The sequence below is a fragment of the Neomonachus schauinslandi genome, chromosome 2 (genome assembly GCF_002201575.2).
Source record: "Neomonachus schauinslandi chromosome 2, ASM220157v2, whole genome shotgun sequence".
NCBI classification, from domain to species: domain Eukaryota; kingdom Metazoa; phylum Chordata; class Mammalia; order Carnivora; family Phocidae; genus Neomonachus; species Neomonachus schauinslandi.
This window is the reverse complement of record NC_058404.1, coordinates 166,903,421-166,975,509: the sequence shown is the minus strand read 5'-3', so window position 1 is coordinate 166,975,509 and position 72,089 is coordinate 166,903,421.

Genomic DNA, 72,089 nt, shown 5'->3' with positions numbered 1-72,089 from the left:
GTTTATCTTTTAACATCGCGGTGGCTGATATGTTTGATTTTGCCAATAAGTGTTTTATGATGTTTACATTTCACAAAATTATAAGTTATCTATTTTCTATTTGATAATAGGATTCAGCAATACACTGAGCTGGGACTCCTGCATGGCATCAGTTGCTTTAAACTATTGAGTTTATTGGAGCCCGAGGCTTCATGCTTTTCCTCACTATCTTCTGCCTGGCCCTCTCCACTCCTATATGCTTCCTTGCAGGTTCTGGGGGCATTTGAGTTTGCCCTATGATTACTTTGTCTGGTGTTTACTTTGGAGTTTAATTGTTTAAAGCCATTTTTGTAATTTAAGCCAGTCAAATAAATGTCATATCCGTCATATTGTGCAAGGAAAGAAGTACCCAGTCAAGGTAAATCCTTTACAGACCTCTCAAAAACTTGTAAAGACTATTCCCACCCTACTCCTTACCCAGTGCTTAGCTTGAACCTTCTTCTCAGATTTCCCACACAGTGGTAAAGAAATGTAAGAGGCAAGGTCTCGGAGGGTGTATGTTTATTTGCTAATATGTTATTGTGTGAAAAGAGAGAACACATATTTCACTCAATTTCATACCACCACAGGGAAAGAGAAAAACATCCAATGAAAACCAATAGTTCGTTGCTTTAAATTAAAAAGATAAAGAGAAAAGGAAAAAAAAGCACAAACAAAAACTCCAATCTTTCCATTCTTCCTTTTTTAAAAAAATTTATTCCGTTATTATAAAGACATGACTCTTTGGTGGGAATTGAGTAGACCTTAATAGTAGATCTTAATTTGCCTCTTGGCATTATAATATAATTAAGATTTATTGAACCCTATTTATATTATTTTCATCAGTAAAGCGAGGATGTTAGTACCTAAGTCATAGCATTGATATGAAGCTCCAGGAAATGTATGCAAAAGCTGAGCACAGTGGAAGTGAATAATCAGCACCATGCTATTATAATTTGAGCTAAATAGCTGCACCTAACCTCTAACTTCTGGAGACAGAAACAGTTGCTAAGAACTTGATTTAGACACATTGCAGTGTTAAAGGAAGACTTCTGATTATTAACCCAAACCTTTCATGAACCCAGCCATCTGCTTTCTCTAAAATGGTGCTCACAAAGTGAGCACAGCTAGGAAAAAAAAAAAGGAATCATGTAACTGGGCAGATTTTACTATATATTTTGACAGCTGAATTTAAATAGGTATCGAACACTATCTGGTTACCACTATCCGGTAATCCTACCATTGTTTTCCCTTCAGTCTGTTTTGCAAAGATTAGTTCATTACCTTCTCACTTTTCAAATCCCAACCCCTTGCTTCCCCCTTGTTTACAGCTGATGGTCATGCCCTATGCTTCCCTGATAAAAGCCAATTAGTGTGCCAGAAGCTGCTCACATTGCCATCACTAAATCTACAGGGCACACGTCCTTTCCACCCTCCCTCTTGCTCCGGAGTAGGAAGTGTCATATCTCCCATCACAGGCTGATTTTGCCACGCTGCCTCCTTGTCCTGCATTTTCAAGGACCTTGATCCTTAGATATTCTCTCTACACTCTCATCATCGCTCTCCCTCTCATCGAGGTGTAACCTTTACAGACACAAACACACCTTTCATCTTAAACAACTTCCTCTTGACCCTGTATTTCTTTTTAGCTATCGCTTCTATCCTCTGTTCTCATCCCATTCCAAACCACACTCATGCTGTGTTCACTCCTTACCGTCTCAGCCATTCTTCAACCCATTCCAATCTGGATTCTACCCCTCGTCACTGAAATAGCCTTTATTAACCTGCCAAAGATCTCTATTTGGCCTAATTCAAAAGTTAATTTTATGTCTGTTTCTCAAATTTAATATGCATATGAATCACCTGGGGATCTTTTAAAAATGCAGATTCAGATTCAGGAGATCTGAAGTCATACCCAAGATTCTGCCCTGCATACGAGGTCCCAGGGGATGTTAATGCTTCTCATCTGTGGACCAATCTTTGAGCAACAAGTGCTTTCAGATCTTGTGATTTTGTTTTTTCTTTTTGTATTTTTTTTCTTCCTCCTCAAAAATTCTTCTGTCTTATGCTTTGCATGTGGGGTCCTTCTTATTTTTCAGATCTCAGTTCAAAATTGGCCTCCTCAAAAAGCCCTTACTGGACCACCCATCTAGTGTGGATGCTTGATATATTTCTCTAAATATATCAAGAAACAGACAGTTAAATGACTGATAGATTTAAAAACAAAAGCATTTTATTCTTTTACTGTACAGTTTCCGTTTGTTTTCTTCTTTTTTGTTGACTTCTGCACTATACTACAAATTACAGAGAATGGGAACCATGTTGTCATTATTCACCACTCTACTCCAGTGTAAACTTAGGCATATAGCAAGAGTTTAGTAAACACTGAATTAATGAATACTGGTATTTCTACTAGATCATGTTCTTTGAGTTCAAACTGGAGTTTGAAACTCCTTAAAGTTTTGCTAATCTTGGTGTGTTTTTCCATGCAAACCCCCTGTTACATTACTTGTAATGTAACATGTAATACCATGTTTCTGGCTCCTACCTTCAAATATTTACCTCCCATAACTCTTTCTCCAGTCTCACTTTACACTTGGTGATGCTCTAAAGCCAAACCATAGCTAAGCCCCTACTCTTCTTTGGAGATTTCCCAACTAATATAGCCCACTGTCTTCTTCCTGCCTGAGACTCATGGAAATTTATTATATAATACCTTGAACAGGTCACCTTTTTTCTGGTATTTATCATCACTCTCCTTAAATGTGTAGTAATTTCCTAGAGTTCAAGGACCAAATCATAATGGTGACAATTTACTAAATACCAACCATACATCAGTGCCTTACATAAAAAATGTGTAACCTTCAGAAAAATTATGGTAACTCTTACTGTGTCAATTTTAAAAATAAGGGAATTATGGCCTAAGATGTTACTTGCCCAAGGTCACCTGGCAAAAAGTGGATGAGTGTGAACACAAAACCAATGTTCTTTCCGCCATGATGCCTTTTCCTATCACCCCATGTCTCCTACATTGCAATCTCTAGCACCTAGCAAAACTCACTCACATTATAAGGATGCAAGAACCATAAGCAAAAATCCTGGCCCATATCCTCTCTGGAGCATGAATCAGAAGGAGCCTAAAATAACTAGAGATTCCCATAACCCACTTTATTTCCCAGAGATATCTATACTAAACAGTGCATGGCCTCAAGAACCCACTGATGTTATGTTTTCTAATCCTCCTATAATCTTTAGAGAGGGAAAGGAAACTCGTAATAGCTCTCTTTTGGAAAAACATATAGTGAAAGTACTCATAAGTTTTCTCATTTTGATGGCAGTTTTTGGAGAATATTTATTTTGATAAGATAGTAAAACCTTAGAGGAATTTAGGAATAAATATACAATAATCACTTTCCTCTCTTAGAATTTCATAACTTTTGCCTTTGGGAATAAAAAACACTCTAAAATCAGGGACATAATGAGAAAAAAATTATTCCTCCTCAGATGAGCAGGGAATCAGTTTAGTCCCCAAAGTGGGGGTATGGAGATGGAAACAGGGCTCATTGTGCTTTTTAATCCCTTCTGAGTGTTATAAGGCTTTATTCAGTGGGACAGCTAAACCCTCACACTTCTCAGCAAACTCTGATATTAAGCACACAGTTGGGAAGTGTATTCTATCCAGCCATAAAAAGGAGAACAGGCCTGTCTTAAAAGTCTACTATTAAGCATACCCTAGAAGAGACATGGGAGTTACCTGCTAAAATCATACTGGATTGAGAGACCCAAAAATGAAAAAAATAAACTTGTGAAAACTTCAGAGTGATAAATCAGTACCCAGGCAGGTCCCCAAGCTGGAGGCTGTCTTAACAACTAGAAATAAGGAGACATCAATTCCTGGTAAATGGGCCTTCCTTCCCAGGGCAGCTACAGGAAAAACAGGGAGGGCCCTCAGACGGGACCACTCAGAGGACTCCATGTTTCTCTCAGATGTCATATTTGCTTCACAGGAGCAATTTACCCTGACATAAATAACTCCACAGTTAATACTCAAGGGACTTCAGTGTGTATCTCTGTTTTGTTTTTGGCGTTGTGTTTATTTTTCTCTCTTCCTGAAATCGCCCTGTCAATTTCCTTTGCTTAAATGACTCATAAAATGAAGCTGGGTTACTTAGTAGTGATGACCACCAATATCTCGGCCCATGTGGTGAAGAGTGACTTCTCCCATAGCAGACACTTTTATGTGGTAAGGAGACAGGATAATTGTCTTGAGATTCTTTCATTAAATAGTAGCAGAATACACACAAATAGATAACAAGTAAAACTGAATGTGCTCTGTGATGCCCCATGTGACAGTTTTATGTAAATGATGTAAAGGTCTCAATGCTTGTTTCTCATTCTAGTTTTTCCTCCAAAACTCTGGCCAGATTTTTTTTAAATCTCCTTTCCTTTCTTCTGTTCAGTCTCCTAACAGAATCAATGTTTGGGTGGGCGGTGGGGGGGTGGTGGTGGGGTGGAGTTTTTCAAAAAGCAGTAGTAGCACCTAGAAACATAACAAACAATAATCCAGAAATGGAACCGTTTGTCCTTTACCAAATTTCCACTTACAATACCAAAAGGAGCAATATTAGGAACCAATTCTGAACAACTGGGTGTTTGTTTTAATGGGAGATTCTCGCAATTTCTTCATGCCATTAAGGGTATGAAAGTTCTATCACTGAGGTTTTATTGAAAATTATTGAAAAGACTCTGGGTTGGAGAGGAGGAGATAAGGGGAGAGGGAGTAGGAAAGAAATGTGTTTAGCTGAGGAGGTAAATTTGTTGATCTTGCTACATCTAATGTCAGAGTGGTATAATGGGAAGCTTGAATCTCCACACCGTTTTTCTCACCCTGATGCCATGACCCAGGTATCCTCAGGGCCTCTTCTCACTTCTTCCTGTTATACCATCTAGGATGCCTCAGGGCCCACTTTTCTTGTCCACTCAAGCATGCTGTTTCTGATGAGGATGTGACTAACCCTAAACTTTGCTTAGAGAAACAAAGCACTAATCTGTAACTTGCCAAGATGTTTGCCAGGCACTTGAAGAATAAATCAGGAAATAATGTTTTTTATATGAAAAGTGTTCACTGGAATGACTGCATTTTTGGTAAAGACAACACTGGTTAGCTTAGTCATGAAAATGGCCAACAAGAACATTCCATTTCCAATTGTATCTCCATGTATTAAACTTACACAGAAGTTTTATATCCTTTTGGACTCAAATGATTCATGAAGCACTTACCTCTAAATAAGAATCTGGTTCTGTGGAAGCAGAAATAATTACTCACTTTAGCTGACTCTAAATTCCAAACTGAAAAAAGGGTTCCATGGACATCTATGGTTTGAATTGCAAATGGTTGATGTTGATTTAATATCAGCTTTGGAGACTGACTCACTTTTGCTTTGATAAATATTGAGATTCTAGGTTTTAAAGAATCCGTGTCTTCCATTTTTGCTCAAAGTATTATTGAGTAAAGGCTTATAATAAGTCTCCTTTTGAATACATCAGTAGATTTATAACCCTGGACTCTACCTTTTTTTGATAGATGCTGTTTCCTATGATAGCTCAAATTACAACTTTTTACCACTTATTAAATTTTCAACCATTTAGGGGCACCTGGGTGACTCAGTCAGTTGAGCACCCGACTCGATTTCGGATGAGGTCAGGATCTCAGTGTTGGGCTCTGTGCTGGGCATGGGGCCTGCTTAAGAATCTGTCTCTCTCCCTCTTCCTCTGCCCCTTCCCCCCCTCACACTCTCTCCCTTTCTTTCAAAAAAAAAATTTCCAACCATTTAGCATAACTCCATGGATTCGTAAGTTGTTCAATTTATAACTTTCAATTGTTTATCACAGTTCTTTGAATATCATGACTAAAGAGTTTTAGCATTGATGGGGATTGAGAGAGAAGTGTAACATTTCATAGCTCATCTTAATCATCATTTTGAGAACTTATTTTCATTAACGTGCAAAGTATCTAAGAGACTAGAACACTTAGAAAATATTGTAAAAATAATTCTTTGTTCCAGAGAGAAACACATGAAGCCCAAGCAGTTTGATTTTATAATGCCTCAGCTGACTAGGTAATTGCTTACAAATGTTCACCAGACATTTAAAATAAAGCTTTTGCAGGTAAGCTTAAGTTCTTTTTACTGAGTGGCTTGATAATGAGATTTCATCCCTGAAGAGCTTGGGTTGTGAATATTACATGTGTCAGCGAAGCAAGAGAAAGTACACTCATGCGCGGCTAGCGGGCTCAGCCCTTTGCAGTGTTCTGCATCTGTAAGAAGGTCACATCACAGCTGGAGAGGCCGAATCGGCAGTTTTTCACAGGAATGACTAATGTCTTTTAAGAAGGAGTACTGTGTCCCTGAAATTAGCAGGCAGTGGTCTTAGATATTTGATACTTTCTTGTGTTTTTTTTTTTAAATATAATAAAAAAACAACTGCACAAACCCAGCAAGCAGAATGAATCATAGTGGAACTTCCTATTTCCTGATTGATTTTCCCTTCCCCTCCTCCCCCTCCACCTGGTCCAAACCACAGAACATAAAACAAATAGTACGTAGCAGCCATCATCATCAATTATAACGCAGATGTCAACTGGTCATCTTATCATTTAGAATTTAAATATAATTATATTCAGTTTCTTACTCTGTATTCTGTCCTTTCAAAGATTTCTGTGAGTTTGGTGGGGAACTTACATATTTACAGACATTTCTAGTTAAGAATTCCAAGATCAGTGGAAACTTGAACCAGTTTATGTCTCATCCCCTCGGAGTCATTCACTTCTCTGTGCTCTGTGCCAGTCTAAAGGGGGAAATCACATCTTTTCCTTGATTTGTCCTCTAAAACACACTTAAACATATTTGCATGGTTAGCAGGTTTCAGAGGAAGTTTGGAACAAAGTAGAATGCATTATACAGTAAGGCAACAAATTTAAAATTTATCCATTCAACAAATATGTAATGGGTACGTACTCTGTACTAGCCACTGCTCTGTGGTCTGGGACTGTAGGATTAAATGAAACCAACATCTCTCCTCTTGTGGAACTTAAAGCCTTATGGGGAGAGAGACTATAAAAAAATACATACATATGTAATAAAACCAAACTGTATATACAGAAATAAAAATAAGGAGTGATGAGGAGGATGAGAGTGAGACGGGGTATAAGATTTTTTAATCAGGAGCAGAGTAGACCTTTTATCATATTTGAGCTGGGCCTGGAAGGAAGGAAGAGCAGAAGCACCAGTGCAAATCTCCTTAAGGCAAAAAATTGTTTGGTTTGTCCACGGAACCAGAAGGAGACCGGTGAGGCTGGAGGAGAGTGTCCAAGAGGGAGAAAGAAGTCAGATAGATAGATATCAACTCATGCTAGTTCAGAGTTTGGGGTTGGATATACAAGGAAATATTGTCTGTGGACAGAGACTTCTAACTTAATTTATTCTTTTCTTTTTTTTTTTTTTTTTTTTTTTTGAGACTACTTTAGAATATAGGTATAGTCTATATTCTATGCCTTAGAATATAGTCTCTGGCATTTTCTGATAGTCACATTGCTGATGAATAGAATGTTCATCCTGCCTGCCAGACTGTTTTCTCTCTTCAGCATTCTGCATGTCTCCCTTACCTCCCAGAGTTCTTCCGTGGTGGGGTCCACTCAGGCTTTGGAGCAGGCTCTTCCAGTGCAGAAGCTGGCCAGGCTTCATTTGGCTCAACACCTGATCACACTGGCATTGGTCTTAAGAAAATGGAGCATGCTTTGGAGCACTTGGCTCAAGGGCACAACAAAAGGGCATCTTTTATCATGGTTACAACTACCCGACTCTATGTCGGCATCTTCCGAAAGCGGTGTTTTGTGTTGCCAGAGATAATTGTTCATGTTTTCTCTAGAGACCATGGGTCTGTGCACCAATATCACAATGATCCTGGGATGAAGCAATCAGAAATGGGCGGCTTTTTCTGAACCAAGGTTTGATGTCAGCCTCTCCCTCTGAGACAGAATGGAAAATAGTAATCGTGCCACAAGGACTTTTTCAATAAGAAGGGCAACTGTAAATTATTTTCACTCTGTATTTTCAACTTTCTAAGCTGCTGTGAAAGGTTTTTTAAACTTGAAAAGGCATTTACTCAATGCATTTTTGGGGGCACATATGTGAAAGTACTGCTCTATATCCTAAAATTTAAAGTCACCTGAGTTTTGTTTTGTTTGTTTGTTTTCTGCCATAATGGACCATGTTATAATCTAGAGGGTCTCAAACAGCAGCTGGAAGAGAGGCAGAACGATCCTCATCAAACATGGCAGGGACCAAAAAAACCAGGTGAACTTGCAGAAGTGGGCAAACCATCAGGGAAGTTCCAAAGATTAGAAGTGGAAGGTATAGACTGGTGTTGATGGCTGAAACAATGGATGGGAAAAGGATAGAAGGTACGATGGAGAAGGTCATAGATAAATCCTACTGGAAAATCTGTACAAGAGAAGGAATGTGATCAGAAAGTCTATGGTTAGCATGTAAGACTCCTCTTAAAAAGACTTAAGGGAAGCCTGGGTGGCTCAGTCGGTTAGGTGTCTGACTCTTGGTTTCTGCTCAGGTTTTGATCTTGGCATCATCCCCACATGGGGCTCCACACTCGGTGCAGAGTCTGCTTGTCCCTCTCCCTTTGCTCCTCCTCCCGCTTGCTCTTTCTCTCTCAAATAAATCAATAAATAAAATCTTTTAAAAAAAGATGGAAAGACAAGTACAAACTTTAGTTCTAGAGGAATCTGAGCTAATGAACAGAGGATCAAGGTATAAGTTCTGGCAATATAAGAAGGTAAGTCTGGGGGCGCCCGAGTGGCTCAGTTGGTTAAGCAACTGCCTTCGGCTCAGGTCATGATCCTGGAGTCCCGGGATCCAGTCCCGCATCGGGCTCCCTGCTCAGCGGGGAGTCTGCTTCTCCCTCTCCCGCTCCCCCCTCTTGTGCTCTCTCACTCTCTCTCTCTCTCTCAAATAAATAAATAAATAAAATCTTTAAAAAAAAAAAAAAGAAGGTAAGTCTGTTACTTCAACCGAGGTATGGAAACATATGCCTGGCATTGTGCTGTGTTATAAAAAAAATGTATGTATATAAGAATATCTAGTTTCTTCTCTTTTTTTTAGTTCTAAGCTAGATTTGGAAGGTGGATTTTTTAAAATATTTATTATAGTAAGTGAAAATGTTATGGTCAAAATTCCAAGGTCATTATGGGAATTGATAAGGAAACAATTATTTTTGTTAGGGAAACTCAGAAAATATTCCTGGCAAATGTTGAAGTTTTGTTTCTAAGGTCACATGGAAATTATCAAGAAAACATGTATCATAGGACCAATTCCTCTGGTTCCTCTGGTTAAAATAAACAACTATGAGTGGAATTGATAAAGACTTTTAAGTGTGGCTTGGGGAAAAAAATAACTTCTTCATAGTGGAAAGAGGACAGACTATAGCATCAGATAAACGTTGAGCAAGCTACAACCTGAGACTCAGAGATTTCTGTAATTGTAAATCACATAGTATAGAGTTCTACTGCATTCAGTAAATGTCATTGCCCACCTTACAAATCTTTAGGAAATGGGAGGATTAGATTTTCATCCTGTTATGGTATGTTGAGAATCTATTTGTGTAGATGTAGATATAGGGAAAATACTGTTCTCAAACTCTAAACATAGTTTCTGGAAAGCTTGGTAATATAATTCCTATTTAATTATAATAGCTACCAGTCCATGAATGACAAAGAAGTTTCTCAATTTATTACTTTAAGAAAACACACAAAATATTTTAAGTAAAGACTTTGGACTTTGCAGAGGAAAGGCACTTTACAAATCAATATGTGTATTAGTTTTGTTACTGTAATAGCTAAAAATTAATGTCTAGTCAAAAGTTTTATAGGAAGACCAAATGCAGAAAAGCTAGTCAATTGGTTTCCATAAAATTATGCTGGTTCTGTTTTATGTAACATTTTTCAAAGATATGTGGTAATATCCTAATGAGGAATAACTAAAAAATATTGGGAATCTTCTCCTTATAATCATTTTACAGATTAAATGGCTCCAATGGAAGAAATAAAAGTTCTCTTCAGGTGAAACACTTCAAAGAATCAGTTACATGGGCCTACTCCCTATGAGTAGCATGCTGCTCAGAAGTAAAACAAAGCCAAAATACAAAGAACATACTAAGCTATCCATAATGAAGGGACGTTTCTTATGGTGGATGAGAAAGGAAGCCATTGAGAAAGACATTTTAATTACTCCAAAAATATTTATTGAGCCTCTAATATCGGCCAGACAATTTGCTGAGTGGCAAGACGAAGGATGGCAAATTGTGTATTCCAAAAATGCTGCAACAATAGCTCTTATTCTACAGTCTTCTTAAAATGTGACTGCCATTCTTCTCATAGAGCTTTGAGGGTCTGTGTTCCCTCCCTTTGAATCTGGACAAGCTATGACTCTGGTGAAAATGAGGCTCTATAACTTCTGAGGTTAAGTCATAAATGGTGATACAATTCCCGCCTGAATCTCTCGGAAACCTTGCCAGTTTCAGGCATGAGTCATCTTAAAGTAGATCCTTGAGTGTAGCTTGAGTTGGGCCACCCCCATTAATACCACAGAGAACAGAAACACACTTTCCCTCTCAGAGACTGCTGATATTGTATATTTGTGTGCAAAATAAGTTAAAGAAAGTTGAAATTTATTCTAAAATAAATGATAATCCAAAGTAATCTTTTAATTAGCTAAGGATGTGGTCAGCATTGCATTTTAGAAAGCTTAGGAACCAAAGGGGTGTGCAGACTCCTTAGGTAGTAACAATGAATGATTCAATCCTTCTCTATCTGCAGAGTTTCTCTGTCCTTTTATTTTTTTTTTTTAAGATTCATTTATTCATTTGGGAGAGAGAGAGAGACTACGAGCAGGGGTAGGACAGAGGAGATAGAGCGAATCTCAAGCAGACTCCTCACTGAGCACAGAGCCTGAAGCAGAGCACAGTCTCATGACCCTGAGATCATGACCTGAGCCAAAATCAAGAGATGGGCGCTCAATCAACTGAGCTACCCAGGCGCCCCAGTTCTGCCTTTTAAATGCTCATACTAAAAACCTCAGAGGCATTCTTACCTCCCTTTATATACTCCATCCTATCTATTTGCAAGTTCTGTCCTATATCTCTTTAAAATATATCTAGAATCTGACCATTTTTAACTTCTGCATTGCTACCATCCTGGTCAAAACCGCCATCTCTCACATAAATTACTCAAAAACTTTCTAAAACATACCTGTTATTACATTTGCCCCACATACCTAAAAGTCTAGTCCCAATGCTGCAGTCAGAGTAAACTTTCAAAGCCAAAATCAGATCATCTCACACCTTTGCTCAAAACTATGTAGGGGCTCTCCATTTCCCTCAGAGTAAAAGCCAGAGTCAGTACAAGACCTAAAAGGCTGCACCTAATCAGGCTCCCTGTTTTCAGCCCGACTTTCTCTTCAACTCTTCTCCCCGTCTGTTCATGCCACACCAGGACACAATAATACACCAGGGGCCTTCCAGCCTCAGACTTTTGTCTTAGCTGTTGTTTCAGCCTGGAAGGCCTTTCCACAGACATCTAATTTCCTCAGCTCCTTCAAACCTTTGATCAAATCTCACCTACTTAAAACTGCAGTTAGCAACCCCCTCACTTATCATCCCTTATAAACTTCTTTACATTGCTCTATCATTGTTCTTTTTCTCAAAGCCTATATCACCCTATAACATACCATTTAATTAATTTATTTGTTCATTCATTCATTCATTCATTCATTCATTCATTCATTATGTCTACTATAGTAGTCCCCTTTATCAGTGGGAGATATGTTTAAAAACCCCCAGTGGGGGGCGCCTGGGTAGCTCAGTTGGTTAAGCGACTGCCTTCGGCTCAGGTCATGATCCCGGAGTCCTGGGATCGAGTCCCACCCACATCGGGCTCCCGGCTCGGCAGGGAGCCTGCTTCTCCCTCTGACCCTCTCGGCTCTCATGCTGTTTCTCTCTCTCTCTCAAGTAAATAAAAAAAAAAAAAAAAACCCAGTGGATGCCTGAAACCATGGATAGTACTGAACCCTGTATATGCTATGCTTTTCTTTTTTATTTTTAAGATTTTATTTATTTGACAGAGAGAGACACAGCAAGAGAGGGAACACAAGCAGGGGGAGTGGGAGAGGGAGAAGCAGGCTTCCCGCCGAGCAGGGATCCCAATGCGGGGCTCGATCCCAGGACCCTGGGATCATGACCCGAGCCGAAGGCAGACGCTTAATGACTGAGCCACCCAGGTGCCCCTCAAGAGTTGGACTCTTAACCAACCGAGCCACCCAGGTGCCCGTATACTATGCTTTTCTTATATATTTACATATCTGTGATAAAGTTCAATTTATAAATAAGGCACAGTAAGAGATTTACAACAACAGCTAATAATAAAATAGAGCAATTATAACAATACACTGTAATAAAAGTTATGTGAATGTGGTCTCTCTCCCTCTCAAAATATATTATTGCGCTGTCCTCACCCTCTTCTTGTGTTGTGAGATGATAAAATGCCCATGTAATAAGATGAAGTGAAGTGACTGACACACGCATTGTGACCTAGCATTAGGCTACCACTGACCTTCTGACAATATGTTAGAGGAGAATCATCTGCTTCTGAGCAATGGTTGACCAGAGAGAACTGAAGCCACAGAATGTGAAACCATAGATAAGCGGGGACTACTGTGGTCTTTTCTATGTCTTCACTTCTACCTGCCCACATTCTTGATAGAATGTAAGGAGGGATGATGAGGGTGAAAATCATTTGTTCACTGATATAAAAAAATTACCTCAAGAGGTATCTAGTGCTTAGTAGGCATTAAATATTTGTTGACTGATGACTAGATGATAGGCGACAGAGGTGAAAGAGCTGTCCCTATTCTTTCACACATCTAATTCATCCTTTATAATTTAACAGAACTTTTGACATGCCCTTTTCTCTGCTGAAATTCTACCACTGGGTTGTTTGCATTCTCTTTTTTTTCTCTTCACTGTGACTGTCATTGGAATTTAATCAACTATCAAAGTCATCTTGGTTTCTTGGCCAGACCAAATACCAGTTAGAACATTACAAATATTAATACTCATGCCATCCTAGGGAGGAAAATAGGAGTGGCCTACATAATAATCAGACATTTAAGTGGCTTATTCAAGGTCACTTTTTCAATCAATATGGAAAATAACAAGTAGCTTAAAGGGCAGGATTTAAATTTAATATATTTGGAGGAATTGATAGGATGATAAAGAGCACACTGAATGAAATTAAGTAGAAACAAGTGTTGGGTAGGACAAATCTGTGTGTGTGTGTATATATATACATATATATATATATAGTCCTTCCCTTTGTTATACCACAGCTATGTTTGGATTCACCCATCCTATATCTGAATTCCACTCTTCTCTTCTGATACTGGGCTATAAGGAAAAACTCTCTCAGATTTCCTTCAGAATCACATGATGGTTCATAGTCATCTCATATCTTAAATAATAATTCTTCTTTCATTTTATTGAGAATCTATTATATATGCATCACAAATGTACCAAGGCCCTGAGAATGTAGGAAGAAACAAAACATACATGATGTGTTTATTCATGGAAGTTAGAGTCTGGATCTTCCAATAATGAATGGAAGCGGCAGTACTTGACTAGAGTTCAGGTACTACATCTGCCAGTTCTCCTGGTATGTTTTACAGATGCCAAGATATTGTTCTACCTCTTACCTAGTCTTGGCCTCTTAGGAAAGTAAAAGTAATTAGAGAAGATACAAGACGCTTTTGATTTCTTTCATCTGAGAAAATTGTATTGATATTATTTCTAGAATTTCTAGAATATTCAGCATATTTTTTCTTGAGCATTTGTTCTGGATACTGTTCTAAATATTAGAATCAGTGGTAAACAAGATATACATAGTTGCTGGCCCCGTGATATTCCAATAAAATGGAAGTAGATATCTGGTCCTAAACCAGAATCAATGAAAGAAACTTCCCCAAATTATAAATCATATAAATCATGATGATTGAATATTTTATCTACCTTTCTCCCATTTTTCATGGCCATGACAATCTACCAAAGATGGGGAGTCAGGAGCTGGAAAAATTAAGGGTGAGGTCTTTACTGGGGTTTCTCTGCTTTCCTGTTATCCATGGTTCGCTATACACCTAAGTTGTTATGGTCCTGTGTACTGTCAACTATCCCAAAATTTTCATTACCTGATATGTTAAATCTGGCATGTGCCTTTTCTAAAAAAGATTTGTTTATTTATTTAGAAAGAGTGTACAAGCAGGGGGAGGGGCAGAGGAGAGAGAGGAGAGAGAATCTTAAGCAGACTTTGCACTGAGCACGGAGCCAGAAATGTGTCTCGATCTCAGGACCTGGAGATCATGATCTGGGTGAAACCAAGTGTCAGATGTTTAACCAACTGAGCCACCTAGGCACCGCTGAATTTGGCATGTGCTTTTAATGTTCAGTCTCTATAAGTAAAATACTAGCATTTATAGATACTATACACCTCAGAGAAAAGTCTATGTCTGTATCCCACAAGGGACACTAAGTAAAATAGTATGGGAAGGAATTCTAAGGCAAATAGCAGGACAACAAATTAAAGAAAAGGAATCATTTAAAAAATATAAGGTCATTTAAGGCTAAAACACCCTGATACCATATTCTGCTTCAAATTAAAACAGTGTTGCACAATTCTTTCTCTCCCCCATTCTATTCCCATGGGTACCTTCAGTAATTATATTCTGTTCCTCAAAAATATTAAAGTTGTGATATAGTTCTATATTCATAGGTATTGTATAACTATAAAATGAAAATTAAAATTATAAGCTAAAGACAAACAAAGCCATAAAACCAATAAAATTAAAACATTAATGTTGGAGTTCTTTTGCTTCTAGTCAAAATAAAGTAAGAGGGAAAGGATTTAGCCTCCTGTTGGAAATATGACTCAAGTCATTGGAAATCAGACAATGAGGGAGAGTGATCTCTGAACAATGGGAACAAACACAATGAACTTTGAAACTGCCCAAGCTTGCCACCTAGAGAAAATTTCTAGGCTACAGTTTAGGGAAAGAGGAAGCCAGGCAGAGTCTGGACATCTTCCTAAGTTGAGGAGACAGAGCTGACAGTCTGGGTAGACCAAAGTGGACAGGAGTTTGCAAGAAAGCATACCAGACAGCAAAGAGCTCTTAGGGAAAGAACTCCTGAGAACCAGAGACAGTCTATTTCAAGTCTTAAGGTGAATTCTAATCAGCACAGGCATGTGAGGAAATTATCCAAGGCTGAGAAAAGAAATGCCCAAAGAATTAGAAGAAATAATCTCTGGAACACACACAGGAACTGAAATAGTGCCTGTTTCTATCAATTGTAATAAAAATTATAAAATTCACAGGGTATCAGATGGCATACTCAGAAGTCTTTTGCCAAGCTTGCTGTGGTCTGATACAAAAAGTTTTAAAATAAGATGTAAAAAATCATGGAACACTACCTCAAAAACTAATGATGTAATGTATGGTGATTAACATAACATAATTTTAAAAAAGAAAAAAAAAAGAATCAAACAATTCCCAAATAACTGTATCTCAGAGCAAACTCCAAAATTTCCCTAATAATATAAATGTATCCAGCACTCAACAGGTAAAATTTGCAGTGTCTGGCATCCAATCAAAATGTATCAGGCATGGGAAGAGGACAATGAGACTATAAAGGAGAAAATGTATAAAAACCCAGAAATTCTATGAAAGATGGAATTAGTAGATAAGAATATTAAAAGTTAACTGTATTTCATGTTTAAGAAGAAATATTGGACATGTTTAGAAGAGATATCAAAGATATACAAAAGACTCAAATTGAACTTCTAGAGATGAAAACTACAATATTTGAGGGGCATCTGGGGGGCTCAGCCAGTTAAGCATCTGCCTTCGGCTCAGGTCATGATCCTGGGGTCCTGGGATCAAGTCCCGCATCCCTCTCCCTCAGCTACCCCCCCACTTGTGCTCTCTCTCTCTCTCTAATAAATAAATAAAATCTTAAAAAAAAAGAAAACTACAATATTGAAATTAGAAATACACTTGCTGGGGTGAATGAAGATTAGAAACTTTAGTGAACTTGAAAATAACAGTAGAAACTACCCAAATGAAACAGAGAGTAAAACATGTTTTAAAAAGAAGAAAGAATCAGTGAGCTATGGGATAATATCAAGCAACCTAATATATGAACGAATGTAATTGCCAAAGAGAGGAGAAAAATTGAATGAATAAATGACTAAACATTTTCCAAATTTGATAAATATTATAAACTCACAGATCCAAGAAGCTCAATGAACCTCAAACAAAAGAAACATAATGAAAATTAGGCCAAGGCACATTATAATAAAACCACTTAACACCAACAATAAGGAGAAAAACCTTGAAAGCAGCCAGAGAAAATAGACACACAGAGGAAAATAAATTTCTTAAATTCTTTTGTTTTTATTTATTTTTATATTAAATTCCAGTTAGTTAACATATAGTTACATACACTCTGCCTTCTTGTTTCAGCTGTCCTGCTATAACCAAATGTCCTTTTTATAGTCTACTTAGTGTCACATTTTTTGCATTTTTGTGTTTTTGGTTGGTGATTTTGGCATTTAAAATGGCCCCCAAGCACAGTGCTCAAAAGCTGTGGAGTGTTCCTAAGAATAAGAACGTTGTGCCTTACCATGACAATGAGTGTGTTAGACAAACTTCACCTGGGCATGAGCTGGCTATGAGGTCATTGTTAATGAATCAGCAATATATATTCAATAAGGTATCTTTAAAAAGAAACACACATAAAACAAGTTTAAATATTGATTGGCTGGCAAATAAGTTATAGCCAGAGGCTCTGGGAGATAACTTTGTATTTCCCAAAGGAACAATAATTAGATATTCATCAATTCAGTGATCATGGTGACTTTATATAACAACTATTGCATATATCAAGAATCACTGAAAAGCTCTTAATAACCCAATTAAATGACAGAGATTGTCAGACTGGATTAAAAAAAGCAAGACCCAACTAATTTGCCTAAAAGAAACTTACTTTAAATATATGACACAGGTGGGTTTTAAAAAGAGATGGAAAAAGTTACACCATGATAATACTAATCAAAAGAAAGCTGATTTATATCAAATAAATTTCAGAGCAAGAATATTATGGGGGTAAAGAGATTAATTTCATGATGAAGATAAATAGATTAATTCTTTAAGAAGATGTAACAATTCTAAGCATTTCTGCACCTAACATCAGAACTTCTAAATATATGATGCAAAAACTAATATTACTGCAAAGAGAAATACACAAATCCACAATTAGAGTTGAAGATTTCAACACACATCTTTCTGTAATTGATAAACAGGTAGGCAGAACATCAGTAACAACAGAGAAGATTTGAGCAGCACTTTTAACCACCTTGATCTATTTGACACTATAGAACACTCTGCCCAATAATAACAAAACATATATTCTTTCTGAGAACATTTACTAAGATAGATCAGATACTAGAAAAAGGGAAATAGTGAAAATCAGTAAAACGGAGAACAAAGAAGAAATTGAGAAAAATCAATAAAACAAAAAAAAATGGGGGATGATAATAAACTTGGAAAAATCTAGCTAGATTGATCAGGAAAAAAACTGGAAAGATATCAATTACCAATATCAAAAATGAGAAATGACATCCCTACTCTACAAATACTAAAGGATAGTAAGATAATATTCTGAACATTATGCCAATAAATTTAACTTATATGAAATTGAAAAATTCCTTCAAAGACACAAACTGCCAAAGCTCACTCTAAAAAAAAAAAAAAGAGAGAGAGATAATTAGAATAGCTCTATATCTATTAAAGGATTTGACTTTGTAGCTAAAAACCTTTCTACAAAGGAAATTCCAGGTCCAGATTTCTTCACCAGTGAATTTTTCTTTAAGGAAGAAATATCAGTTCTTCAGAAAATCTAGGAATTATTTTAAAGGATTTTTTAAAATTTTAAATTTGTGTTCAACATTATATTAAATGATTAAACATGATGATCAGGTAGGACTTACCCCAGCATTACAAATTTGGTTCAATATTTGGAAAATCAATCAATGTAATTCACTGAGATGTCTTTGTCATATGTTAACTTGTCTAGGTTGAAATACAGTTGACCCTTGAACAACATGGGGATTGGGCACCAAGCACTCGGCAGTCAAAAATTCCCATATAATTTCTGACTCCCCCAAAACTTAAATACTAATAGTCTACTGTTGATCGAAAGCCTTGCCAATAACATAAGCAGTCAATTAACACATATTTCATATGTTATATGTTTTATATACTCTATTCTTACAATAAATAAGCCAGAGAAGAGAACATGTTATTCAGAAAAGCATAAGAAGAAAAAATACGTTTACAGTTCTATATAAATATTTATTGAAAAACATGTGAGAACCACCTACTCTGCACCACCACCACGACCACCACCAATTGCCAACACAGGAACAGTGGCAGCAGTAGTCCTGGTCACAGCATGGCAATGTTCTGCAGCCTAGTGACCTCAGCTCAGCAGTGGTAGCTCTGTCCTGAAGGCATACTATAGCTGCCCCATCTACCTAGAATTGTACCACCTGCCCATGGCCATCAGCAGCTACAGTTGCACATGAGTGAGCCAGCCTCCAGAGGCAGTGAGGCTAGGGCAACCTCTTGGGAAGGAGGAAAGGTAGGTGGAAGGGCTGCCAAGAGCACATGGCTCCCTGAAGCCCTGCCTTTTACTGGGCCGTTACAGGCTACTGATGACCTCAGTGGGCCTCCCCAGGACTCAGAGGGCAGCAGACCCTCTCTGCCATTTACCTCTGATTTGGTCCCTGGAGACTGGCGTGGTAGGTATAAATAAATGCTTTGTGGCTTTCACTGTCAACTCTTAAAAAAAAAAAATCACATATAAATTTATAAGTAGACCTGCACAGTTCAAACCTGTGTTGCTCACTGGTCACCTGTTTATTTCTGAGAATTCCTATCCTTGTACGTTTTTGGCTAGAGTGGACCACAATAAGGGTTCTTGTGTGAAGATTACAAGGTAAAAAATTGAAGCAGTAAGCATTTTGTAGCTCAAACACAATGTTGCTTATCTGCACGCTCATCTCCCTGCTCTGGAGCAGCAGCTGGGACTGCAACTACTGCACCTATATCCAACCCTCCTTCAGCTCTTCTTACTCATGGGTCAGGTATGACTTCAGCTCCTGATGAAGGAAAACAACTCTTCCATCAGAGAACCCATGAGATCAAGGTTATTACAAAAAAATGCCATGAGTTTCAATATGTCCTCATGGCTTCCAAGTCATGTTTGTGGGTTGCATTTTGTCTTTGCTCCCCCAAGCTTACTAGACATCTACCTTTCCTTCCTAACTGCCTACGCTGTAGACATCAAACTTCAACATTAGACATAAAGACTTACAAAGACTGCTTAACCGGATATCCAAATTAATAAGGTAAAATTCCTATAATAAATCCCTTATAAAACTACATACTGATTATGCTTCTGATTGAACTCTGATGGATACATTTACCATACCAGAAGATCTAAAAAGAAAAAGATATATGATCATCTCAATAGAGAGAGAAAAGGAGTTTGACAAAATTGAACATCTTTTTCCGTCCAAAACTCCTTGCAAACTAGGAATAGAAGGAAACATCTTCAACATGATAAAGAGCATCTACAAAAACTCTACAGCTACTATTGTACTTAATGGTGAAAACCTGAATATTTCCCCCTAAGATCAGGAACAAGGTAAAGACATCAACTCTTACCACTTCTATTCAACATTGTACTGAAGATTCCAACTAAGGAAGTAAAATTTAAAATAATAACGATAACGAAAATAATAATAATAAAAGGCAAATAGATTGAAAAGAATCAAAACTTTCTTTATGCACAGATGATGCCATCATCTGTATAGAAAATATGATGGAATCTAAACAACGCTCCTAGAACTAATAAGTGAATTTTGACAAGATGACAATATATAAGATCAATGTACAACAATGAATTGTGTTTCTATATTCCATCAGTGAACAACTGAAAGTTAACCTAAAAAATAGACTATATTAGCATGAAAAGTATGCAAATCTTAAGGATGAATCTGACAAAATATGTGAAAGACATATATTTAAACCTATAAAATATTACTGAGAAAAACAGAAAACTAGAATAAATTGAGAGGTATCATATCCATGGATTGAAAAACTCAGTACTGTTAATTCTTCCCACAGATCTATAGATTTAATGCAATCGCAATAAAATCCTAATAAGTTTGTTGTAGAAATTGATAAACTACTTCTAAAATTTATATAAAAAAAACAGAGGACCTAGAATAACCGAAACAATTTTGAAAAAGAAGAGCAAAGTTGGAGGACTTATGCTACCTAACTTCAAAACTTATTATAAAGCTACAGTAATCAAGAAAATGTAGTATTGGGTACAGAAATAAAGATAAATAGGTAAATGCAATACAATAGAACATTCAGAAATAGACCCACACATTTATTATCAAAATGGTATAAAAGCAATTAAGTGAGAAAAGAGAGTCTCATCAACAAATGGTACTGAAACAATTGGATAGCCAGAGATAAGGTGAACTTTTATCATACCTTACACCATATAATGCAATACCTAGAACTAGAAAACTTCTTGAAGAAAGCAGGAGAAAATCTTTGTGTACTTTTTTAGATACAACACCAAAAGCATGATCCATAAAAGAAAAACTGGTACATTAGACTTTATATAAATTGAGAACTTCTATACTTCCATAGACACTATTGAGAATGAAAATAAAAACACAGACTAAAAAAATATTTACAAATCACATTTCTGATGAGTGAACTGTATCCAAAATGTATTTTTTAAAACTTTCAAAAATCAAAATAAAGCTACAAAATCTGAATAGAAATTCAAAAAATTTTTAAATTTTTTAAAAGATTTTATTTATTTATTTGACAGAGAGAGAGAGAGAAGGAGGGAGAGAGAGCACAGCAGGGGGAGCAGCACAGGGAGAGGGAGAAGCAGACTCCCCACTGAGCAGGGAGCCTGATGTGGGACTCGATCCTGACCCTGGGATCATGACCTGGGCTGAAGGCAGACCCTTAACCGACTGAGCCACCCAGGCGTCCCGAAATTCAAGATTTTATTTTATTTTATTTTAAAGATTTTATTTATTTATTTGAGAGCGAGAGAATGACAGAGAGGGCATGAGAGGGGGGAGGGTCAGAGGGAGAAGCAGGCTCCTTGCTGAGCAGGGAACCCGATGCGGGACTCGATCCCAGGACTCCAGGATCATGACCTGAGCCGAAGGCAGTCGCTTAACCAACTGAGCCACCCAGGCGCCCAAGATTTTATTTTTTTTATTAACATATAATGTATTATTTGTTTCAGGGATATAGGCCTGTGATTCATTAGTCTTACACAATTCCAAAATTCAAGATTTTAAAGACACTTCAAAAAAGAAGATATATGGATGACAAGTACATGAAAAAATGCTCAACATCATTCATCATTAGGGAGCTATAAATTAAAACCACAGTAAATTATTATCCCACAAGTATTAGTATGGCTAAAATAAAAGTATCTGGGCCATATCAAAGGTTGGCAGGATGTGGAGGAATTGAAACTCTCATATATTGCTAGTGGGAAAGTGAAATGATAAAATGACTTCGAAAAATAGTTTGGTACTTTTGTAAAATGCAAAACATACATCTACTGCATGATCCCTCTATTGCACCTAAGAAAAATGAATGCATATATCAATACAAAAACCTACATGCAAGTGTTCACAGCTGCTTTATTTTTAATAACCAAACTATAGGTAATCCATATGTTTATCTACAGGTAAATCAATAAATAAATTGTGTTCTATCTATTCAATTGAAAGTACTTGACATTAAAACAGAATGAAATATTGATAAATACAACAGAAATGATCCAAAATAATTATTCTGAGTGAAAGAAGCCAGGCTAAAAGAGTATCATTCCATTTATTAAACATCCTAGAAAATACAAACTAATCTGTAGACTGAAAGCAGAGTAGTGGCTGCCAGAGAATGGGGTGGTAGGGAGGAGAGGGGTGTATTAGGAAAGGTCATGAGGAAATTTTGGGGGTAATAAATACGTTCATATCTTGATTTTGCTGATGGTTCCATAGTTGTATTAATGTCAAACTTGTAAAATTGTTTAAGTATGTGCATTTTATTTGATGTCAATTACCCCTCAATAAAATAGTTTTAAAAATTAGTGGAATTTGCTTTTAATAATTGCATTTTTAACAGGATTTACTATATTGTGGAAATTGTTCTATATACTTCACATATATTAATACAAGCCTTATGTCAACTCCAAGAAGTAGGACAATTATAACTCCTATTCTCAGGGTAATAAAACTGAGACACAGAGAAGTTAACTAAAATTTCCCCAAATCATGCTTCCAGTAGGCTACAGCTAAGATTGGATGCCAAGCTGTCTGGTTCCATAGTCCATGTACTTGTCCCCTATGGTTACAGCAATCTTTGGGAACAATTGAGTTGCTATACTGAAATTAGGTCACCATGCCTAAAATAAAAAAGATCCTGGTTTCTATTGCATTTTTTTTTTCCTTGAGTTCAGCAGACCTGCACTACCATGTTCTTTGTGTTGGTTCAAATCTTCCACCATTTTCTTTGCTGAACTACTTGTTTATCTAATGCAGGATGACATCATTTTTGTTTTTGTTTTGTTTTGTTTTTTTCATTTTTGTTTTTTATTAAGTCAATTTGGCATTAAGTTCACTTTTTTTTTTCTAATTAGTACACACAATTAGATTAGTAGTATATGGTACTTATGGAAATCATAAAAATAACAGCAATCACAAACACTGAAGTCGCCAGCATTATTTGATTATAAAATAGTCAGCCAGATGATCTAGAGGATGTTTACACTAATATTTTCTTACTATCATCAAACAGAAAACAATTTTAAGGGTGAGGGCAGATAACTTGGGAGCCTTCAGAAGTATGTCTACCAACATCCAGACACCTATGAAACCCAGTTGGAGAAACATTGATCTAGAAAATGGAAAAGCTAAACAAGTTTGTTTTTAGTTCTTCACTCTGTAACTTGGTAGCGAAGTGCAGTTTTCCACAGTTTCAGTTAAATAATCACGTTTAAGCTTTCTATCTCATAACCATGGACCATTTAATTTCAGCTAAGGTTCAGTTTCTTCATCTATTACATTGAAATCATAGTATCTTGCTCCATAGATATTTCCCTTTAAAACAGAATATACATATGAAATTATTTTTCATATTTTTTTAAGGTTGTGGCATAGTTGAAGAGAATTTCCTTTTATTTTTTTAAGATTTTTTTTAATTTATTTTTTTGAGACAGAGAGAGAGAGAACATGAGCAGGAGGAGAGGCAGAGGGAGAGGGAGAAGCAGACTCCCCGCTGAGCAGGGATTCCCAACATCGGGCTCAACCCCAGGACCTGGAGATCATGACCTGAGCTGAAGGCAGATGCTTAACCATCTGAGCTACCCAGGCACCCTGAGAATTTCCTTTTTAAACCGACCTCACTTCCTATTTGTCTAATTTGTTGTGCTCCATGTATTGCCACCTCCACAATTTATTAGCTGCATAATCTTGGACAAGTTATTCATCCTCTCTCTACCTTGAATTCCTCACATGTAAAATGGGTATGATAAGAGACCTACCTCATGAGACCATTAGGAGAATTCAATGAGTTAAATCTTTGAAGCTGTTGGAAGAGTGCCCAGCCATGGAAACACTCCGTAAGTGTTAGCCTCTAGGAGAGTGGAATATTTTGCAAGAACCTTTTTTTTTTTTTTATTTTTAAGGAAGAAACATTTTCCCTTTCTCTTTGACAAGCTATGTCTTATCTTTCCTCTCCAAAATTTTGCATCAGAATAATCTTTCCCATAATCTACTTCTTTAGCAACAGAAACCGGTAAAATACAAAATTGAAGAGGGATGTGGAATTTAATTTTTTTTCAAATCTAGAATTTTAAAAACAACCAATAGGCTATTGAAAGATTGCTTTTAGGATAAATAAAAAGAAATGTTCATGTCACATAAAGTTAGGCAAACTATAGACTTCAATAACCTAAACTGTAATATGGAGTAGGAAAAGATTTACATTTTTAGAAGTTTAAACGAATTGATCAGAATGTATTACTGTAGTTATAGGAAAGATTACAAGTTTGTAATTCTAAATTCTTGTATTCTCTAAATTTTTCCTTTTGTTTTAATCTCCATAAGCTAAATTTACATGTTTAAAATTTTTCTTCTTTTTTTTTTCAGAGGCTAGTAATGGAAGTAGTAGAAGGAGGAAGGGTCTTTCCCCCTATTATTTAATATCTTCCTGAGTTTGGTTTCATTTTTCTCTAGGGTTGTCAAAGTATACTAAGAATTACAGGAAATGAATCATTGTTTGATAAAATGGTAACATCGGGGCTTTATTAACAATAAGGATACTAATGACATTATGTCAGTTTATAGTGAACACAGTACATGAACACCCACAGTCATGTAGTCCTCACAACAATCTCATGATGTAAACATGTACTAAAAAGCACATATTTTGCAAGTGAAGCAACCAAGACTCAGTGACTTTAAATAACTTGCCCAAGATTGTTATAGAAGAGCATAGGTCAGCATGAATCTCTCAGTGCATTTCTGGAGCACGTTCCCAAGTTTTTTATTTTGTTTCTAATCCCTTTCTTATGATCCCTGGCATTGTGTTGACTTTTTGGCCCTGAAAGCACATAGGGACACTTTCTGTAGGGCACTATCTGCATCCCTTCTAAAATGCTTCCTTTATCTACACCAGTAGCTTAGAATCCACCTTCCTATATATGTTAAGATCATTTTTATCCCCTTCAATCGACCAGTGTAGATCCTCTTGTAGTATAGTGTAGGACTTTAGTTTGGAACTTTACAAACTGAAAAAACCTAAAGTCACCTCCAAAATTGGAAGATTCACTGTTACTTCCCTATCATCAAATATTTCAGGGTTTATACTATGTCTTATATATCTTTGTTTTATTTTATTTTACAAATATTGATATAATGCTTACTAAGTGCTAAGTCATGTTCTAAAGGTTTTACAAATGTTAGTTTTTCAATCCTTATAAGCTAAGTACCATTATTAACTTCATTTTAGAGGTAGGGGATGGAATACACTTGCTAAGGGCACCAGGTTAGTAAATGGCAGAGTTTTGCACAGTAACAATTATAAACAAGAATTGCAACAGCACCATAAGTCCAACTGTTGAAATTCTACCGTGTAGACTGAAATTTAAACAGTCTCAGAGAACATTACACTAAGTCTAGCAGCTCTAACACTGAAATCAAGAAATAACTATGAACAATATGGGTTATAAATGTCTGCATGGTAGATTAGAGGGCAGGGTAGGAATAGTTCAATGAAAAAGGAGGAGGAACTAGATTCATAATGTTACCTGGACTCCTGACTAGGCTTGACGTGTGTATATACACACAATCTGTTAGCTAAATTTTATTGCCATCAAATAATTAAATATGGAGCATTTCCTTGAGAGAACTGATTTCTTAGCCATTAACCTTTTTGTAGTCTTAATGCCCAGAGTTAAAATAACTCCTTCAGGTATTGTTAGGGAGAATTTTGATCCATGAGGTAGATCTAAATCACATTTACAGTCACCCTGAAAGGAAAGATAAAGTAACCCTCTAGTTTTTGTTTAAAATACATATTACTTTTAAACACCACAACCAAGAAAATGACTAAATTTATTTTTCACGGATAAGTTGTCCCTACCTACTCTTTCAAATCAACAATTTGTGTGAAACTATCTCAAAGTCTATTTAAAAAAACACAAACACACAATAATATTTAACCATTTAAGCACTTCATTTGTGCCAGGCCCTTTTCTAAGAGCTCTATATGATTGCCTCACTTAATTCCTATAAGAGCCCTATGAAGTAGATACCATTATTATTTCCATTTTACACGTAAAGGAATTAAAACAGAATTTACATAATCAGCCCAAGGTCATATAGCTAGTAAGTGGAGCAAATTTAGCCCCAAAAGTCTGACTTCAGAACTTACACTACTAACCATTAATGATAGAAATTGTTGTCAGAATATGATTATAGTTGAAGAATTTGGCATCCAGAAGCCTTATCCATATTCCTAATTTAGTTTTGCAAAAGTCCCCAGAAAATTAGTGAATATCACCCACACTCAGGAAACCAAAGTGTGATGTCTCCCAAATACTCAGAGAAAAGGAAGACTACCATATAAAACCTCCACTGATAACTGTTAACACAGTGCTACCTGAAATTGAATGTCTATAGAAATCATTTTAAAAGACTATTACCTTGTGGCTTATGATCACTGCCCAAGAAAAGGATAAGGTCTTCTGCTGGATTCTAAGAACCTAACAATAGACTAAGTTTTTCTCCAACAATTCCACATTATCAATTTTATGTGTTTTTAAGACTCTTTTTTTATGTGTCCTTTTTTTTAATTTAATTTTATTTTGTTATGTTAGTCACCATATAATACACCATTAGTTTTTGATGTAGTGTTCCATGATTCACTGTTTTCGTATAACACCCAGTGCTCCATGCAGTAGGCACCCTACTTAATACCCATCACCAGGCTAACCCATATCACCACCCCCCTCCCCTCTAAAACCCTGTTTGTTTCTCGGAGTCCATAGTCTCTCATGGTTCATCTCCCCCTCCGATTTCCCCCCCTTCATTTTTCCCTTCCTTCTCCTAATCTTCCCTGCTACTCCTTATGTTCTACAAATAAGTGAAACCATATGATAATTGACTTTCTCTGCTTGACTTATTTCACTTAGCATAATCTCCTCCAGTCCCATCCATGTTGATGTAAAAGTTGGGTATTCATCCTTTCTGATGGCTGAGTAATATTCCGTTGTATATATGGGCCATATCTTCTTTATCCATTCATCTGTTGAAGGGCATCTCAGCTCTTTCCACAGTTTGGCTATTGTGGACATTGCTGCTATGAACATTGGGGTGCATATTCTTTTCACTACATCTGTGTCTTTGGGGTAAATACCCAGTAGTGCAATTGCTGGGTTATAGGGTAGCTCTATTTTTAATTTTTTGAGGGACCTCCACATTGTTTTCCAAAGTGGCTGTACCAGCTTGCATTCCTACCAATAGTGTAAGAGGGTTCCCCTTTCTCCACAACCTCTCCAATATTTGTTGTGTCTTGCCTTGTCAATTTTTGCCATTCTAACTGGTGTAAGGTGGTATCTCAATGTGGTTTTGATTTGAATTTCCCTGATGGTTAATGATGAACATTTTTTCATGTGTCTGTTAGCCATTTGTATGTCTTCTTTTTCAAAGTGTCTGTTCATGTCGTCTGCCCATTTTTTGACTTGATTATTTGTTTTTTGGGTGTTGAGTTTGAGAAGTTCTTTATAGATCTTGGAAATCAGCCCTTTGTCTATATGTCATTTGCAAATATCTTCTCCCCTTCTGTGGGTTGCCTCTTTGCTTTATTGACTGTTTCCTTTGCTGTGCAGAAGCTTTTTATCTTGATGAAGTCCCAAAAGTTCACTTTTGCTTTTGTTTCACTTGCCTTTGGAGATGTATCTTGAAAGAAGTTGCTGTGGCCAATGTCAAAGAGATTACTGCCCATGTTCTCCTCTAGGATTTTGATGGATTCCTGTCTCACATTGAGGTCTTTCATCCATTTTGAGTTTATCTTTGTGTATGGTGTTAGAGAATGGTTGAGTTTCATTCTTCTGTATATAGCGGTCCAATTTTCCCAGCACCATTTATTGAAGAGACTGTCTTTTTTTCCATTGCATATTTTTTCCTGCTTTGCCGAAGATTGTTTGACCATAGAGTTGAGGGTCCATATCTGGGCTCTCTATTCTATTCCATTGGTCTATATGTCTGTTTTTTGCCAGTACCATGCTGTCTTGGTGATCACTGCTTTGTAATACAGCTTGAAATTGGGCAACGTGATGCCCCAGCTTTGTTTTTCTTTGTCAACATTTCCTTGGTGATTCAGGGTCTCTTCTGATTCCATACAAATTTTAGGACTGTTTGTTCCAGCACTTTGAAAAATGTCATTGGAATTTGATTGGGATGGCGTTGAAGGTATAGATTGCTCTGGGCAGCATAGACATTTTAACAATGTTTATTCTTCCGATCCATGAGCATGGAATGTTTTTCCATCTTTTTTTGTGGTCTTCTTCAATTTCTTTCATGAGTGTTCTGTAGTTCCTAGAGTATAGATTCTTTACCCCTTTGGTTAGGTTTATTCCAAGGTATCTTATGGTTTTTGGTGCTATTGTAAATGGAATCATTTCTCTAATTTCTCTTTCTACAGTTGCATTGTTAGTGTATAAGAAAGCAACTGATTTCTGTGCATTGATTTTGTCTCCTGCCACATTACTGAATTGCTGGATGAGTTCTAGTAATTTGGAGGTGGAGTCTTTTGGATTTTCCACGTAAAGTATCAAGTCATCTGCGAAGAGAGAAAGTTTGACTTCTTCTTTGCCAATTTGAATAAGTTTCATTTCTTTTTGTTGTCTGATTGCTGTTGCTAGGACTTCTAGTACTACGTTGAACAATAGTAGTGAGAGTGGGCATCCTTGACGTGTTCCTGATCTTAAGGGAAAGGCTCTCATCTTCCCCCCGCCCCAGGATGATATTCGCTGTGGGTTTTTCATAGATGGATTTTATGAACTTGAGGAATGTTCCCTCTATCCCTATACTCTGAAGAGTTTTAATCAGGAAAGGATGCTGTATTTTGTCAAATGTTTTTTCTGCATCAATTGATGGATTCCCTGGGGAATTCTACCAAACATTCAAAGAAGAAATAATACCTATTCTCCTGAAGCTGTTTCAAAAAAATAGAAACAAAAGGAAAGCTTCCAGACTCATCCTATGAGGGCAGCATTACCTTAATCCCCAAACCAGGCAAAGACCCCTTCAAAAAGAATTTCAGACCGATATCCCTGATGAATATGGATTCCAAAATTCTCAACAAATTCCTAGCTAATAGGATCCAACAATACATCAAAAGGATCATCCACCCTGACCAAGTGGGATTTATCCCCAGGATGAAAGGGTGGTTCAACATTTGCAAATCAATCAGTGTGATAGAACACATTAATAAGAGGAGAGAGAAGAGCCATATGGTCCTCTCAATTGATGTTTTTAAGACTCTTAATGGAGGAACTAAGATTCTGATAATGTATTTATGTCCAGTTTGCAATTAGTTCTGAAATATCCTCCTTGCTTACCAGAAATTTGATATTTTAACTCTCTGCTCCTTGGTCACATATTATATAAAATCCATAAAAATAAAAAATACAGTCAAAAATATTCTGTAGACTTATTGTCCCAGACACAGTCCTAAGCACTTCACATATTTTAACTCTTTTAATCCATACAACAATCTTACTAAATAAGTATTGCTATTATCACTGTTTTATACATAAAGAAACTGTGACACTGAGAGGTTATCTTCAAGGTCACTTACTAATGCAAATGATAGAGACCAGATCTAAAGAAGATAGTTTGGCCAAAGAGACCATGTCCATAACCACTACTGTTACATGATCATGAGACTATCCATCTATTCTAAAACACCATTAGAATTGTTAGATCTATGGGAAGGGGGAAAAAAGAGAGAGAGGGAAGCAACCCATAAGAGACTCTTAATGATAGAGAACAAACTGAGGGTTGATGGAGGGAGGTGAGTGGGAGATGGGCTAAATGGGTGACGGGTATTAAGGAGGGCATTTGTTTTGATGAACACTGGGTGTTATATGTAAGTCATGAATCACTAAATTCTATTCCCAAAACCAATATTATACTATATGTTAACTAACTAGGATTTAAATAAAAAATTGGAAGAAAAAATATAAAACACATTAGAGCCACAGAGCTATGTCCTCTCTTAGGGAACTCATCCCCAGATATTAACTCATTCACTAAGCACTATTGCATTCCAGTTTTCTTAGTCACCATTCAAAGTCTGGAATTACAGTGATAAGGCAGGGAATATTTTAAGGAGAGGAGGGAGGCATATCAATGATTAATTACAATAGGAGCCAATATATGCCAGCATAAAGTATATAGAAAGGGCTGCAGGAGAATAAATGTGACAATATTTCGTCCAGAAGCCCTCACTGGGGGGTGAAAAGTGAATATTTCAGAAGAAGACAATGGAGTGAACCCTCCCCAAAAAAGAGCCAATACCTTTACACTTAACTAAAAAGAAATTAAAAAAATAAAAAATTGATGATTTAATAACTAACACCCAATTATTGCTCAGTACTGGTACTTCATCACCTCTGAGGAAAAGAGTAAACAGCAAGAGAGACCTATATTTGGTAAAATGAAGACTTACTTGTCTAGAAGAGCTTCATAATTACTAAAATTGGCTACATCAGCATAGAAGTTGCAAAGATATTATATGAAGATTTTTAAATACAAAATTTGCATCACTTTTACCAGGCTCAATTCTCTCTCTGGTAGTAATTACTCCTTTTTAAAACTCTTTAAATTAAGGTGACTTGTTTCCATCTACAGAGCCCACATTTCATGACTTCTCTTTGAGAGAAGACTTTGCTTTTGTTCATTTGACCAGCAAATGTTATAATTTGCCCCTAAACATCTTTATATCTATTTCTCTCTTTTCTCACTGCTACTGTTCATTCAAGTTTTTATCAACCAAGGCTACTATTGACCCTGACAACAGTGAATTCCAAGTCCCTGAAATGACATGCTGCTCTCTCCCCAGAGTCCTGACTATTCTCCCTGAATATAACATAAAATAAATTCAGAGAATAGCACCAGGAATTTCATAGAGAAAGATCCTTTACTGATTCTGTTTTCCATTTTGCATGTAATTTGCAGTAATTTTAACTGTGCAAAATTAGCATTTAATTACCATTCATTCTTTTGGGTTTCTTCTAGGGAGCCCCATTAATTAAGGTGAGAATTTAGATGAATCTGGTTCTGCTGAATAAGGGAAATTGACTTGGATCTTTATGTAAACATTAAGCATTCAAAGAATTCTATTAATCAGCATTAATGTTTTCTCTATTCATATTTAGTTTTTGAGTGTTTAGTATTATTGCCCTTACCAAACTTTCCTTTATATTTTAAATTTTTATTTAAATTTCAGTTACTTAACATACAGTGAAATATTAGTTTGAGGTGTACAATTTAGTAATCCAACACTTATATACAACACATGGTGCTCATCACAAGTGCACTCCTTCCTTCCTATCACCTATTTCACCCATCCCCCCACCCACCTTCCCTCTGGTAACCATTAATTTGTTCTCTATAGTTAAGAATCTGTTTCTTGGTTTGCCTCTCTCTCTCTCTTTCCCTCTTTTCCCCTTTACTTATTTGTTTTGTTTCTTAAATTCCACATGAATGAAATCATATGGGTATTTGTCTTCCTCTGCTGACGTATTTCACTTAGCATAATACTCTCTAGCTCCATCCACATCATTGCAAATGGAAAGATTTCATTCTTTTTTTTTTAACTTTTTTTTTTAAGATTTTATTTATTTATTTGACAGAGAAAGACACAGTGAGAGAGGGAACACAAGCAGGGGGAGTGGGAGGGGGAGAAGCAGGCTTCCCACGGAGCAGGGAGCCTGATGCGGGGCTCGATCCCAGGACCCTGGGATCATGACCTGAGCCGAAGGCAGACGCTTAATGACTGAGCCACCCAGGCGCCCCTCATTCTTTTTTATGGCTAAGTATATACTGCATCTTCTTCATCCATGCAACTTCTTCCTAGATATGTCTCTGAGGAAATGGAAAGGAAAGCAAAAAACAAAACAAAACAAAAACAAACAAAACAACTATTGGGACTTCATCAAATTAAAAAGCTTCTGCACAGCAAGAGAAACAATCAACAAAACTAAAAAGCAACCTATTGAATGGGAGAAGATATTTGCAAATGATATCTGATAAAGGATTAATATCCAAAATTCATAAAGAACCTATAAAACTCAACACACTAAAAATAAATAATCCAATTAAAAAATGGGCAGAAGACATGAATAGACATTTTCCAAAGAAGACATACAGATAGCCAATAGTTACATGAAAAGATGCTCAACATCACTCATTATCAGGGAAATGCGAATCAAAACCACAATGAGATATCACCTCACAACTGTCAGAATGGCTAAAATCAACAACACAAGAAACAGCAGGTATTGGTGAGAGTGAGGAGAAAGGGGAACCCTCTTACACTGGTTGGTGGGAATGCAAACTGGTGGAAAACACTCTGGAAAACAGTATGGAGTTTCCTCAAAAAGTTAAAAATAGAACTACCCTATGATCCAGCAATTGCACTACTAGGTATTTACCCAAAGAATACAAAAATACTAATTCCAAGGGATGCATGCACTCCAATGTTTATAGCAGCATTATCTACAATAGCCAAATTATGGAAACAGCCCAAATGAAATGTCCATCAACCAAACTTTTGTTTACATTGCTCTCAACAAAGATTTAAATTGTGCATTGTTTCCTACCTGCTAATTTTCTTCTTTGGTGAGCATGGGAAAATAGAGCCAACTGTCAAAGTTGTCCCTGGGGCTAAAAAAGAAGGTAAGTGGTAGAAAAGTATCAAGTGTAATCTCTCTTTCTCTTCCCATGATACTACAGAAAAAGAATGTATTAAGATGTTAATGGAATGTATGAATGGAGCAGGAAAGTGAAGAATGAGAATGGGAAAAAGGGCATGGTAACCAAAAAGTTCAATTCTTAGTGCTTTATTATAGATATCAGTTCATATATATGCTTATACATTTATATTATACATATATATTTATATAATGTTTTTCAGGTTCTTATTAAAACACTTGGAAGACTAATGACACATAATGCGTCTGCTCTCTAGACCACCTACGAACTAAATTTGGGAGCCTTATACATGTGGTATGGAATCAAATCTTCCATCAGTAAATATTTGAATGCTTAATCTCTGCCCAGTCCTATTCTGAATGCTCTTAAAAGAACACCAGAAATTTAATATATGACTCTACATTAAAAAAGAGTGTGTTAATAAAACTAAAACACATTTTTAAAAAGTAACAATGAGGGAGCCTGGGTGGCTCAGTTGGTTGGGCGACTGCCTTCAGCTCAGGTCATGATCCTGGAGTCCCGGGATCGAGTCCCGCATCGGGCTCCCTGCTCGGCGGGGGGTCTGCCTCCCCCTCTGCCCTCTTCCCTCTCGTGCTCTCTGTCTCTCATTCTCTCTCTCAAATAAATAAATAAAATCTTTAAAAAAAAAAAGTAACAATGAACAGTACTCTGAATTAAAGGATATACGATCATTGTGAGAATTAAGAAATATAAAACTCAGATTATATAGAACAGTCTTTATGGAAGGAATGGTCTTGGAGCAGGTGTAATGTTTGCTCAAGCAGTCAGAAGATGGAAGAGTAAGTGGGAAGAAGGTAACAGTTAAGGCTGTGTACAAGTTTCATATGTTTTAGGCTTAAGACTAATAAAAAAAAAAGGTTAACATTTATTTATTGAGTACCATGTACCAGGTGTTCTGCCTTTATTTCCTATTTGACACTTGTAACAAAACAAGATAAAGTAATCATATAGTGTAAGGATGGGATATTGATTATACTATGCTACACTAACCATGCCTGTCTTACTTAAATATGCCAAACTTGACAAACTTTAATTTCCTTATCTGTGAATGGGGAAAATCATAAATACCATCTACTTCATTTGTGAGGCTTAAATAAGATAATATAAATTACTTTGAATAGTGTGCAATCTCTCACAACTAATGAATGGTGGAGCTGACAGCCTGATTTCTAGACAGAATTCTAACCCTACACTATGGGTGAGAGAGGGGCAAAGAAAGATAGACAGGGTCCATATCCACTTAGGCAACATTTCTCAAAGTGGTCCTGCCTCCATTGTAATCAGTTTGATAACTTTCAAAAAAAAAATTCTCATTCCATTGTTGAAGATGAGAAACCCAAGCCATGGGTTTATCTTCTACTTTCCTCTCCTCTCTCTCTAAAATGAAAAGAAAAGGAGAAAAGAAACTTCTCTTTCTATAAGTAAGATCAAAATGAGGGAAGCTGCCAGTCAGTGAGAGATCTAAACAGATTGATGGGAAAGAACAGCAGGCAGAGCCCTGCTACTGCTAACTGATTCTCATAAAGTTTGACGGAGGAACAGAAGGAAGAGCTTCCAGCAGGGTGGGTAGTCTGTCTTCCATGGAGCACTTCAAGCATTCCAGTTTTAATGAAGGCTTAGAATAAATTGTGGTTTATTAGAAACAAGTATTATTTGAAAGTCTTTTTATGCAATAGTAGATCCCCTCTACTCCAATCCCCTACCCCAAAGCCCCCCAAATTGTAAGAAGGTGCTTTCTTTCCAAGCAACATAATTATTTTCTGAAGAAATTGAACAAATCAATTTGAGAGAACAAAGACAGTCTGTAAGAGCATTGGAGAGCTCCTGGGTATGTTGGGAAAGGGCAAGAGGGAGCTGAAATTTTGCCTTTTCCTTGCTTGTCAAATATTGTGATCCAGGCATGAAGGGCACTTACTGTAAAGGAGCACAATGGACCTACCCAGAGTCCTTTTCTATTTTTATTAGTCTACAGGGGACTCCTTTTTATGCTTTCTTTATCCAGAAATGGTACCCTTTTCTATTCTGTCTACCCAGAGAGGATGGCTTTTTCAAGTTTCAACAATGATGCAGTGTAGGTGAGCAGGTATGTGTTGGAATTGGCCAGCAGAGACCTCCATATGCGGGCATCTAAGGGCTCCCTACTACTTTCTTCTCTGTTCACACAAAATCAAGGCATGCCTTCAACTAACTCAAAGCACCATACACTTATCCAGACCTCCATATCCAAGAGTAGTGGGCGACTGGAAGCCATTCTACCTCTGCACTGAGTGAATCGATGTCTAAGTGTCAGTTCTCTGTGGTCTTAGGCCAAATCCTGTTAGTCACCTATTTTTGTACAGCTTTCAAGCTAATAATTTTTAATGAATGAAAACAGTCCAAAGAAGATTAATATTCTGTGCATGTATAAATTACATGAAATTCAAATTTCAGTGTCCATAAATAAAATTTCAATGAAACATGGCCATGCTCATTCATTTAAGTGTATTGTTGGCTGCTTTGCACCACAACAGCAGAGTGGAATTGTTACAATAGAAAGCATAAGGTCCAAGAAGCCTAAAATGTTTATTATCTGGCCCTTTACAGAAAAAGGTTTTCAATCCCTGATGTAAAGTATTGGTTAAAAGATTGTCCCTTTTCTTGAGAGTTAGAAGGGATGAGTTGGAGGGTTGACATGCCATTATAGACTCCAGACTTTCCTTAGCCTTCTTTTTTTTTTCAAACTTACTTTTTTTAATATTATTTTATTACGTTATGTTAGTCACCATACAATACATCATTAGTTTCTGACGTACTGATCCACGACCCATTGTTTTCATATAACACCCAGTGCTCTATGCAGTATGTGCCCTCTTGATACCCATCACCAGGCTAACCCATACCGCCACCCCCCTCCCCTCTAAAACCCTCAGTTTGTTTCTCAGAGTCCATAGTCTCTCATGGTTCATCTCTCCCTCCAATTCCCCCCCTTCATTTTTCCCTTCCTTCTCCTAATCTTCCCTGCTACTCCTTATGTTCTACAAATAAGTGAAACCATATGATAATTGACTTTCTCTGCTTGACTTATTTCACTTAGCATAATCTCCTCCAGTCCCATCCATGTTGATGTAAAAGTTGGGTATTCATCCTTTCTGATGGCTGAGTAATATTCCGTTGTATATATGGACCACATCTTCTTTATCCATTCATCTGTTGAAGGGCATCTCGGCTCTTTCCACAGTTTGGCTATTGCAGACATTGCTGTTATGAACATTGGGGTGCCTATGGCCCTTCTTTCACTACATCTGTGTCTTTGGGGTAAATACCCAGTAGTGCAATTGCTGGGTCATAGGGTAGCTCTATTTTTAATTTTTTGAGGAACCTCCATACTGTTTTCCAAAGTGGCTGTACCAACTTGCATTCCCACCAACAGTGTAAGAGGGTTCCCCTTTCTCCACAACCTCTCCAACATTTGGTGTTTCTTGCCCTGTCCATTTTTGCCATTCTAACTGGTGTAAGGTGGTATCTCAATGTGGTTTTGATTTGAATTTCCCTGATGGCTAATGATGATGAACATTTTTTCATGTGTCTGTTAGCCATTTGTATGTCTTCTTCAGAGAAGTGTCTGTTCATGTCTTCTGCCCATTTTTTGACAATCTGGATGAAATGGATGCCTTCCTGGAAACCTATAAACTGCCAAGACTGAAACAGGAAGAAATTGACAACCTGAATAGGCCAATAACCGGTAACGAGATTGAAGTAGTGATCAAAAATCTCCCAAAAAACAAAAGTCCAGGGCCTGATGGATTCCCTGGGGAATTCTACCAAACATTCAAAGAAGAAATAATACCTATTCTCCTAAAGCTGTTTCAAAAAATAGAAACAGAAGGAAAGCTTCCAGACTCATTCTATGAGGCCAGCATTACCTTAATCCCCAAACCAGGCAAAGATCCCATCAGAAAGGAGAATTTCAGACCAATATCCCTGATGAATATGGATTCCAAAATCCTCAACAAAATCCTAGCTAATAGAATCCAACAATACAGTAAAAGGATCATCCACCACGACCAAGTGGGATTTATCCCCAGGATGCAAGGGTGGTTCAACATTCGCAAATCAATGTGATAGAACACATCAACCTTGCTTTCTTTTGGGCTAGTAGATGTCCAGGCTCTCTCTTTTACTTCACATTATCTATTCCACTCTTGATAAGAAGCTGGAAGTTGAATCAAATAAGCAAGATCCATGTCTACCCTCTTGTTGTTGAAGGGTACCAATGCATTGTGAAGATCTTGAAAAAGGCTGAATTTGGGCTATGTCTCGGGGAGCAGGGAGGTCAGGCCAAAGTTTCCACCCCTATATTTAGGACTTTAGAGTTTCAAGGCCAGAGTTCTCCACAAACAGCCCCAGAGGACCAATGCTCAGGAACTAGTTGCTGTCCTTTTATACAAATCTTTTGCCATCCTGAACCGATGCGATAATATTTTACTCACATCTTTCCTCTGGAAACATGTTTAAATTGCACTTCAACCACTGCCTGATTCCAAGTTCCTACAGAGTAGCCTTGTAATAGCTCTTTTGCTTTAATACATGTGCCCATATGGTCTTTATAGGTCCAGGAAATCAAGTGTTAGGTTCTAAAGTGGAGACAGGAGCTGAATCTGAATAGAGGAAAGAACCATTAGAGAAACCCTCAGAGATGATATGGGGTTACCCAAAGGACAATAGGTACTCCATTTTCAGTTCCTGACATGTTATTGGGCTGCCCTGAAATAAACACACAGAAATCATTGCACTCTGGGAGCTAAGCAGAATTTTTGCAATGTTATATTGCTTTCATTTTATATCCCAGAAACACCTGAAATAATATGAATTTTCATTTGGGAATTTAAGTGTTCTTTCAGTGTTTTGACATAAGCACATGAAAGAGCCAGAGGCACCCACAACATTGACGTTGAAATTCAAAGAAACAGAATGAAGAACAAACACAGGATTTGTCTATGGATTTCTTACTCCAGAACTCCCCCAACCCTTGACTCCTAGACTACTTAGAAATGATGTAAACTCAGAGGGCTCTTGGATTGGAAATAGAGGATTTAAGTGTACAAGGTCTGATTGGGAATCTGGTTATGCTTATGATATAATTCTAAAACTAAATAAAAATTATTATTTGATTATCAAAATTTGTGCCAACTAACAATCATTGACTACAATGATATTCTTTTTTTTTTAAGATTTTATTTAATTATTTGACAGAGAGAGCACAAGCAGGGGGAACAATAGGAAGAAGAGGGAGAAGGAGGCCCCCCACGGAGCAGAGAGCTGACATGGGGCTAGATCCCAGGACCCTGAGATCATGACCTGAGCCAAAGGCAGACGCTTACCTGACTGAACCACCCACACGTCCCATACAATGCTATTCTTTAAAAGGGCAGCAGTCTTACTGTTGGTGGGAATGCAAGCTGGAGCAGCCACTGTGGAAAACAGTATGGAGGTTCCTCAAAAAGTTAAAAATAGAACTACCCTATGATCCAGCAATTGCACTACTAGGTATTTACCCAAAGAATACAAAAATACTAATTCAAAGGGATACATGCACCCTGATGTTTATAGCAGCGTTATTTACAATAGCCAAATAATGGAAATAGTTCAAGTGTCCATTGATAGATGAATAGATAAAGATGTGTTACATATATATAATATGCATATTATATATAATATATATATGCATTATATATATATTTAATGAAATATTATTCAGCCATAAAAAGGAATGAGATTTTGCCATTTGCAATGACATGGATGGAGCTGGAGAGTATTATGCTCAGTGAAATAGGTCAGTCAGAGAGGGACAAATACCATATGATTTCACTCATGTGGCATTTAACAAACAAATAATTAAAGGGGAAAAGAGAGAGAGGCAAACCAAGAAAGAGACTCTTAACTATAGAGACCACACTGATGGTTACCAGAGGGCAGGGGGGATGAGTGAAACAGGTGTTGGGGATTAAGGAGTGCACTTGTGATGAGCAGAAGGTGATGTATGGAAGTGTTAAATCAATTTATTTTACACCTGAAACTAATATTACACTGTATGTTAACTACCTGGAATTTAACTAAAAACTTAAAAAAAAAAGGGCAGCAATTTTATTCTTATTCAGACAAAGCACATCCTGAAGAAACATGAGGAAAATCTACTTAGAATGGTTGGCATTTGTCTCCTGGACATTACTAGGAAGGCTGCCAGTTTACTTACCTTCAAAAAGACAAAGACAAACTCTCAAAAGCAAATTGGTTCTTGTAATGCATTGAGATTTATTACCTAAACTCCAGTAAAAAAGATAATATAAATACTCAGCAATGAATTCATGAAAAGATAATGTTGTGTCAAATTGAAGTTATTATAATTATAATCATGTACCATTAGGAAGACATTCACAGTGTTTCAGTCATGTACTGGCTCTAGACAAAATTTAACGTCAATATAACATTGTGCTATACAACAATAATGATAATAGACATCCAATTCACTATTAGATGGATTCACAATTGTAATGAAGTAAATCCATGAACAATTAATAAAGCATATTGACTCTTGTGGCATATCAAATTCTATATATTTTACCCAAGAAATACTATTTTTTTTATTATGTTATGTTAATCCCCATACATTACATCAGTAGTTTTTGATGTAGTGTTCCATGATTCATTGTTTGCATATAACACCCAGTGCTCCATGCAGAACGTGCCCTCTTTAATACCCATCACCAGGCTAACACATCCTCCCACCCCCCTCCCTTCTAGAACCCTCAGTTTGTTTTTCAGAGTCCATAGTCTCTCATGGTTCATCTCCCGCTCCAATTTCTCCCCCTTCATTCTTCCCCTCCTATCTTCTTCTTCTTCTTCTTTTTTTTAAACATATAATGTATTATTTGCTTCAGAGGTACAGATCTGTGATTCAACAGTCTTGCACACTTCACAGTGCTCACCATAGTACATACCCTCCCCGGGAAATACTACTTTTAACTTAAAGTGGTAAGATGATATTTAGACTTTGTGGAATAAAAAACATACATTATTTTAGAACATGCTGTTGAAGTGGGCATTACTAAAACAGAATTTTATATTCATTATATATAACAACTAAAACTATACTGAGACATGCTTTAATATATATTATATTTAATCAAATATATATATTTGCTCAAAGTGCCATAATAAAACACCAGAGACTGGGTAGCTTAAACAACAGAAATTTCTTTTCTCATAGTCTGGAAGCTAAAAGTTTAAGACCACAATGCCAGCAGAGCTGGTTTCTGATGAAGGTGCCCTTCCTGGCCTGCAGAAAGCCACCTTCCCTGTTCGTCTCTACTTAGCTTTTCCTTTGCATATGCATGCAAAGAAAGAAAGAGGTCTGTTGTCTCTTCCTCTTCCTATAAGATTATCAGTCCTATCAGACTAGGGCTCCACCCTTATGATCTCATTTAACTTTAATCACCTCCTTAAAGACCTTATCTCCAAATACAGTCACATTGAGGCTTACGGCTAGAACATGTAAATTTTTGAGGCAATGAAATTCAGTCCATAACAAAATGTATAGACAGAAAGCACATTCCCCTTTTCACTCATTTTTTAAAAAAAATACATTACCTTTTAAGCTTAGATATCCCCAGTTTATACCGTTAATAAGCTAGCAGAGCTAAAGAAGTATGTTGATTCTTTCATGCCACAGGGGTCCTTTCAGGGCACTGTGGAAATAATAACCTAAAATGGTACCATTTAGTTGTGAGACAATTCACCAATATCTTCCTAATAGAAAGTAAGTTAATGTGCCCATCTGAACACACATTGTATTTTATGTAGATAATTTATTTCTGTGATACCCTTGCTTTAAAAAAATATGTTATAATGAATGGAATTAGACATCTTGGTTCTTATTCATTGAGAAAACCAACAAGCTTCTTTAATCTTTGATATTCTTATTATTTTTTTTAAAGATTGACTTATTTATTTTTAAGAGAGAGAGAGCGTGCACGAGTGAGAGGGACAGAAGGAGAGGGAGAAAGAATCCCAAGCAGACTCTGCACTGAGTGCGGAGCCTGACTCTGGATTTGATCTCATGATCCTGAGATCATGACCTGAGCCGAAACCAAGAACGTTTAACCAACTGCATCACCCAGGCATCCTTTCTTATTATTTTTAAATTAAAAAAGACCCTCCACCAAAGTTCAATAGCAATAAGTAGCAACTCCTGAATCCAGTTCTTTAGAAGAAATTTTTCTCCTAATTCCTTACTACATAGGATAAGAGTGCTATATGATTTATGAGTCCAAGTAATGTTTGTTATTGCTGTTATTGTTTTTTTTATGAACTTTAGGCTGAAAGAAAGAAATGTTCTGAGTAATTCATGGTGGGATGATGTTTATTTCCTTTCATATTTTGGATTTGGAAAAGCACCTTTGGTCCATATGAAGAAAGAGCAAGCATCCACAATAGCTCAAGGGTGGGGAGAAGGATAACAGACGATTGGGGAAAGTGAAGCAAAGCAGTGTGAATTAGCACCTGCCTCCCTAGGATGTGTAAAGCAGCATAATGCAAGGTGCTATGGGTTATTAAATAATATAATATTAGTAGCCACTAGTCCTCAAGTGTCAACTATATGACAGCCAGTGTTAACAGGGGACTTTTGACCATCCTTTTCTCATTTAATCTTTATAACTCTATGCATATCTATCAGAATTTTCTCTCTTTTAAAAGATGAGAAGTTCAGAGAGGTTAATTAGTTACACAGTAAGTGTCCAGGTCAGCATTTATACCTGGGACCACTTTCTATATCCATGTATGTTCTCTTTATGCCACAACTCCCACCCATATGCCTTCAGAAAAACAAAGTATGTTTTATAATCTCAGTTTATAGAATACTTTATATTCTAAATAATACAAAAAGTAAGGCAAAGGGTATGTATCGCTCCAATTGGTGTGAATAAAAGGGAATCACAAGAATGTGGTGATAGTTACCACGCGCTATGAGAACACCTGGCCAACTCTGATTGCCTACACGTGTGACATGTGTATATGTGATGCTCTATCTTGAACCAGCTGCTTTTTTTGTTCTTCATGTTTTCCAACCATCTTGGAATTCTTATTTCTTTAACCTATCTAATTCCACCAATTCTTTAAGGAACAACTGAAGTCTAATTCTTAGGGAGCTTTTGTCAAACATTTTAACCAAATGATCTCATTGCATTTACATTCTTTACCCGGCTCTTAGGTCTTGCTAAAAACTATATGAGATTTTCTTCTATTTTCTTGTCCAAACTATAAGCATTGTTGGTCCCTCTACAGCCAGCTTTGACACATAGCAAATGCTCAAAATTGGTTATTTGATTAATGAGTTGTCAGATCAAATATGTCTTTTAAATTATGTATGTGGTAACTGGTCCATTTGTTAGAGTAAGGAGTCAAAAGTACACATATATTCCTGTCAAACCAATATGTTCTGCATAAAACTAAACTCTGTTCCAACTCTGAGACTATTCCCAAACTCTAACAGCCATTTCAGACTAGAGAACATAGATGTCTCATTCACTCAAATAGAAATTCATTGAGTAACTTCTGTCTTGTATTTAGCATAAGAAACTCATGATACAGAGATAAATCAGTGAGTCCTCAATATCTATAAGGTACCTAACGTAAGTCATTCACTATACTTGGTATTAATGAAGGAACAGTCAACCAATCAAAATTATGTTTTCCCTTAACAGAACTTACATTCTAATAGGAAATGTATTTTCAATAATTACAATAAGATATGATGGCTGTTAATAGTTAGGTGGGATTGGCGGAGACACTTACTTCCTACTCCCAATATTTCCTTCCATGTGGACAGAACTCCAAGACAGACATAACCTCAGAAACTCCTGTCTCCTCACTCATCTGTCTCCTGAGGAGGAGGAGTAAATATTCTAAAAGGTAAATTCAGGAAAAAATATTAGGTATGCATGGCCCTTAGTCCCTTCACTCTTTCTTAATTGCTCACCTACCTGAAAAGATCATGTACTCTCTTCTGCCATGTAATGGAAGGGCCCTGTGCTCCATCACTGCCAGTGACTAAAGTTCTGAAGTTCAGGTTAGAAAAGCCATAGAATGGCAAATATAAGCTGCATCCTCCAATATTAACTTTATTAATAATGGAGGAGGTAATTTTGCCTCCATCGGCCATAATCTTTTATGTAACTCTCATTTGACTCAAAACTCAAGAGGGGAAGAGAGAGTTATTTGTTGGATAGCTTGAACCCCAGATAATTATGACATAGGCAAAGCAACACATTTATGAGGGATTAAATATAATCTAGAGAGACAGGAAAGTTTGTCAAGACAGGTGATGCTTGGACACAAGTTGGTCAGTAAAGAGAGAAGATGAGTCTGGAACAGAGCAGGCCCGTCCTTTCTAATTTCTAAATGGGCACTGTCTATGGCTCTTTTCACCTCCCTTTATTTATGGTGACATATTCTCTTTTTAGACATATTAATTCCATTTTTACTCTTCAAGATCATTAGAAATGTCAAAAGAGCTAGCGTTCTTCTTGGGTTATATCCTTACTTTTCTGTTAGAGGAAAGTTTTCAATAATCCACTTAAATTATTGCCTCTTTACACATTATTTTCCATGATTCGTTAATAATATTAGCTATAATTATTGAGTGCTTACTGTCTGTCAGAGACCTTGCAAGAAACTTTATATACTTGATCTCATTTGATCCTTATAAAACTCTAAAAGAATGGTGTTACTATGCCTGTGTTCAGATGAGAACATTAAGGCATATGAAGCTTAGTAACTTGTCCCCAGGTCACATAGCTAGTGGGTGGCAGAGTCGGCATGAGATCTAACTGCATTATTTTAACTCCAGTGTCCATCCTAACAATCATAGTTCACGTCCTTCAATGCTAATGTTATTTCTAAATTTTGCATTACTTGTTTTAGCTGCTGACTATAACAAAACCATGTGAACAAACATTTATGTCAGCAAGAAGAGAGGCGATGCAGAGCATCCAATCCATGCCACTGGCAATCCAATCAAACTATAAGACCCTTTGATGCAGAGTAAAATGTGTGGTCTTCATATACAGAACAATGTAGATTCACTCAAACCCAAACAGAATTAGCTTTAATAAAGTATCACATAATTTTGGAAATATATGTACCTATAGGTCAATGTACAATGTGATGCCTAAATCAATATGTTCCTTCCTGAGACTTTCTCATGAACAATTTTTGAACCACAGAGACACACATTTTGAATTAATTAAGTTCAATTCAACAACAATCTACTAAGCACTAACAATATGCAAAGCATTGTGCCAAGAACACTAGAGGATGCAAATTCTATCTTCAAGGCTGTCACAGTGCCTTATGATTCCTTATTGTCACTTTTATTCACAGAAGTAATTTTATTATTTTCTAAGTGAGCTTCCTGTTTTCCTTCTCCTATTTGTTTTGTTGCCCAATATAAATGAGAGATGGTTTCCTTCATAAACCATATTTTTATTGCTTTGCACCATAGCAAAGAAAAAAAGATGGGTGAATTAGAGTTTTCTGTTTCTAACTAAAATTTTAAATAGCACCTAGAACACTGTCATCATAAAAAAAATAACTGATTGTGGTGTCGGTGCCAGAATTTATTGCCTTGTCACTTTATTTGACTGAAGGCATTACAGTGAATGAGAAGCTCTACCCATTCTAAATATCACAAACAGGCTGACAAATATCTGCCTACATTCTAAAGCCTTTCTGAGACATGTATAGCTATCTGCTTCAAATTAACCACACCCGTAGACAACTGATGCACCACCCCACTCCACAGGGGCAGAGAGTATAAAAGGAGAGGTCAGGAAGAATGAGAGCACACTTAAGAAAAACTATCCTAGCAGAAAGCAGGATTTTGTGAAAGGTGTCTCCACCTTTTTACAGAGGCAACTTATTATAAGTTTTTGGAATGCAGACTAGAAGTTTGCCCTCTATTTCTTAGGATGTCACATGATAGTCAAGTTATACACCCCATAGACGTCAAATGAAAGCCACTTCTTACACTGATTGATTCTGCGTGTCCTTAACTATGGCCTCAATCTTCCACGTTTCAATCTATACTGATAAGATGTTAATTAAAGATGAAAATACAGCTCTTTTAAGGAAGGTATGCAGAGAATGAGAAATAGAAGAATTGAGAAACTCTTTTTACCAGCTCAGTGAGTCGAGATCAGAGAGAGAAAAATAAAGAATGGTGTTCTGAATCAGCTTGTCTTTCTGTAATTACAACAATCACTTTCAAGAACTGTCTGGATATTAAGGTAGTAAAACTAAAATCAATCTAATTATCCATAGTGAACCTTCCTTCCATCAATTCCCGTTACAGAGGAAACAAAATTGGCCATTACTTACCACTTCAATATTAATGCCGGCTGCAGCCCCACTGAGAGGTACTTAGATGCACACCCTTTGTTAGAAATCTGAAAGTGATTCCTTTGACTATTAGCACACGTATAGCAAGAGAAAAGAGATGGGGAGAAATTACTAATTCATTTTTTTTCTTTCAACAAATAAGCACTGGGCTTATCCCTGGGACTATAAACATGTATAAGATGTTATTTCTTTATTCAAGGAATTCAGAGTCTGGTTGGGGAGACAAACACATAAATCGATAATAATGAAACAATGTGATAAAAGCAATGATAGAGAGATTCACATAATGCTGAGAACCAGAAACTAGTCATGTCAGGATGTTTGTAAAAGATATGGAGAAGGATATTAGTTGGGGAGACAGCTGAGCTTTTTTCTTGGGAGGAATTGGAGGGAGGAAAAGAACATTTCCTTTAGAAAGGCCTGAATTAAAAAATGGAAGTCAGAAATACTAGGAGGTCAGTAAGTAGCCACAAGCAATTTGCATTCTATAACATGGTAAACCAGGCAGAGACTGTCAGACAAAGAAGCAATGAGGCAGTAAGGAATATTCTGCGTTTCATGTTAAAAGCAGAAATTTTGCCTAATAAGAAATGGAGGAGTCAAAATGTTTGCAAGTAACGGAGCTAGGCTGTAGGATCTGTGTGCTGGATCATTCTACTGCCCTTCCAGATCCATTCTCCACCTTCCTCAATTCTGTGCTCTGCCCTGGAGACAAACCAGTACAGACTACATCAAAGAGTTCTCATGCCTTCTGATTTCCAGGTGGGTTTGGCTAATAGGGACCCCGGGTCAGGAGATCAGAGAGGGAGTGGAATGGAGGACAGCGTATTTATCTGGTATGGTCTGAACATGCCTTGGTTTGGGGTGTCCCTTGATTAATAAAAGAGCACTACTTCTTTCAAATTAGCCCTCGCTACCCACTTAATTTTCCCATATACCAGTAACCACTTGCTCACCTCATCTCATGGAATCTAAGGTGATAACACTTTGGCCATATTACTACAACATCTGTTGTGGTTGTTCTTACACACCAACCCATGGAAACTGTCCCTTTGGGAATGAAGTTTCCTTGAATATCTTATTCTGAAAATGTCCTTTGTTTCCTACTGAGACCTGAGCTGATACACTTTGCATTTAGGTCAGCCAAACTGGAGGCTCTAAAGGATATGGCTGCCCAGCTGAGACACGGTGAAGGACTAAACTGTATTAATGAAAATTGAGTAAGAGAAGCAGGAAAAATATTTGAGAAATACTTGGAGGTAAAATCTGTAGAATGTATTGATTGATTTGGTAGGGAGGGGAGTAAAAGACAGGGGGAAATCAGTTTCCGTATTTTCCAACGTTCAAATATTTAATTTCAGTGACACGGTGGATGATGGTACTACCTATGAAGACTGTAGATGAAGGAGCAGGTTTGTGGGGAAAGATGCTATGTTCACTTTTACAGGTGTTGACCTTGAGGTGCCTAGGTCTGCTAAATATATGAAAATAAATGGCCAGGACTAAAATAATACCTTTGAAAGTTGTCAACATATCAGTATGTGGTACATAAACCATGAGACCAAGAACAGCGAGCTGGGAAAGAAACCCCAGAGAGGGCCACTATTAAAGGAAATTGTTCTCAAATTTTAATACTTGCTAAGTTCTAGTCAGTAAGCTTGTTAAAATGCACCATCCAGAGTCTCTAGTCTAATGACTGATTCAATAGGTACAATGGTGGATTCAAAGATTGTGGGTTCTAAATACAAATCCTAAGTGATTCTGATTACATATTTTGCAGACCACACTTAAAGATACTCATTAGAGGAAGAAATGTTCATAAAAGAGAGAAAAGAAAGAAATAGCCCTAATATAGAGAGAAATTCTAAAACTCAACAATAAAAACAAACAACTCCATTCAAAAATGCCCCAAAGCATTTGGGGTGCCTGGGTGGCTCAGCCAGTTAAGGCTCTGACTCTTGATTTCAGCTCAGGTCATGATCTCAGGATTGTGGGATCGATCCCTGTGTCAGGTTCTGCGCTGGGCATGGAGCCTGCTTAAGAATCTCTCTTTCCCTCTGCACCTCTCCCACTCTAAAAAAAAAAGAAAAAAAATGGCCAAAGTATTTGAATAGACATTTCTCCAATGAAGATATACGAATGGCTGGTTAGCACACAAAAGAATGCTCAGCATTGAAATGCAAATAAAAACCACAACAAGACACCACCTCACACACATTAAGATGGCTACTATCAGAAAACTGAAAATGACAAGTGTTGGCAAGGACATGGAGAAATTGGAACCCTTATGCATTGTTGGTGGGAATGTAAAGTGGCACAGTCACGAGGAAAATAATATGGTAGTTCTTTAAAAACTTAAAAATAAAGCTATTATATGATCCAGCAGCTTTATTCATAATGGCTAAAATGTGGATGCAATTCAAGTGTCAATTGACAGATGAATGGGTAAGGATATGGTGTATACATTTATATACAATAAAATATTATTCAGCCTTAAAATGGAAGGAAATTCTGACACATTACAACATGGATGAATCTCAAAAACATTTTGCTAAGTGAAATAAGTCAGTCATGAAAAGACAAATGTTGTAAGATTCCACTTATAAGAGGTACTTAGGGCAGTCAAAATCATACAGAGAAAGTAGACAGTGGTTGCCAAGTGATGGGGGGGGTAGATGGAGAATTATTATTTAATGGGTATAGAGTTCAGTTTTGCAAAATGAAGAGTCCTGGAGATGGATGGTGCTGATAGTTGCACAGTAATGCAACTTAATACCATTGAACTATCCACTTAAAAATGGCTAAGATGGGGGCACCTGTGCAGCTCAGTTGGTTGAGCATCTGATGCTTGATCTCAGCTCAGGTCTTGATCTCAGGGCTCTATGCTGGCCATAGAGATTACTTAAAAAAAAAAAAAAAAAAAGATTAAGATGGTAAACACTATGTTACAGGTATTTTATCAAAAAAAATAAAAATTGAATTATAGAATAAAAATAAATACACCATTTTCTCCAAGAGCAAAAAAAGAGAGAGGGAAATGGTCAAAGTATGAAAACAAGGAGAACTTCAATCTGGAGAGAGCAAGCATCAATATCAAATGAAGTAGATGACCATATGCTACAAATGACTTATTTCACTAAGAAAATTACATTCTGAAAGGAAATGTTGTCTCTAAATTTCAATACTGTTTTTGTATATCTTCCCAGTAAAATCTTGTGCCCTCATTTAAGTAAAAATACAATGTTAAATGTTGCTGATGTTCCCCCAAATTACATTTATTCACTAAAAAATTGCATCTCTGTTCTTTACAAGTGAGGTATTCACTGATTTTGGAAATATGCAGAGAGGAAACATTTTCTTAATACAAAATAAAGCACCAAAACATAAAACAGGCTAAAGGTTACAGAATTACTGGCTGTCTGCCTTCTCCACAGGCCACATTCCCCCTGAGCAGAATATGAAAGTAACAAATAAATAACCATAACATCAAAACCTTAGGCCTGTTTTCCAGAGACATACCAGGTTGGCATTAGGCAGATGTGGTTTTAGACTGTTTGGTAGTCTCTTAATACCTTGGAACAGCAAGATTTCTTGAGACACATCCTGAATTCCCACTTATTTCACTTTAAGCACCCCCTAAATCCACAAGTTAGAGTTGCCATTTCTCAGAATCAATCTGAAGCATAGAGATGCAATGTATTATTGGGAACATTTAGTTCTTCCAGAGGCACTTAGCTTTCTGCATGCTCACAGATCCACTTCCTTTGGGCCTTCAAGTGATAATTACCCCTCCTGTATACAGCTTCATTTTTTCCAGTCCTCAAATATTTGAAAGTGACTACTTCTTAAAAATACATTTTGCTATTTTCAGAACAAGATAACATGTGCACAAGTAAATAGCAAGCCTTAATTTTTTAGATGCAAGTAATGGTGAGGATTATCAAAAAAATGGCTATATTCCATTAATTTTATTTGGCTTTTAAGCTTCCAGGAAAGTGCAAATTTATCTCCCTAATTATGCTTATCCTGGACAAATCTGCATAAGTTAATGCTTATGCAGATTTCTCTCCCTGGAAACAAATGGCACCTTCCTATAGCTACCACCATTTCCACTTCTTCACTACTCCTGAAGTTGCTTTCTCTCATTGTGTCCTTTACTCATTTCACATTGCCTAGTTTCATAATCTGTCCATTCTGACTGCACTTACGTATTCTCCCTTAAAGCTTGGACCATATCATTGTAAAGCTGTTCCCTAAAGGGCTTGGCCACTTTAATATTCTTTTCCACTACCATGTCAATCTTTCTTCCTGTAGTAATTGCTATAAATAGCACATGTTGGTTGGATGCCCTGAGAATTTAAACTATATTTGAAATTTTATAGGCAGTACAGATAGTGGTAAAGTGGTCATGTGACATTTAAGCTGCGTTTTGGTAATTATCTGAACTCACTGGTTCTTGGTTTTTTCATCTGTAAAATAGCAATAATAGAGGACTTTCAGCTAGCTGCACAATTCTCTAAATTCAAATCTCTCTAGCCATCCTCCAAAACTATACAGATAAGCAAAAAAACTTCTTTCAACATAACAAACGTAAAATTAACTATAAATAAAAAAGAAATTAAACTATGGGGCACCTGGGTGGCTCAGTCATTAAGCATCTGCCTTCGGATCAGGTCCTGATCCCGGCATCCTGGGATTGAGCCCTGCGTTGGGCTCCCTGCTCTACAGTAAGCCTGTTTCTCCCTCTCCCACTCCCCCTGCTTGTGTTCCCTCTCTCGTTGTGTCTCTCTCTGTCAAACAAATTAATAAAATCTTTAAAAAAAGAAATTAAACTAAATTAAATTAATATCAATTCCTAGCATACCTATTTAGCAAGCCCCTGATACAAGTCTTTGGAGAAAGGTAGGGAAACCTAGAAGAACTGTGCTAATTAGAGAACAAATGTTTGAGATAAAATCACTCGCAGAAAAAGAAAATCTTTCTTACATGCAAAAATACTGAAAAAGTCCTAGTACATCAGACCACTGACTATGGGTAAGGGCTTTAAAAGTGCACACAGGATTCAAGGAATCAGTCTGGGAAAGATGATAATTCTAGGGAGTTACAGGTAAAACTGAAGGGAGACATACTCTTTGAAGAATGTGTGATGATGGGTAAAAGAAGCAGGAGGGGAAATTTTTACAGTCCCTCAAAACAAAAGTAAAGCAAATATTTCAAAAGAAACAACTCTCTCATTGACAAAAAACAAACAAAACAAAAAAAATCTAGTAAAGAGACCACAATCTTTTAATTTGACAGAATGTGTTCTTGACTTACAATTGTATAAGCAACCCCAAACTACAACACCAGTCCAAGAAATATAGACATGCAAAACCTATTTATTATACAAAGCTAGTACTAAAAAGGATAATTTTTTTTACAATGGGAATTAAACATTTCTCCTAGTGAGCAACCCCCCCCCCCCAAAAAAAAGAAGTAGAAGAAAACTGTAAAACAACACTCTACATTGAAATAGTCTTAAAAAAGCAGCTGGGGATATCAAATTAAAACACACTGAATCATAAATTCAAAAATTAAAAATACAAACATATAAAAAGCAACAAGGAATGAAATGAGAAATGATTGAACACAGGAGAGAAATGGGAAACAAAGACAATATATCATAAAAATGATGAAATAATTGTAAGATGCTCAAAGAAGAACAAACTCAAAGAAAATTTAATATTAGTCATTGAATAAAAGGAAGAAGAGTCAAAAGGATAAAAATGATATAGGAAAATAAGATAAAAACAGAAGAGAAAGAGAAAAAAAAGCAAGTAGACATCAAAGAAAATTCAACAGATACATATATTGTCCAGTCAATAAATATATATTTATAATTATATCATATATATTAATTATAAAATATATATTAACTATGTTATATATCATTTATAATTTTTAGCTTCAGACAAACAAAACAACTAAGCAGAACTAGGATTTAAAAATATAATCCAGCAAGATGGCAGAGGAATAGGATACATAAATTTCGTCTGGTCCCAGGAATTCAGCTAGATAGGGATCAAACCATTCTGAACACCTATGAACTCAACAGGAGATCAAAGAAAAGAATAGCAGCAACTCTCTGAACAGAAAAGTGACCACTTTCTGGAAGGTAGGACGTGCGGAAAAGCGAATCCGAGGTGATATTTGGGAAGATAGACGGTGGGGGAGGGGGCCTCCGCTGGCCGCTACCGGCAAGTGATAGAGCAGAAGAGCACAAAATCGGAACTTTTAGAAGTCAGCTCCGCTAAGGGACATCGCTCCAGTGGCTAAGCAGGGGGTGGAACCCTCATTGGGACAGTGTGGTCTCAGGACCCTCGGGGTCACAGAAAGACCGGGGGTGCCTGAGTGCAGCAGAGCTCCCAGGTATCAGAGCGGGAAGCCGTCTGCAGAGACTGAGCCGAGGAGCAGGCTCTCAGCTCGGGGTTGCCATAAACCGTGATCCGCGGCACAGTCGGACCACTGCTCCTCCAGCAGGGACCCAACAAGTGGCAGATCCGGGGAGACTCCCCTTCCTGCCCCGGGGGGAGCGGCCCGGGAGTGCACCGCAGGGATCTGCTGGGTTTGGAGACTCCACCCGGGCTCGGGTGCCAGAGATAGAAACATTGGGTCACAGGCCAGGTGAACATGGAGTGCAGCCAGAGACCGGGGAGACGGGAGTGACTGACTGCTTTTCTCTGGGGTTTCACTGAGGAGCCAGGCCCCGAGCTCTCAGCTCCTCCGGGGCAGAGATTGGGAGGCCGCCATTTTCACTCTCATCCTCCAAAGCCATACGGAAAGCTTGCAGGAAACAAAAGCTCCCGAGAGCAAACCCGAGCAGATGACTTAGCCCAGACCGGCAAGGGCGGGACAATTCCGCCTCCGGCAAAGACATTTGGGAACCACGGCAACAGGCTGCTCCCCCAGAAGATCAGCAAGAACAGCCAGCCAAGACCAAGTTTACCGATCGATGAGAACGGCAGAATGCTGGCACTAGGGGAATACTGCATATAGAATTCAAGGCATTTTTCCCCATGATTTTTAGTCTTTCAAAGTTAATTTTTTTAATTTTCTTTATCTTTTTCTTTTTCTATTTTTTTTGAATTTTTCTTTTTCCCTTTTTCAACCAACATCTTATCAATCCCTTTTTAAATTTTTTTTTATTTTTCATTTTTAGAGACATATTCTATCCCTTCATTGTAGTTAACCTTATTTTTTGTATATATATATAAGTTCTTCCCTCTTTAAAATTTTGGGATACAGTTTCTTCTAACAGACCAAAATATACCCTAAATCTCTAGTGTATGGCTTTGTTCTAGTCTCCTGCCTGATCACATTCTCTCTCTTTATACTTTTTAAATTTCTCTTCTTTTTTTTTAACCAACTTCTTATCAATTCCTTTTATAAAATCTTTTATAATTTTCATCTTTACAGTCATATTCCATCTCTTCATCATATTTACCCTTATTTTTGTACATAATATAAGTTTTTCTTTCTTTAAAATTTTGGGAGGCAGTTTCGTCTAACAGATTAAAATATGCCCCAAATCTAGTGTGTGACACTTATCTATTCACCAGCCTGATCATATTTGATCATATTCTTTTTTCTTTCCCTGTCTTTCTCCCCCCTCGGGTTTGGGGTTCTTCTGATATGTTTAGTGTATATTTTTCTGGGGTCATTGCTACTCTGTTAGCATTTTGTTCTCTCATTCATCCATTCTCCTCTGGACAAAATAACAAGATGGAAAAACTCACCTCAAAAAAAAAGAACAAGAGGCAGGACTGACTACCAGGGACCTAATCAATACAGACATTAGTAAAATGTCAGAACTAGAGTTCAGAATGACGATTATAAAGATACTAGCTGGGATGGAAAAAAGCATGGAAGATACTAGAGAAACCCTTTCTGGACAAATAAAAGAACTAAAATATAAACAAGTCAAAATCAATAAGGCTATTAATGAGGTGCAATCAAAAATGGAGGCTCTAACTGCTAGGATAAATGAGGCAGAAGAGAGAATCAGTAATATAGAAGACCAAATGATGGAAAATAAAGAAGCTGAGAAAAGGAGAGATAAACAACTACTGGATCACGAGGGCAGAATTTGAGAGATAAGTGATACCATAAGATGAAACAATATTAGAATAATTGGGATCCCAGAAGAAGAAGAAAGAGAGAGAGGGGCAGAAGTTATATTGGAGCAAATTATAGCGAACTTCCCTAATATGGGGAAGGAAATAGGCATCAAATTCCAGGAGGCACAGAGAACCCCCCACAAAATAAAAAAAAAAAAATAGGTCAACACCCGACATCTAATAGTAAAACTTAAAAGTCTCAGAGACAAAGAGAAAATCCTGAAAGCAGCTCGGGACAAGAGGTCTATAACCTACAATGGTATAAACATTAGATTGGCAACAGACATATCCACAGAGACCTGGCAGGCCAGAAAGGACTGGCATGACATATTCAGAGCACTAAATGAGAAAAATATGCAGCCAAGAATACTATATCCAGCTAGGCTGTCATTGAAAATTGAAGGAGAGATAAAAACCTTCCAGGACAAACAAATCTAAAAAAATTTGCAGACACCAAACCAGCCCTACAAGAAATCTTGAAAGGGGTCCTCTAAGCTAAGAGAGACCCTAAAAGCAACATAGACCAGAAAGGAATAGAGACAATAATACAGTAACAGTCACCTTATAGGCAATACAATGGCACTAAATTCCTATCTTTCAATAGTTACCCTGAAGGTAAATGGGCTAAATGCCCCAATCAAAAGACACAGGCTATCAGATTGGATAAAAAAACAAGACCCATTGATATGCTGTCTGCAAGGGACTCATTTTAGACCCAAAGAAACATCCAGACTGAAAGTGAAGGTGGAAAACAATTTACCATGCTAATGGACACCAAAAGAAAGCTGGGGTGGCAATCCTTATATCAGACAAATTAGATTTTAAACCAAAGACTGTAATAAGAGATGAGGAAGGACACTATATCATACTTAAAGGGTCTATCCAACAAGAAGATCTAACAATTGTAAATATCTATGCCCCTAACACAGGAGCAGCCTATTATATAAGCCAATAACAAAATCAAAGAAGCACATCGACAACAATACAATAATAGTGGGGAAATTTAACACCTCCCTCACTGAAATGGACAGATCATCTAAGCAAAAGATCAACAAGGAAATAAAGGCTTTAAATTAAACACTGGACCAGACGGACTTCACAGATATATTCAGAACATTCCATCCCAAAGCAACAGAATACACATTTTTCTCTCATGCCTATGGAACATTCAACAGAATAGATCACAGCCTAGGTCACAAATCAGGTCTCAACCAGTACCAAAAGATTGGGATCATTCCCTGCCTATTTTCAGACCACAATGCTTGGAAACTAGAACTCAGTCACAAGAGGAAAGTCGGAAAAAACTCAAATACATGGAAGCTAAAGAGCATCCTACTAAAGAATGAATGGGTCTACCAGGAAATTAAAAAAAATTTTTTTAAATGCCTGGAAACAAATGCAAATGAGAACAAAACTGTTCAGGAATTCAGTAAAGTGGCAGGATATAAAACCAGTGCACAGAAATCAGTTGCATTTCTATATGCCAACAACAAGACAGAAGAAAGAGAAATTAAGGAGTGGATCCCATTTACAATTGCACCCAAAACCATAAGATACCTAGGAATAAATCTAACCAAAAAGTCAAAGAATCTGTACTCAGAAAACTATAAAATACTCATGAAAGAAATTGAGGAAGACACAAAGAAATGGAAAAATGTTCCATGCTCATGGATTGGAGGAACAAATATTGTGAAGATGTCAATGCTACCTAGAGCAATCTACACATTCAATGCAATCCCCATCAAAATACCATCCACTTTTTTCAAAGAAATGGAACAAATAATCCTAAAATTTGTATGGAACCAGAAAAGACCCCGAATAACCAGAGGAATCTTGGAAAACAAAAGCAAAGCTGGTGGCATCACAATTCTGGACTTCAAACTCTATTACAAAGCTTATAATCATCAAGACAGCATGGTACTGGCACAAAAACAGACACATAGATCAATGGAACAGAATAGAGAGCCCAGAAATGGACCCCCACTCTATGGTCAACTAATCTTCAACAAAGCAGGAAGGAATGTCCAGTGGAAAAAAGATGGTCTCTTCAACAAGTGGTGTTGGGAAAATTGAACAGCCAGATGCAGAAGAATGAAACTGGACCATTTCCTTACACCACACACAAAAATAGACTCAAAATGGATGAAAGACTTAAATGTGAGATCAAATCCTAGAGGAAAACACAGGCAGACACCTCTTCGACCTCAGCTGCAGCAACTTCTTTCTAGAAACATTGCCAAAGGCAAGGGAAGCAAGGGCAAAAAAAAAAAAAAAGAAACCAACAACTATTGGGACTTCATCAAGATAAAAAGCTTTTGCAAAGCAAAGGAAACAGTTGATAATACCAAAAGACAACTGACAGAATGGGAGAAGATATTTGCAAATGTCATATCAGATAAAGGGCTAGTATCCAAAATCTATAAAGAACAAACTCAACACCCAAAGAACAAATAATCCAATCAATAAATGGGCAGAAGACATGAACAGACATTTTTCCAAAGAAGACATCCAAATGGCCAACAGACACATGAAAAAGTGCTCAACATCACTCGGCATCAGGGAAATCCAAATCAAAAGCTCAATGAGATACCACCTCACACCAGTCAGAATGGCTAAAGTTAACAAATCAGGAAACAGTAGATGTTGGCAAGGATGTGGAGAAAGGGGAACCCTCCTACACTGTTGGTGGGAATGCAAGCTGGTGCAGCCACTCTGGAAAACAGTATGGGGGTTCCTCAAAAAGTTGAAAATAGAGCTACTGTACGGCCCAGCAATTGCACTACTGGGTATTTACCCCAATGATACAAATGTAGTGATCCAAAGGGGAACATGCACCCCAATGTTTATAACAGCAATGTCCACAATAGCCAAACTATGGAAAGAGCCAAGATGTCCACCAACAGATGAATGGATAAAGAAGATGTGGTATATATACATATATACAATTGAATATTATGCAGCCGCCAAAAAAAAAAAAACGAAATCTTGCCATTTGCAATGACCTGGATGGAACTAGAGGGTATTAAGTGAAATAAGTCAATCAGAAAAAGACAAGTATCATATGATCCCACTGTATGAGGAATTCTTAATCTCAGGAAACAAACTGAGAGTTGCTGGAGTGGTGGGGGGTGGGAGGGATGGGATGGCTGGGTGATAGACATTGGAGAGGGTATGTGCTATGGTGAGCGCTGTGAATTGTGTAAGACTGTTGAATCACAGACCTGTACTTCTGAAACAAATAATACATTATATGTTTAAAAAAAAAAGAAGATAGTAGGAAGGAGAAAATGAAGGGGGGAAATCAGAGGGGGAGATGAACCATGAGAGACTATGGACTCTGAGATGCAAACTGAGGGAGAGGGGAGGGGAGTGGAGGGATGGGTTAGCTCAGTGATGGGTATTAAGGAGGGCATGCATTGAATGGAGCACTGGGTGTTATACGCAAACAATGAATCATGGAACACTAAATCAAAACCTAATGATGTATAGTGACTAACCTAACATAACATAATAAAATAAAATTGAAAAAATAAAAAAAATAAAAATATAATCCAAGAAAATCTTCCAGAAAAAAAAAAAAAGACCTCAATCTACATATTAAAAGGGCTTACCAAGTTGCCTGGAAAATTTACCTGCAACAGTCTCCTCAGTGATGTATACTATTAAAATATTAGAATTTAAAGATGAAAAAAATATTCTCAGTGCTCTAGCAATATTATCAAAGAATTTGCAAGGGAAGAAGAATTAGACTGGTGTTGGGAGGAAGAAATTCCTCTGCTATACAAGATTCTTCTAGCTGAACCTAGAATCAAATTGACACAAGACGGATGAACAGGAGAAAATCAAACTTAGTAAGTGCACATATGGGGAATCCCCACAGACATGAAACTCCAAAGACCATGAGGCAACATGAAGCTTCTATGAGCTACAGAGAGGGACAGGGTCTGAGAATACAAAGGGGAGAAAACTCATTAGCAAGAAGGTGAAAGCAGATGTTTAGAAAAACAAGTTTACCCTATTATGTAGATCAATTCCTTAGGTAAAGAGGAGTCCCTGTTAATAGTTTTCCTCCTATTACAGGCTCTTCTTTCCTATGTAAATTTAGGCAGGTGAGGGGAGGCAGAGAGATTTTCCTGCATCTGCTGGGTTTTGATTACTTCTAATTCAAAATAATCTTTATGCCAAAGTGATCCATCTTGGGGCAGCCTGCCCTGGGCCCTTACACTGGCATCAGACTTTCAAAGCAACATTCAAAACAAAACAACAATGAAGCAGCATTTTCAAGAAAAGGTTAAAAAGTGTGAACCAAGTATTTTTATTCCCAGCTAAGCTGTCCTTCAAGTATCAAGACTATAGAGAACAGTTCTAAACATTCTGTCCCATGAGCTATTCAGACAAATAATACTGACCTTCATCTAACCGAGAAATAATTGGAGAAATTTTGGCAAAAGGACTGGTGGTAAATAAATTATATATTTAATTACAGATCTAAAATGAAAACAAAGATTGGAGACAAGATTGAAAAAATAATACATAAATGTTGTATGCTTTGAAAAAAATATTAGAACTAAGAAAATGGGAATAGAGGACAGGGGAAAAATAAATGTTGAACAAATTCATTGATTGTTGTATAGGCAACAGGTAGTTGTCACTAAAAACTGACACTAAATACCAACAACCCAGATAGCAAATGGTCATACACAAAAACAAAGTAAAGGACATTAAAAAGTATAAATATAAAAGTATAAAGTGTAAGTATAAAAAGTATAAAAGTATAAAAGAAACACAGAAAACATATATATATATAAAATTATATGACAGTTCAGTTCAAAAATATCAGTCATATCAATAAATAAGAGTAGAACTTAACCCACATAGTAAAAGAAAATATATCAATTTGCCACACAATGTAATACTTAATTATATGTTGTGTATAAGAGATACACCTAAAACAAAGAGATTCAGAGGGTCTAAAAACAAAGTAAAAGTTAAAATTATATTAGTCAGATGGAAACAATAAGTAAACTGGAGTTTCAATACCTATATCAAGTAAACCAAATCAAAATTCAAGCAGAAAGAATTAAACCTGAAAAAGGACACTCTTTAATGCTGAAAGTCACAATTCACAATAAATATGTAACACTTACAAACATCTGTGTATCAAATAATCTAGCAATCAACTTTGTAAAGCAAAAACTACAAGAGACTGAGACATAGGAACCAGAACTTCTCCCAGGAGACTTTAACAGGTCACTTTCAGTAAGTAAAAAGACAGACCAAGTAGACCAAAAATAATGGAAGTTATGGACAATAATAACAATCAGTAAAGTAGATTTTATGAATGTACACTGAAATTTGCACTCTAATAGAAAAGAACACACCTTCATCTCAAATGCATAAGAAATAGTCACAAAAATCAATCTTATATTAAAACAAAAAGGAAGCACTGGTAAATTTCATAAAATAGAATTGCTATAAGCAGCACTTTCTGAATACAATACAATAAAACTAGAAATTAATAATGAATGAATAAGTGAAGGGACATATGGAAAATTTTGTACACTGGGATGATTGACACAAAACGATATGAAGAAAGATTGTGGACTGTAGAAAACATTAACAAGAAAAGTGGCTATCAGATTTCAGTCATTTGGCAAATGATCCAAGCGGAATAAAAACTGAGCCAGGTGGCTTCTTAAAGTCTCTTCTCTGATGCTTTGAGAGGTCGTTTAAATAAAGTATGCATCTTGTAGGCTATTTACTTACTCAGAATGTATTCGAGTTGTTAAATTCCTTTTTTTAAAAAACAGGGCAAAATATGCAGAGCTGAATGGAAGACAGGGTGAGGAGTAATGAGGTAATACAAGATCTGGCTCCCTCAAAGAAAGAGCTGACCTTACTCTTGATAACCCTGCCTACAAGACAAAGTACCTTAAGAGAATGCAGTTAAGGATGATTGGCAAGCATTCTATTTAAGGATGGATCATATCTTATGTCCTGCAAACACCATCATGTTTAGAATGATGGCAATAGCATCTTTATCAAGATGAAACAGGAGAGATGGAGTAAATACAATTATAGTGAAGAGATACCATGTGTGTTTCCTTTTCAGGATTGTTAAATTGTTCTACACTGAAGAGAAAAAGTATCCTAAATCCAGAAGGATGTTGAAAGACAGATGAATTTAGCCTCAGTATTCTCCTTTCCAGCTGTGTTAACTATATCCTTCTACTTGCACAGGAGAATATTGTTTCCTTGAGACATGCCTTTCATGCACTCCTATCATAATTATTATAACTCTTCATATTTGTTTAATGACCTACTCACAGCAGTTTTTTTGATGATTTAAGGTTTTACTTACATATGCCCAGGAAGTAGATTCTCCTCCCTTTCTCATCAGTTATCAAAAGTTTACAAGCCATCAGGAAAATTTCATACATCTGCTTCACAGTTTCTGCTAATACAGAGTAATTGCTGAGCATGATTACCTTTGCTTCCAAAGAAAAGAAGGGCAGAAAACATTAGAACCAACTGGATCTATTCAAAGAAGCCAAAAATCAGTCACTAATCACTGAGCTCTGCTTCTGTACTGTCCCTAGTTCTGCCACATACAGCTGTTCAGGTTGTTCTCTGTACATAAGTATCTTGACAAACAGGTTAAGTGGAGGCTGAAATCTAAGTCATGCTCCATTCCCCCAAGGTATGTGTTCCAGCATAGGGCTGCATTCCTTCAGAATTTCCACCTTTTTCAAATTCTAGATACCCTAGAGCTCACAACAGCTTTGCCTGTCTGTTTCTATCAGGACATAGATAGAAATAGTTACCTAATGCTAGGAAGTGAGCTAACTGATATGAGAAGAAAGGTCCCTGTGGAAAACTGCTAATGATAACCAAATATCCCCTTCTCCTTCTCCCTAAGAAAACCTGGATTTATTCATGATGACAAGATGTCCAGTTAAAAACATTCAGCTTCTCAGATTCCCTTGTAGCTAGGACTGTACCAGCTACACATTTGGGGGCATAAGACAGAAGCTGAGACTTTCTGGGAAAGTTGGTTCTTTCTGATATAACGGCCAACACTTTCTGCTTCCTTTTTCTTTTTTTTCTTTTTCTTTTTGCTTGTAAAGCAGCTAGTATGCTGAGGATGTCTCAGCCATTTTGTGGTTAGATGACAATATGAAGAAAAACTCTTTCCACTAAGGAGAGCACACCAGGAAGATAAAAAGATCCAGAACATTAACGGCATCATGAAGACACTTGACAAATACAAACCTCCCACCTCCAGACTGCTTGTTTTGTGCAAAGAATAAACTTTTTTTTTAGGATTTTATTTATTTGACACAGAGAGAGAGAGAGCAAGAGAGGGAACACAAGCAAGGGCAGAGGGAGAGGGAGAAGTAGGCTTCCTGCTGAGCAGGGAGCCCGATGCAGGGCTAGATACCAGGACTCTGGGATCATGACCTGAGCCGAAGGCAGACACTTAACAACTGAGCCACCCAGGCGCCCCAAGTATAAACATTTTTATCAAGCCACTGTAAACTGGCTACTGTCCTGTGCAGCAGAGAGCACTCCTAACTGCCATGCCAATCTGGCATCTTCCTTGGAAAAGATGTGTGAGAAAGTTTTTGCTAGTTTCATATCCAGAATATTTATTGCATATTATATTCATCCAGTTTAAAAGTTTCATCATTAATAACCAAGGAGAACCTACCTTACTGTTTCTACCTCATCAATAATTAATTTAAGTAGGTTTTAGTTAAACAGGACAGATATATTACTAAAGACAAATTATGACTTTTCCCAAAGTCTTGGTAAGATTCCAAGAATAGGGACATAGTTAATATTTGGCTGAGCTCTGCTATGTTCTCTGTTTAGTATGCTTAAGGCATAGAATTTTTTAACGGATCCTGGCACATGGTAAGTAAATATTGAATAATGATTACAATAGTGGCAATATATCAACTGTTTTAAACAATTTCCAAAAGAACAGTTTACGCTAGAGATAAAAATAGACTGGGTAAGTTACAAATCCTGACGTTCCATCTCCTAAAGTGGGACATCTTGCTATCTTAGAGGCTAAAGTTACTTGCCCTTTGAAAACTGGAAGGTTTTACTAGCAGTTTACTCACAGTAGAGTTTACTGTAAGTCTACATCCTTATTTTCATGAAATAAGATTGTGAATATCATTCAAAAGGAGAGTTCTAGAGAGGAGATACAGACGCAACATGCTTGTGCCCTGAAGGCTGGTACTACATGTAAGAAGAGAAGTAATCACTTAGCAAACATGGTTTGTGCCTTATGTCCTCTTAAAGCATAAACTCCAGAGGACACCAGTTTTGGTCCTATATAACCTTAGACCCTAGAATGTTGCCATTCACCAAGGATTTAAACTTTTCCTCTCTAGTGTTTTCCAGGCATGATGGCACTGGAGAGGAAAAGGGAAGTAAGTCACAGTGTCTTTCTGGAAGTGTTAATGATCTTGTATTGGAAATATATCCATTTTTATGCTAAAGCAAAGAAAATCTAGTAATTGAAGTAGATAAAATTACTTTGCAATTGAAATAGATGAATAAAAACTGCTAGAAATAAAAAGGAACACAGTAAAGTGTATTACTACTAGGATAATTTAAGACATGTCTTTCAGTAAAGTTTCATCATTTGATAAAGCAAGCTTCTTTGATAAAGCAAGTAAGCAAAATAATCCAAGAAATAATAGAAATCTGAATGACAGATTGTTCAAATAGCTCTGTAGAGAAAAGTTCATATCACATAACAAATATACTTTAAAAATCACTTATAAAAAATTTCAAACACTAAAGCTGTATTAGGACACAAAGAAAACGTCAAGCAAGTCTCCAAGTAAAATGCAAACTACATTTTCTGATGACAGTGCAATTAATCTACACATAAAAAAGATATAAACATAAACAACCCAATGCAACCATTTGGAAATGTTAAGAAAAAATGTCTTTCCCTAAAATAATATTGCAACCAGGAAGAATATAAAACCTCACTTTTGAATTATTTAGAAAATGATTATAAAAAGAATATTAAATATCAAAACATGGACTGTGGCTAACATTATACCTATGGAAACATTTATAACTATAGAAAGTTTCATTAATAAAGAAGACAATAAAAATACATTAAACATTTGTGAGGTAGCATAAAATTATAGAATTTAAAAATATAATTCTCTCTTCTGTTAAATAAATTGTGGAATATTTTTACCCAGCTCTGATTATTGGAAATCAACTAAGGCAAAAATTTCTACCATGGTCTCACAAATACTTTTCAATGTTCCTGTGATGTATAAGGCTTCCTTTAAGCTGATGAGCAAAATAATATAAAACAAAAAGCTTAAAATATTTGGTTAATCAGTCAAACAAATTTCTCTGTAAGACTACATGTAACTACCTGATATAACAAAAGAAAAACTGTGTGTATGTGTGTGGTTGGGGAGTATAATTTCCCCTTCATTCAATATAAAGAGATAAATCTTGTTTTCAAAATGTGTTACTAAATTCCTCACACATTTTATGTTTATACACACATATACACACCCCACATATTCCTTACCCATTCATTTATTGACGGATACCTGGGCTACTTCCATAATTTGGCTATTGTAAATAATACTACAATAAACATATGGGTGCAAATACCTTTTCAAATTAGCGCTTTTGTATTCTTTGGGTAAATATCCAATAGTGGAATTACTGGATCATCTGGTAGCTCTATTTTCAACTTCTTGAGGAACCTCCATACTGAGAACCTCCATACTGTACTCCATAGTAACAGCATAGAGTTACTGCACCAGTTTGCATTCCCACCAACAGTGCAAGAGGGTTCCTTTTTCTCCACATCCTCACTAATACTTGTTGTTTCTTGTGTTGTTTATTTTGCCATTCTGACAGGTGTGAGGTGATCTCTCATTGTGATTTTGATTTGCATTTCCCCGATGATTAGTGATGTTGAGCATCTTTTCATGTGTCTGTTGGCCATCTGCATGTCCTCTTTGGAGAAATGTCTTTTCATGTCTTCTGCCCATTTTTAATTGGATTATTTGTTTTTTGGTTGAGTTTGTAAATTTTTTATATATTTTGGATACTGACCTTTTATCAAATATGTCATTTGCAAATATCTTCTCCCATTCAGTTGGTTGTCTTAGTTTTGTCGATTGTTTCCTTTCTGTGCAGAAGCTTTTTATTTTGATGTTGTCCCAAGAGTTTATTTTTGCTTATATTTCCCTTGCCTCGGGAAACATATCTAGAAAAATGTTGCTGTGGCCAATGTCAGAGAAATTACCTTGTGCTCTCTTCTAGGATTTTTATGGTTTTATGTCTCATACTTAGATCCTTAATTCATTTTTAGTTTATTTTTGTGTGTGGTGCAAGAAAGTGGTCCAGCTTCACTGTTTTACATGAGGCTGTCTAGTTTTCCCAACACCATTTGTTGAAGAGACTGTCTTTTTCCCTTTGTTCTTGCCTATTTTGCCAAAGATTAATTGACCATATAATCATGGGGTTATTTCTGGGCTTTCAATTCTATTCCATTGATCTATGTGTCTATTTTTATGCCAGTACCATATGGTTTTGATAACTACAGCTTTGTGGTATATCTTGAAATCTGGAATTGTGATACCTCCAGTTTTGTTTTTCTTTCTCAAGATTGCTTTTGCTATTCAGGGTCTTTTGTGGTTCCATACAAAATTCTAGTGCTGTGAAAAATGTTCTTGGTATTTTGATAGGGAGGCATTAAATCTGTAGATTTCTTTGGGTAGTATAGACACTTTAACAATATTTGTTCTTCTAATCCATTAGCATGGAATCTCTTTCCATTTGTTTATGTCATCTTAAATTTCTTTCATCAAGGTTTTATATTTTTTGGAGTACAGGTCTTTCACCTCCTTGGTTAAGTTGATCCCTAGGCATTTTATTCTTTTTGGTGCAATTGTAAATGGGCTTATTTTCTTGATTTCTCTTTCTGCTATTTCATTATTAGTGTATAGAAATGCAATGGATTTCTATGTATTAATTTTGTATCCTATGACCTTACTGAATTCATTTATCAGTTCTAATAGTTTTTGGTGGAGACTTTTGGGTTTTCTACATATAGTATCATGTCATCTGCAAATAGTGAACGTTTTACTTCTTCCTTACCTAAACTCCTTAAATTTTAAAAATGACTACCATCTAGGGGCACCTGGGTGGCTCAGTGGGTTAAGTATCCAACTCTTAGTTTTGGCTCAGATCATGATCTCAGGGTCATGAGATGGAGCTCCATGTTGGGTTCCGGGCTCAGCAGGGAGTCTGCTTGAGATTCTCTCTCTCCCTCTCCTCCCCCACCCCAACTGCATGTGCTCTCTCTCTCTCAAATAAATAAATAAATCTTTTTTTAAAAAAATGAATAGCATCATTTTCCTTTTGAAAAAGAGTTTAACCAGACTATTTTTAGAGAAAAGTGCTTCTGATACTCCCAAAATCCTAAATACAATATGGAATTTATTTATTTCTCATCCAAAAAAGAGAGAGAGAGAGAGAATAAACCTAAACAAGTATAAGAGAAATTCAAATGATAAAAGTGAATTAAGAAGTTAGAAAACTGAAAAGCAAGAGAAAATGATATAGTAGTTTTGGGGAAGAGGGCAAAAGATAAAACACTAGGTATACTAACTAGAAAACCAAAAGTACAAACTATGAAAGGGCCATGTGTAAATAACCATAGATGAAAAAAACTTGAATTTCTTGTCTGAGAATTCTTTTTAATGATTTATGGTTAAATGATTTTTTATCATTCATTTAATGATAAATTTTGAAATGTTGATGAAGTAGATTATTGCCTCAATTTATAGCATAATTGATCTAAGAATACGGTTGACAGAATTAGTAGCAAGCAAAAATACAGGATGCAAAGTTAAATTTGAATTTCAAATAACAAACAATTTTTTATTAAAATATTTCCCATTTAATGTTTGGGACATATTTATACCAAAACATTATTCATTGTTTATCTGAAATTCAAATTCAATCAGACATTCTGTATTTTATTTGGCAACCCTACTTAAAAAGGCACAAATTAAATATGCCAAAATACACAAAAGACTTAGGAATGTGGGCAAATAGCTACCTTTGAAAATAGTGCTCAAAGAAGTCTTTCGAACCTTTCAAAAAATATTTATTTAGTATTTAAATAGTTCCTGATCATAGCCATGTTTCCTCTTAAAAATATCAGTAAAGGTGATATAACACCAATATTAAAATCTCACAGAGATAATACAAACTAACATAAATTATTTAATTGTGTAAATACGCAAATTTTTAAAATAAACATTCATAAATAAATTACAGCATTATATTAAACAAATGAATCACAATGAACAGCTTTCCTTCATTCTATAACAGAAATATGATTCAAACTAGAAAATATACAAACATAATAACTACTTCTGTCTTCAACATCACGGTCTAGTTTTTTCCTACACTATCCCAACAAATTTTAGTCTTTCTACTTCCATTCTTCCAAACTGCTAAGAGAGTGAAACTGTATCTTGAAAGCACATATATTAACATTTCACACCCATTCCTAAAACAGTGTATATTGCTGGTAGAATGAATCCCAAAACTCTTTTATCAAGGACTTACAAAACTCTCTCAAAACTGTATCTATAAATGTTACTTATTTTATCTTTCTATATGTACATATGTAAGATATATGTAAATTATAATTCATAACAATAAATAAAAACTTAAGAACCCACCACTTAAATGAATAGAACATCATCAATAATCTGGTTTTTTTCCTAGCTCATTCCTCTACCTACTCACCCCAGCCAGGTATGCACAACCCTGAGTCATGTAATTATAATTCTCTTGCTTTTTGGGGTTTTTAAAAAGGAGGGTATGTGCTATGGTGAGCGCTGTGAATTGTGTAAGACTTTTGAATCACAGACCTGTACCTCTGAAACAAATAATACATTATATGTTTAAAAAAAGAAGAAGATAAGAAGGGTAAAATGAAGGGGGGACAATTGGAAGGGGAGACGAACCATGAGAGACAGTGGACTCTGAGAAACAAACTGAGGGTTCTAGAGGGGAGGGGGTGGGGGGATGGGTTAGCCTGGTGATGGGTATTAAAGAGGGCACGTTCTGCATGGAGCACTGGGTGTTATATGCAAACAATGAATCATGGAACACTACATCAAAAACTAATGATGTAATGTATGGTGATTAACATAATAAAATTTTTTAAAAAGTAAATGAATTCTTAAGTAATTGGTTTTGCCTGTTTTTGAGATTTACGAGAGTGGTATCTTACTGCATAATTTTCCAAGACTAGCATTTTCTCTTAATTTTATTTTATTAGTATCAATATTGTCACATCTGTTTGTAACTGGGTTGACGTTTTGCCATTCTGGTGTGATGGATGGAGAGAGACCAAGGAAGTTGAGCATGTAAGCAGGAGTGTGATAATAATGATTGCCTACGGAATTTAAAAAAGATACTGATGATACAGAGGGTTCAGGATCATGGAAAAGGTGACTTTAACAATGACTTATAAGTCCTGGTGGAGATCAAAAGATTGTTGGAGTTAAACAACTAGTGAAAGTAGCTGGAAAAACAGAAAGTGATACTTAGTCAATATATTTCAAATATTAATAAATATGAAAAGATCAAGAGCGAAAAAAATATGAACTTATAACAAGATGCCAAAAAAGCATGAGTTTTTTAAATGCAGAGATAAAATATTTTCTTAAAAAGATCATAAAGGGGTGGAGCAAGATGGCGGAGGAGTAGGAGACCTGGATTTCGTTTCCTCTCAGAAATTCAGCTGGATAGGGATCAAACCATTCTGAACACCTACAAACTCAACAGGAGATCAAAGAAAAGAATAGCAACAACTCTCTCATCAGAAAAGCGACCACTTTCTGGAAGGTAGGACGTGCGGAGAAGTGAATCCCAGGCGATATTTGGGAGGATAGACGGCGGGGGAGGGGCCTCCGTCGGCCGCTTCTGGCAAGTGATAGAGCCGCGGAGCACAAAATCGGAACTTTTAAAAGTCTGCCCCACTGAGGGACGTCACTCCGGTGGCTAAGCGGGGGGTGGAACCCTCCGGGACAGTGTGGTTTCAGGACCCTCGGGGTCACAGAAAGACCGGGGGTGCCTGAGTGTGGCAGAGCTCCCAGGTAACGGAGCAGGGAAGCCGGCTGCAGAGGCAGAGCCCAGGCGCGGGCTCTCAGCTCGGGGTTGCCATAAACCGTGATCCGCGGCAGAGTCGGGCCCCTGCTCCTCCAGCAGGGACCCAACAAGCGGCAGATCCAGGGAGACTCACCTTCCTCCCCCGGGAGGAGCCGCGCGGGAGTGCACTGCAGGGATCTGCTGGGTTTGGAGACTCCACCCGGGGTCGGGTGCCAGAGATAGAAACGCGCGATCACAGGCCGGGTGAGCACGGAGTGCGGCTGGAGACCGGGGAGACGGGAGTGACTGACGGCTTTTCCCTGGGGGCTCACTGAGAAGCGGGGCCCCGAATTCTCGGCTCCTCCGCGGCGGAGATTGGGAGGCCGCCATTTTCACTCTCCGCCTCCCAAGCTGTACGAAAAGCTTGCAGGGAACAAAAGCTCTGGAGAGCAAACCCGAGCAGATTACTTAGCCGGGAGGGGGCAAGGGCGGGGCAATTCCGCCTCCGGCAGAGACATTTGGAAACCACGGCAACAGGCCCCTCCCCAGAAGATCAGCGAGAACAGCCAGCCAAGACCAAGTTTACCGATCAATTAAGAACGGCAGAACTCCAGCGCTAGGGGAATACTGCACATAGAATTCATGGCTTTTTTACCATGATTCTTTAGTCTTTCAAAGTTTATTTTTTTTTAACTGTTTTTTTTTTTGAATTTTTCTTTTTCCCTTTTTCAACCAACATCTTATCAATCACTTTTTTTAAAAAAACTTTTTTATTTTTCATTTTTAGAGTCATATTCTATCCCTTCATAGTAGTTACCCATATTTTTGGCATATATATATAAGTTGTTCTCTCTTTAAAATTTTGAGATAGTTTCTTCTAACAGATTAAAATATACCCTAAATCTCTAGTATACGGTTTTTTCTATTCCCCTGCCTGATCACATTCTCTCCCTTTTTTCTTCTTTTTTTTTTTAAATCCTCTTCTTTCTTTTTTCAAACAACTTCTTATCAATTCCTTTTATAAAATTTTTTATAATTTCCACCTTTACAGTCATATTCCATCCCTTCATCATATCAACCCTTATTTTTGTACATGTATAAGTTTTTCTTTCTTTAAAATTTTGGGAGGCACTTTCTTCTAACAGACCAAAATACACCCCAAATCTAGTGTGTGGCACTGATCTATACACCAGCCTGATCATATTTGATCTCATTCTGGTTTTTTTTGTTGTCGTTGTTTTGTTTTGTTTGTTTTTATCTTTATCTTTTTCTTTTTTTTCTTTTTCTTTTTTCTCTCTTTCCGTTTCTTTTTCCACTGCTTCAGGTCTTCTCTGATTTGTTTAGAGTATATTTTCTGGGGACGTGGTTACTCTGCTAGCATTTTGTTCTCTCATTAATCTATTCTCCTCTGCACAAAATGACAAGACGGAAAAAATCACCTCAACAAAAAGAACAAGAGGTAGTACCGACTGCCAGGGACCTACTCAATATGGACATTAGTACGATGTCAGATCTAGAGTTCAGAATCATCACTTTAAAGATACTAGCTGGGCTTGAAAAAAGCATGGAAGTTATTAGAGAAACCCTTTCTGGAGAAGTAAAAGAGCTAAAATCTAACCAAGTAGAAATCAAAAAGGCTATTAATGAGGTGCAATCAAAAATGGGGGTGCTAACTGCTAGGATAAATGAGGCAGAAGAGAGAATCAGTAATATAGAAGACCAAATGATGGAAAATAAAGAAGCTGAGAAAAAGAGAGATAAACAACTACTGGATCACGAGGGCAGAATTCGAGAGATAAGCGATACCATAAGATGAAACAACATTAGAATAATTGGGATCCCAGAAGAAGAAGAAAGAGAGAGAGGGGCAGAAGGTATAATGAAGCAAATTATAGCAGAGAACTTCCCTAATTTGGGGAAGGAAACAGGCATGAAAATCCAGGAAGCACAGAGAACCCCTCTCAAAATCAATAAAAATAGGTCAACACCCCGACATCTAATAGTAAAACTTACGAGTCTCATAGACAAAGAGAAAATCCTGAGAGCAGCTCAGGAAAAGAGATATGTAACCTACAATGGTAGAAACATTAGATTGGCAACAGACCTATCCACAGAGACCTGGCAGGCCAGAAAGGACTGGCAGGATATATTCAAAGCACTAAATGAGAAAAATATGCAGCCAAGAATACTATATCCAGCTAGGCTGTCATTGAAAATTGAAGGAGAGATAAAAAGCTTCCAGGACAAACAAAAACTAAAGGAATTTGCAAACACAAAACCAGCCCTACAAGAAATCTTGAAAGGGGTCCTCTAAGCTAAGAGAGACCCTAAACGCAACATAGACCAGAAAGGAACACAGACAATATATGGTAACAGTCACCTTACAGGCAATACAATGGCACTAAATTCCTATCTTTGAATAGTTACCCTGAATGTAAATGGGCTAAATGCCCCAATCAAAAGACACAGGCTATCAGATTGGATAAAAAAACAAGACCCATCGATATGCTGTCTGCAAGAGACTCATTTTAGAACCAAAGACACCCCCAGATTGAAAGTGAGGGGGTGGAAAACCATTTACCATGCTAATGGACACCAAAAGAAAGCTGGGGTGGCAATCCTTATATCAGACAAATTAGATTTTAAACCAAAGACTGTAATAAGAGATGAGGAAGGACATTATATCCTACTTAAAGGGTCTATCCAACAAGAAGATCTAACAATTGTAAATATCTATGCCCCTAACATAGGAGCAGCCAATTATATAAGGCAATCAATAACAAAATCAAAGAAGCACATCGACAACAATACAATAATAGTGGGGGACTTTAACACCCCCCTCACTGAAATGGACAGATCGTCTAAGCAAAAGATCAACAAGGAAATAAAGACTTTAAATGACACACTGGACCAAATGGACTTCACAGACATATTCAGAACATTCCATCCCAAAGCAACGGAATACACATTCTTCTCTAGTCCCCATGGAACATTCTCCAGAATAGATCACATCCTAGGTCATAAATCAGGTCTCAACTGGTACCAAAAGATTGGGATCATTCCCTGCCTATTTTCAGACCACAATGCTTTGAAACTAGAACTCAATCACAAGAGGAAAGTCAGAAAGAACTCAAATACATGGAGGCTAAAGAGCATCCTACTGAAGAATGAACGGGTCAACCAGGAAATTAAAGAAGAATTAAAAAAAATCATGGAAACCAATGAAAATGAAAACACAACTATTCAAAATCTTTGGGATGCAGCAAAGGCAGTCCTAAGAGGAAAGCATATAGCAATACAAGCCTTTCTCAAGAAACAAGAAAGGTCTCAAGTACACAACCTAACCCTACACCTAAAGGAGCTGGAGAAAGAACAGCAAATAAAGCCTAAACCCAGCAGGAGAAGAGAAATAATAAAGATCAGAGCAGAAATCAATGAAATAGAAACTAAAAGAACAGTAGAACAGATCAACAAAACTAGGAGCTGGTTCTTTGAAAGAATTAACAAGATTGATAAACCCCTGGCCAGACTTATCAAAAAGAATAGAGAAATGACCCAAATCAACAAAATCATGAATGAAAGAGGAGAGATCACAACCAACACCAAAGAAATACAAAGAATTATAAGAACATATTATGAGCAACTCTATGCCAGCAAATTCAATAACCTGGAAGAAATGGATGCATTCCTAGAGATGTATCAACTACCAAAACTGAACCAGGAAGAAATAGAAAACCTGAACAGACCTATAACCACTAAGGAAATTGAAGCAGTCATCAAAAATCTCCCAAAAAACAAAAGCCCAGGGCCAGATGGCTTCCCAGGGGAATTCTACCAAATATTTCAAGAAGAATTAATACCTATTCTTCTGAAACTGTTCCAAAAAATAGAAATGGAAGGAAAACTTCCAAACTCATTTTATGAGGCCAGCATTACCTTGATCCCAAAACCAGACAAAGACCCCATCAAAAAGGAGAATTACAGACCAATATCCCTGATGAACATGAATGCAAAAATTCTCACCAAAATATTAGCCAATATGATCCAACAGTACATTAAAAGGATTATTCACCACGACCAAGTGGGATTTATCCCTGGGCTGCAAGGTTGGTTCAACATCCACAAATCAATCAATGTGATACAATACATTAACAAAAGAAAGAACAAGAATCATATGATCCTCTCAATAGATGCAGAAAAAGCATTTGACAAAGTACAGCATCCTTTCTTGATCAAAACTCTTCAGAGTATAGGCATAGAGGGTACATACCTCAATATCATAAAAGCCATCTATGAAAAACCTACAGCGAATATCATTCTCAATGGGGAAAACCTGAGAGCTTTCCCCCTAAGGTCAGGAACGCGGCAGGGATGTCCACTATCACCACTGCTATTCAACATAGTATTGGAAGTCCTAGCCACAGCAATCAGACAACAAAAAGAAATAAAAGGCATCCGAATCGGCAAAGAAGTCAAACTCTCACTCTTTGCAG